This window comes from Hirundo rustica, chromosome 6 (assembly GCF_015227805.2).
Source record: "Hirundo rustica isolate bHirRus1 chromosome 6, bHirRus1.pri.v3, whole genome shotgun sequence".
Lineage (NCBI taxonomy): Eukaryota > Metazoa > Chordata > Aves > Passeriformes > Hirundinidae > Hirundo > Hirundo rustica.
Window position 1 is genome coordinate 14,302,464 of NC_053455.1, and position 60,948 is coordinate 14,363,411.

Below are 60,948 nucleotides of genomic sequence, written 5' to 3' on the forward strand. Positions count from 1 at the left end.
GATAAATATGATGCACTAATAGCTAAGGCTGTTACAACTCTCTTTGAAAGTAGTTGTTTCCTATCTGCTACTGGTATTACTGGTATACTGGTCCAGCATTTGGGCTGGACACATATATGGCTTTTTGTCAACGTGGAGTGCAAAGCAAAGGACTTTGACATGCAAATTTTAGACTTCTGTGAGAGCTGCTTGTACAGCGTGCAGCACTGAGGTCAACTCCAGGGTAGAACTAGCTGAGGCAATGATTCTCTGTCCTTTGGGATATACATTTAATCATCTGAATGGGAAAATGTCGCGAATAGACAGTAAATGATTGTAAAACTAAAAACTTAAAGCAAAGCTTTATTTATCACACTTCCTATAAAACTATTTCTGCTCCCCCAAATAGCACTTTGTGTGGCTCTGGTCTGTGTCAGTGTCACAGCTGCACTCAGCAGCACTATAAATCATACATTACACTTCAGATCTGGAAGTTCAGCAAAGTTCAAACAATTTTTAACTAAGAGATTTGCACCAGATTTGAGTTCATGAACTTTTGTCTGTTACTTACTCATTTCTTTCTTTGCAGGAAAATCTGATTAAGAACAGACTGTATTTTGCTTTCCTAGTGTCTTTGTGTTTGCTTGCCCTGCAGGCAGAAGTGTACTTTTATTTTGTGTGAAGTACACAAGCAGTGCCCATGTATATGTCCTATACATATTTGCTACCTTCCTTTGAAGAGTCACAGCTTTTGGTGGAAGGGATGAAGGCGCCTAACTGCAGCCCCCTTCATGTTTCCTGTAAGTTCAAAGCATTGCCTCAGTGTTGCTGTTTGCTGAGATGTTCTGCATCAACCTTATCTATCTCCCACCCTGACAAAATGAGAAATCCAGGGAAATGGTGCTCTCAACTTCAGCACCACTTTGCACCAAGCTAGGGGGTGCCCTGCCCAGGAGAGAAGAAAATAACTACAAAATACTGACAAGTCTCAGGATTTTTCCATTTCCAAGTGTTATCTTCTTCCTGCTCCCTTACCCAGTTTGTTTTACTGATCCATGCTCCCACACTTAAGGTTTCCATCCGAGCAGAATGCTTTTCCCCAGGGCAGTTGGAATGAAATAAAAATTTATTTGCAGCTTCATCTTGTTTCATTTCAGATATGGCTGATCATAAGTGCAGAATTGATATTCTGCAATTGAAACTTTCTAATTCCTCTGTCATGCTGCTGAAAACTGGAGATTGTTCTTGGTCAACTCCTGCACACATGACTTCTTCAAAACACTTTGATATCTCCCCATTCAAGCTGCTCTGTATCTGTGAGAAAGGGAGATGGAGTTGGTGGACCTCATAGGCACTGAGGATCAACCAGAGCAGAGGGTGCACACAGGAGCAGGAAAATGGTGTGCAGCTTCAAATCAAAAGTCAGTCTAGGCCTTTGTTCTGTCCACAGTACTGGCTGATGGTCTGAACTTACAGAATAAAATAAGAACAGTCAATGTGTGGAAAATTCTTCTGAACTTAAGCAGTTTTAGAATTTCTTAAACTGATCTATGTATCTCTATAACCTTACAAAATACCTCTAAATAAATCTGTCCCCATGAATGTATCTGCTATAGGCACTGGTGGAAAATAACTACACCCAAGTCACGTAAATATTTTTTTACTTCAATCTATTTCTAATAGTTTTGGGGTTGTTTTATCTTTTTATTTATAATTCCAGTAATCAATATTTAGCGCACACACTTAAACATTTTGCTAACTGTTTAATTGCCTTTGTGGAAAAATCTAAAAAATTCCGTCCAAACTTTATCCTTTATTACTTATTTTCACACAATATGGACATTTTGTGCTGAGCATTTTGACATTGAGAGGCATTTGCCTGGGCTGGAAAGCACCCTGCAATCATGGTTCTCAGGGTCTTAGTTTGAGATCCCTGCTCAGGTCACTTGTCCTGTACTACATTACGGTGCATTTTGGAAAGCAAAAGGCCATTTCTGCAGTGTGCATAGTCAGACTGGGAAGAAAGGCCTGTAACAGAGAAAGAGAACAGGAGGGATAAGAACCACAGCCCACACAGGGTTACTGAGGACATTCAGAGGGACAGAGCTTCAGGACAACTGTAATGGAAAGAACTTCTGAGTAATTAGAAGCCTCAAACATGTTTTAAATTATAAAAGGCTTATATGAAAGCGAGCAGCAAGCAAGAAGCTGCTAGAGGATTGTTTATCTAAATATCTGTGTTTAAATTTTCCATTTCAGATGAGAACAAGAAGCCATGTCTGTGTTTGTCTGTGTGATAGATATTTTGTGATAAATTCATGTTCTATATATTATATACTATTAACTGTATTACAAGCAGAGGGTTTCCACCAAGCTGTGGAAACTCTCCTGTTTGCCAAGCCTGATTTGCAATTGTAGAGACTCCAGACAATAGCAGGGCAAAGCCCAGATTAGCAACCAAAAAAATGGCCAAGCAGGAGATGTCCCATCCATCAAGGAAGAGCCACCTGCCTCCTCTGGTGATTAACACATGATATCAATCTAGAAGAGGAGGACTCAGAAATGTCGCCATCAGCATCCAAATACCGATTTCTCGGAACCTCATTCAGGAGTCCAGCTCTGCCGGAAGAAGCATTCAGGACCAAGCAGCCAGAGAATGAAAACACATGAATATGTACTTCAAATACGAACTAACAATAAAACTGCCTCAGGGGAGAAAAGCTGTATAAAACCTGACCACTAGATCTAGGCAATCGTGAACGGGGGAGAACTGGTTCATTAGTGACCGTCTCTACTTTCACCCAATTTCAATTACCTGGGATCGAAGCTGTCTCTTTTATTGTAGTTATTTCAGACTGTTATTATTTTTAATGGCAAAATAAAATTACTTTATATTAAATTGGCTACTGATTTATCCATAAAATCTGGATCCAAGGTGGTTTTTTGCTCCTCTGCTGTTTGCAGAAGAGTTACCACACAATTGGCTCTAAAGAAGGGACTTGTGATTATCATGGGTTGGCACAATTTTGTTTTCTGGATATGGAGCAATGTAAAATGTTTTTCCCTGCCCTGACCGTAGGGTGGGTTGGGGAGAGGACAGAGACCTATCAAAAAGCTCGCTGGGATATTGGCAGATAAGATGACCAATGAAAAGTGTCGATGTGACTTCGGAGGGGACATTTAAAACTAATTACTGTAGATCATCTCTCTCTCGCTTCAAGGATCTGCCATGAGGTAACATCGTGGTCGAGCCAGGCCCTGATGCCTCTCTGGGCAACCGGGCCAGGCCTGGCCGGGCTTCTGAGGGCTGCTGCCCGCACAGGGAGGGCCTGGGCCGGCTGAGCCCTTTCCCCTGCTTGCTGGCAGGGAAAGAAATTGGCTGCAGTTCGACAGTGCTGACCACGTGCTCAGACCGCGGCAGAAAGGGCCAAAACATGGCCCAGCTTAATCGCCGCTGGCAGCAGAGAAAGAAAGCCTGCAGCTCCATAACAACTCCGAGCTGAGCCACCCTGGATGAGACCGAGGGGTGGAAAAACGGGCATCTACCAGCTTCCTCCATCAGCACAGCTTTGCATTTTCTTCAGTTCCTGCAGCCTCGAGTGGCCTTTACAAGCCTGAACAGATTTAACCCTTTTCTAGCAACCTGGAACTTTTAAAGCACAATTCTTCCTTGAGAGAAAGAAGAAAGAAAACCAGAAAGTACATAGAAATAGACACTGAATGAAGTCAGTTAGGTTAGAAGTGAAAGAACTAATAATATTGGAATAATAGGATTGAAGAAGTGGACATTTTTAACCAGACTTTTCTAAGGTAAATTATGGAGAAATAAACAGTTCCTTGCAGCATCTTATTATTGTTGGGTAGAATGCTATTCTAATCAAAATTAAGGACTGATGTAATGGAGATTTATTTGGGAACTTTGAAACCCCCGCTCCTGGGTTAAAAGGAGGTCTCAGCCTTTGAGACAAAGATGATTTTAGACTAGAAGAAGTATTCGTAAATAGTACCCCAGATACACTGAGAAGCTCTGCTGATAGAACATCAGTCTGCGAAAACTCTGGGCGGAAGCAGATGTGTGACATTGAGAGCACTGGACTATTTTGTCTTGTGGCAAATGTCTTCATAAAAAGATCTTAGAAAGACTCTTCTCCTAAAGTAATGAGTGGTTATGTCTAAATAGTGGAACTGACTGAAAATCCTAAGTTGTGTCTTTCTATGTTGTTCAATAAGAGAGTTAATAGTTTGTAAGAGGAAAGAAGCGTGTTTTAAAGTATCATTCTGTTTTAGTTTGTTTTCTTTTTCTCAACTTTTTTTTTTCCTCTCATTCTTTTAATATATGTTAATGAAAACATATAATTTTTGTTCATTTTTAATCTTAAGCCTGCTTTGGTTTTTTTTTTTCCTAATCTCTCCCTCCCACAAAAAAAAACCAACCAACCAACCAAACAAACAAAAAAACCTAGAACCCCTACATTAATTGGTGTTTTTGCCTGGTTTTATTAAATTAAAACCATTACAATGATGAAGCCCCAAGCTGCTGACCCCAGAGCAGACTCCTAACTAGATCGTGTCCAAATGGGCAAAAAAATCACCATCTGAAGATTCTCCTTTTCCCTAAATTGCTATTGAAGCAAGACTGTAAAGCTGTGTAAGCAGAGATGACTCTGACACCAAACAGGGGGGTGTGCTCTCAATGGATGTTGATGGTCTGGTAGAGATCAGCCCAGAAAGGGGTGCAGTTTCCACCCCATCTCTTCCAGAAGCAATGTGACTTCCATCTGGTCCTCTCCTATGGACAGTGGGTGGGAAAGCATGTGATCCGTGCTCCACTGTGATCTTTCAGGTTTCTGTGGCAATAAAAATCAGATTTAATAAATGTTATGCTGCTATACTAGGTTGAGGGATAATATAGATTGTCTTGGGTTATGTAACTTTAAAATGTGTATTCTATTTCATCTGTTGAAAGCTGTTTTTTGGGAGAGGTCTTATTCTTCTCTTTTAACTCCAGGGGGGATGGGGGCGGATGCCTTCTGATAATGGCCCAGCCAATAAAACCAGGTGGAGCAGTGTTTCTTATCTCTTTCACCACCCCTCCATCCTCCAGGGGGACATCTTCTGAAAATGGGCCATTAGGGCCCACCAATGACATGACACATTCCATCATCCCATTGTGAGATGCTCCACACAGTAGGGGAGGAGCCAGCTGTTCCCTGCTAGATAAAAACTGGGACTGAAGGACACAAGGGGTCTGGTTTTTCCACTGGATTCCCGGAGGAAGACCAGACCCATCTTGTCACCACTGGACTTTCTACAGGACCATCTTTACTCCCCAGAACCACATCTGTCACTTCAGGAGGACTTATTTGGACTGCTTCCAACACCCTGACCAACAGGATGTCAAGTTGTATCCCTGACTGTCAGGGTTTTTCCAGGATTTTTGTTTACTTCCTTGCTTGTTTTCTTGTACTACTATATTTGTATTTTCCTTTTTTAATAATTCTAGTAAAGAACTGTTACTTCTATTCCCATATCTTTGCCTGAAAGCCTCTAATTGCAAAATTATAATAATTTGGAGGGAAGGGGGTTTACATTCTCAATTCCAAGGACTGCTCTAGCTTTCTTTGGCAGACAACTGTCTTTAAAAGACCAAGACACAGATAAATTCCCAAGGGGTATTTCTGGAATTATGTGGCTTGTGCCTGACATCATCCCTGCAATGTGCAGCACAGATGTGACTGGAGGGCCTGGATGTATCATGGCAACCTTTTAGAGAGACTGCTGGGATCAATTATTGCTTGTAATACTCTGTGACAGTCCTTTAGTATGCATAAACTGTGCTAGGATTAGTTTCTGACATATAAAAATACCCAGTAGTCTCACCATTCTCACTAAAACTGGACAAAGAACTCTGCCTAGGAATTTCTCCCAGGAAATTAGGAGAGTAACCAGCCCACTGTCCTGCCTCCTCTTGCTTAGAAAACTACATTTAATTTTTCACAGACTCTAGACAAGAAAAATTCTTCACAGGGCAGCTTCTCTATACAAGTAAGTGTGTGCCTCACAAAAACCACTCTCATGAGTGACAGGTTTTTAGCCCAATACAGTGGTTCATGTTCTGATTTCTGCTTCTGTTTACAAGTTCTAAATAAAACATGGAAGTATCACAATTTTTGTCTTTGCAGCAATTCCTAGCGCATGCATTTATATGTACACTGGTATTCATACAGGCTTCTTATTAGAAAAGGCTTTTGCATGCTTTTACCGAGTGCTCCAAGACAAGTGCCCAGATCCTTACAACTGCTTAGCTCACTGGATGCAAAGACCTTCCAAATATTTAGATGAAAATGCTTCTGTTGGATTGCTGAGAGCTTTGAGCACATGGTTGGAAATGCCCAGACATGATCCAAGCTCTCTTCAGTATTGTACATACTGTTAAATGCCATGGGTGCATCTTTCTGCTATATTGGCCTCACTGAATTAAGAGAGACAGAGTCCTGACTCTTGAGAGCCACTGCCATTTCCTACCTCTTTAGAAAGTACTGACAGTGCAGGTAACATTTTTTTTTAACCTCACTGAACTCAAGTAATGTGAATCACCACAACTCCCTGTTTCTGGGGGTTCATACTGGGATCAGTAAACAGGATAGTGTTTATTAATTACCCTGGAAAAGCAGCAGGGGAAGAAATCCAGATGGACTAGCCAGCCTTCACTACATCCAAGTGAGTATAAACAACATTCAGAGATGAGAGAGACAAATGCAATGCTGTTGTTTATGGGCAGATTAAACACATGGGATAAATTCCAACTACCGCTGAAAACACCCTTCAGGAAGGGTGTTTCATCACATGGTGAACAAGGGATGTACATTCGTGAGGAGGGTATGTGCTTCCTCTTGCCTTGCCCAGGACCTGAGGAGTCTTGAGGTGTTTATAGCAACTACAAAGAAGTGTACGGAACTTGTTTTCCCCAAAGTGGCTTGGGATTTAAATGAGTTCTAACATCTCACCAGCTCATATTTTGATGGATTATTTCATCAGCTCATATTTTTAAGTATTCTATATGTTCTTTATAACTAAATTGACCAGCTAAGTTTTTTTTTTGTTGTTGTTGTTTTTTTTTTTTTTTTTTATCATTATACAGTCCAGACCTCTCTGTGTTGCCAGGAAATAGGAGTACTTGGTTTAGTTGCAACTCACAGTGAGCAGAGGAAACAACTGACCACACCTCTGCTTTCCGCAAGATCTGGCATGGTGCCAGGGCTCTTCCTCTGGGGAAGGAGATTTTATAACAGGAGAAGGTTGTTTGTCACTCTTTCTGGCAGCATAGGGTTGTGACCTAAAGCAGGTGAGGAGATTTGTGTGAGTGTGACAGGGCAGACACAGGAGTGTGACCATCTGCCAGTGATAATATGCTGGAGCAGGTTGGACACAGAAGCCAAGCACCAGGGAGATGATGGCCTTCTCCTCACCCCCGCAGGGAGGTGAGGTGAAGGTCATCCTTTAGTGAAATAAAAGCACTGCAAACCCTAACTTCCTGTCCACAATATTTGAAGTAAGTGAATAGCACTGCAAGTGACATTCTTTTTCATAAATACATCCAAGTACAATTTCTAAAGGAAGAAGCAAGCAGCTGGTAATTTATTTTTCATTTTCACGATGTACTTACGTTGTTGAAGGTCAGTGGTGTCTGACACTTGAACAAAGCAGGCACAAATGTGTACTGTTGGTGACCACCCTCATGATGGTCACTGATTATTTTATCTCACACACCAGAAGTGCTGACCATCCCTTTTCTCAGCGTGGTCCAGTGCATCTGTTCCTGGTTGTGAGATATGGTGATGGCTGTGTGGCTGGGCAGTCCTGTCCCGCTTACCCCTCCACTGAGCTCCTGCTAGAGAAAACCTTTTGGACGATATGCAGTTGCAGTATCCAGTTCCTTTGCTTCTTCCATGTACGGGTTTAGCATGGAGGATAAGATCAGGTTATGTTGTGAGCTATTTAGTCTGCAAATTTTGTCCCCAGATGAAAGGTAGTACTTGGCTAACTGATACTCTGGCCAAATCTCTTCTTTTGACAAGCAATTTATCAAGGAGCTAAATAATTGTTCAACAAAGTTAAATAGCTTTTATTAGCATCAGAATTTGCATTGGTAACAATGAGGAAGCCTCAGTATGCACTAGAATTTTGTAACCAGATTTTTATCTCTGGGATCAGAGTTGTAGGGATCTGTATGTGTCTAAACTCTGTTCTTAAGAAAATATTTTCATCTCAACTTTCATAGGTGAACTTGTTTCTACATGGGAAGGCCTAGAAACTTCTCCAAAATATGTGGGGACCTAAGTAGTCTTTAGAGCAGTTCCATCTATGTAATTAGGAATACTCAAAATTCCTCAGGCTGAAGACTTTCCCAGAACAGTAATTTCATCCATGCCAACAAAATGTTCTCTTCATTTGGAGAGACCCTCATTCAACATGGTCAAAGTTTCACTGAATACGCATGGGGAGCTTAAACAGAGACATTCTGGGAAATTTGGTGACAAAACATATCACAGCCTTTTAACAAAATTATAGAATTCTTTAAAAATAAGCTTAAAAAAAGCATTTAAAATGGAAGTGACTGGTGTTCCCTGCTCTTTGATAGCTGTGAACTCTACCATCACCACAGAGTATTCTCTTGGAGCTATTCACTACATCACTATGCCAGCTTCGAAAAACTGTTTGCCAGCTTTCTTCATGTTTAAAAGGTGGTGAAAACCTTTAAATTTTCTTCTTCCCAGGCAGAGACATGGCTTGGGAAGCAATGTATAAACAGGAGGATCCAGTGTCTGTTTCAGATATGAGGAATAAACAGGACAGGCAGCAATGCCAAGGTGTCCCAGCACCCAGACTGTTGCCTCCCTAGCAGACCAAACTTCCTCTCAGTCTGCTTTCAGCACAGACTTAGAGAACAATTGTCATTATTGCGCCCTTCCCTCATATTGCTGCACTTTTAAATACTGCATTGCTATTGTATGATTCTCCAGTTTCCTCCATGCTATTGAATTCTATTTTCTCTTACAAAGTTGGGACAAGACTGAGTGTTTATTTTCAGAAATCCAGCCCTAGAGGAAACAATTCTGGTTTTCCTCTTTTTGGCCATCTGTCTTACTGATAATTTGTTATATTGCAGACAAAACTTATTTTTAGTTAATTCTGAGCTGCAGCATGTGGCTTTGTTGCCCAGCACTGTTTTGCCTGTTTCATGGTAATTTACCAAGATGTTTCCGCATCGTTGTGTTCCTTACAGTAAACATCTCTCTGAAGAAGCTTGTCTCCAGTTTCACTTCTGTTACACTTGAGAATAAGCAAAACATCTCCGATTTCTCACTGAGGGTGGGAACTGCAGACTTGCTGAATCTGAAATTATAATATTTTATGCCCAACACATTTAATCACAGAATCATAGAATTGTTTGGGTTTGAAAGGGACCTTGAAGAACATTTATTTCCAACCTTCCTGCTATGGGCACCTTCCACTAGATCACATTGCTCAAAGCTCCATCCAGCTTGGCCCTGAACTTCCAGAGACTTAGTATCCAAACTTTTTTGAGCAACCTGGGACAGTGCCTCACCATCCTCACAGGAAAGAATTTTTTCTTAATATCTAATCTAAATGAGCCATTACCTTTCACCCCCTATTTGTCCTTGTAAAATGCCCTTTTCCTGCTTTCATGTAGGTCCTTTTTTGGGGGTGGAAGGTGCTGTAAGATTTCTCTGGAGCCTTCTCCAGGCTGAACAGCCCCAACTCTCTCAATTTGTCTTCATAGGAGAGGTGATGGAAATTGAAAGAATGAAGATAAAAAAAACCCCAACAACCCTGAATCAATAAACAAAAGATCCCAAAGCATCTTATCTTCTTACTTTTTTCAAAATATTAGAATAGAGTCAGTTGGAAGGGACCTAAAACTTAAAGGTTTGTTGTGGATGCTGTAGATTTAAGGAAAAACAAATAAACAAAAAATCCCCAAATGCCTCAAAGTGGCTCTCAACATCTGCAATGATCACTATAAGATTTAAGATAAGGGCTCCCACTCATTAAGATTCTGAGATTTCCTGAATGGTGACTGCCAAACTGTAGAATGAAACCTCACAGATAGAAAGGGATCAAAAATAAAAGCAAGCATCATGTAAGAAAGTGACAAAAACATCCTCACAAACAGCACCCCTTACCACCACCCCCAAAGAACTCCAGAACAAAGCAAAACAAAACAAATGCAGTGGCAACATAGAAGACGCACTGCATATATTTTTAAAAGAAAATTTAAAAAGAAGAAAGTTTGATCAGAGAAACAGTGTCCACTAAGGTGCCCTTTCTTTTGATGTGAAACACCAGAAAGAGGAAATAGTTCATTGTTATTTCTTGCCCTAGTGAGACAGGATATCACTCATGGAAAAGTGGGAAAGCAGTGTCAAATAGTGGCGACAGGAAACATAACATCAGCAAATTTCTTTTAAGGCTCACTGATTTGGGGGTGGTATTTTTTTAATAATCTAGAATGACTGAAGGACAATAGACATCTATTTGTGAGCCAAGCAGGAGTTCTCATATCCTTATGCAGAGAATTTTCCTCTCATTACCTTCAGGGATGCAGGTTTCCATACCAAAGGAGGAAAAGTACTAGCAGGTTGTGAGTAACAGATTCACTCTTTTAATATATTGATTCAAAAGGGGAAAGCTGAATCAGTATTCTGCAAATAGAAACATTGACAGGTATCATGGCAAAGCAAAGAAGGAGAATTTTCAAATTCCCCTGGGTTTTGAGCTTGCTAAAGAATGATAACTTGGGAAATTTCTTTTCCTCTCAGTCATGCACTTAGAAATATTCTGTGTAGTTTGTGAAATAAAGGATCTGACTTTGAACTTGCTGTTAGTGGCCCTAATCAAGAAGGACCCTGCTGAAGCCAGCATTGCACTGGGTACAATAATTTGAAATGTGTGTAGAGAAGATGAGTAAGGTTTGCTGAAAATATTGCTCAATTTGCTCCAGTCAGTAAATTATGATGCTATTTTGAATAATGGAAACCAAATTCTCATGTCCTTGCTCTAAACGATTCTCAGCAAACCTAGGAAGCCACTGAAAATAACTTTTCTGTGCATCTAAACTTCACAAGAGAGGAAAGCTTCAAGGCCATGTTATGGACATTCAACAATATATCAGAGGAATCCTTAAAAGGATTCCAAAGCCAGAGGACACTTTGATTATTTTACTTGATCTTGTATATAAATAGACCACAAATTTCCAAACAGTGCACAATCTTTTCCGTAAGTGAGTGACATTTGTTGAGAAGGAATAGTTTTTCAAAGCAACACTTTGTTGAAAAATGAATCTAGGAAAAGAAATGCATTATATTTTTGTTTCAGTATCTATTTCAAGTTTGTGATTCATCTCTACATAACTAACATGACTGTATCCTATGTGACTTAGGATAAAGCAAGCATTAAGGGGGGTGGTGAGTGCCTTCTGTGAATTCCTCATGTAGTGGTGGACAGATGGGATATAAGTAATGTTCGTTTTAAAATGTATAAAGAAAAAAGGCTCATCAGTCACTGCAAGTGTGATGTGAAATAAGGATGAGTTCATGGTAGGTAATGTAGCATTCCAGGAGAGAGTTCTAATGCTGTTTCAAGGCTAAAATATTACATTACTCACAATTGGTTACAGATGCAAAAGAAGGGAAATACTTTGGTTATGATTATCTCAAAGCTACTGGTCTCTCAAACAAGATAGGAAAAATATCACTTTGTATTTAGATTGTGAAGGCTTAGACTGTTTTCATTAGGATTAATACTTCAGTCTCATGTCTCAGTTTTGCAGCTGTCCAGGGAAATCCATGTATTTTTCCAGGATCAAATCATCTTTGAAGAATGGAAGGCATCTGTAGTGTGTGCAGTAACAAAACTTTAAGAAGACAGGATAGAAAAAAGAAGGTAAGTAAATATCATTATAGAATAAAAAAAATTCTTATAAATTGTAATGTGTTGAGGTAATTTTGTAGGTCAAGGGAAAAAAGGAACATGCATAGCCTTGCATGTTTATGCAAAATTAAGCAACAGAGGCTTAGAGGCTGCTCTTTCTTGGAAGCAGATAAGGATTTTACCTCTGATTTCATAGCAAAGAAGAAAAACCGTTCATAACTTAAATCAGTGCCTCATAGCCAAGCTAACTTGTTTCTATGACTAAGGAACTGGTAATACAGACACTGCAAGGTTTACATGGAATGGCATTTTGCACATGGAAATCCAACAAGCAGAATAATTACTTCAGTTCTCATTAGAACAAGACTTTTTAAAGTTTCCTTTCAGAAATCTCCTTCAGTTTCTTTAAATTCCTTTTAGAGAAACCATGATGCCATCCCCTGACAGCCTCACAGATTGCACTAAGCCAATTAAATTAAACAAAACGTATAGAACAGACATTAAAATCTGTTACTGCAAAAACATATCATCTTGAATCTTCTTTTTAGAAAGGTTTCCACCCTGAATAGGTAACATAGTTATAAATAATATAGTTTACTGGAAAAAAACATATGGCTGAATATCGTAACAGCAAAAAAAAAAAAAAAAACCAAAAAAACCCCCAAACCAATTGTGAAGTTGTACTGATTTTTAATGAATTTCAAGTATAAATGTATCAATAGATAAGACTTAGGCTTCCAAGTGGCTTAAAAAGACTTCTATAATAAAGCTAGGCTTCTGAATGCTGTCATCAGTGTTTCCATCTTAAAAAATCACAACCAACTGACCAAAAAGAACCCTAAAGCTCCAAATTCCCCAAAACTTTCAAGTCTCTCCTGGAAGCTGTCTAACCTGGGAACCCTCCAAGCATCTGTGGGTTCTTAAAGTTTGCTTTGGGACACCACCCAAGGGAAAGCTCTTCTGATGATCCCAAGTGGGCAGCTTGTGTTCACGAACCACAGATTTCATCGGTGAGATTCAGTGCACCGCTAGAACTAATTAACTATGAAAGACTCAGATATTATATTCTCCCTCCCTCCTTCTCCCCCCACCCCCCCGGCAATGTCCAACATTCATTGGTCAGAGCACAGACCTGAAGGTGGAGGAGAAGAGCTCAGATTCTCCTTTTGCACATGGGGAGGCAAACTCATGCTTGAGGTCAAGGCTGCACCCACTGAGTTGTAGAACACTATTTGCCATACTCCCATTTTAGTGCTTGGGCCCTAAATAGAGATTAATTGGATAAGAGAGAAAATACAAGTGTTTTAGCAGTTAGGAAACTCAGCTGGGAGTAGACAAGTCTTAAACTATTTTTCCAATTGCTTATTTTAAGAGGGATAAGATAAAAAGCACCAATACGCAGTTTTGCAGACATAGTTTATTGATGCAGCCACTGTGATGATTTCAAATTTCCTAGAAATGCTGTGCAGATTTCCAGCTGACAACTAGACATCTGAAGTTATTTAAAGGTTTTCTTGTCTTCTCCTAGCCATTTTTTTTCCTATATTGATAAGTGGAATGGACACTAATTTTTAAATACCTTCCCTGAGGTGAAGTGAGGATTAAAATCAGAAGCAGACAGAGAAGGTGAGACTTATTTTGCATGAAAATATTATTGCCTTCAAATATCCCCAAGTGACTACACTTTTCAAGTTGGTCAGGAAAGGAGAAATCTCAAAATGACACTGCAGTAACCAGTAAGACCTGCTAAGGTATGTAAAACTCTTCAGCTGACTTGGCCTCAAGTTTCAAGACCTGCTTCAGAAATTAACATTTTCTATTTAACCTGAGCTGTTAATCACACAGGTCCTATCATCAGCTGAACCTTGGGATCTATGCTACCAAAACTTACAGCTGCAAAAACTTCAAAGGATACAAGTAATAATCAGTCAGTAGGCTGCATCACGTTTCACAGTGGAGACTTGAGATATCAATTCTGGCAGCATTTTAGTGAAATCTTAGCACTGATGTGAGACAAGTACATCAGGATAAACTAACATGGTTGTAGGTATGCTAAATAAAGTGGGAGAAATATGTGCAGTGACATGATACTTAACTGGTTATGAAAATACAATCTTATTTTACAATCTTTGTTGTTATGAAGAACTTGTACATTAAGTGGGAGATGCACGAGGAACAGGAAGTGAAATCCCTTGGAAAGTGAAGTCTGTTGATGGTGTCCAGAGGATAAGTCAAAGTCATGCCCAAGTCACTCTTGCCATTGAAGTGTCAGTCACAGATTGCTTCTGGACTTGTCAGAGTTGCCCTTCCAGCAGGCTACAAAAAGTACAATCTCTCCTTCAAGGGGACAGTCAGGATAATGCCTTCAGGCAAAATTTGCCTTTCTGTGCTCAGCAACCGTCTGGGGTTTTATAGTGGTTTTGTGTTTCGGTTTTACCCTGTATTTCTTTTGTTTTGCATTGTGTTTTGAGTTTGTTTGTTTGTTTCCTTATTAAATCTTGCTGTTGTGCTATTATTTTGTCTTTGGGATGTGCAAGGAATAGGCAATTGACACCTGCCGTGCAGGAAAAATATTCCTGATGTTTAGATTTTTAATTTCCAGTTGTGGAATGGCCCTGCATTCTAGTTCTGATTATCTGATGTGATAGCATTTTCCGTGGCTTGTATTATAGACTAGAGGAAATAGTCAAGTGGTTTGAGAGACATTATCCTCATTTCTATGCCAAATTTGCTCAGTTGTTTTTGTTTTCATGGGGTTTTTTGGTGCTGCTTTATTTTACTATAAAACATTGTTTCACCACTTGATTTAACAGATATTCTTTTCCCGTGGTCCTTTCCTGTTAAAATGGATGTGGTTACAATGGAAGTCTCTTGCCGCGCAAGTTTGAAGGAGGCGCTTCCTATTTCCCTGCAGTGAATCATAGAATTTATCTGAACAGGGAAGATGGAGTAACCTACAACCAACTTCCCGGGTCAGCTGTGTGAGGCTTCCCAGTGCCTGCCCCGGTGAGCCCTTGCACACCCCCAGGAGCTGGCACAGAGCTCTCATTCCCAGCCCCACGCTGCACACAAACCCACGGGAAGCACAGCAGTTCTTGTCAGAGCAGCCCTGCTGGGGTTTTTGTGAGCACTTGTGACAATTTCCTGTGCTGAGGAGATGATCAGTCAGGTTAGAAGCAGAACTTTTTAGATCCCTAAGTAATTTGTTCATGGTGCATCAGGTTTCTGAGATAGCTCTTCCCCACTTAGCAAGAATTAATGCACAGGAAGTACAGAAGCACTGAATGAAGCAGAGGACTATAAGGTATGGATGGTTCTCATCTAACTTAAATCAGCCTCACTGCAGAAAACTTTCTTAACTGGGCACTTGAACACACATTAAGACACATCCCATGAGCTGATTTTATTACAGAACAGATAACAGACTATATATATATAAATATAGCATAACTTGACACAGTATGCTGTTCACATACTGATAAATGTAATAGTTGCCTCAGTGGCAAGATTATATTGAAAATTTTAGCATGTGAACATCCAAAGCTGTTTGCAGTTATGTTGCCCTGTTGTATTGCACTAAAAATGCTCTGATTCTTGTCATATCAGAGGTCTCAGCATCTTATAGATAAAGTCAAAGCTAAACAAAACTATTATGTAATAAGAAAAAAATATTGTTAAGTTTTATGTTTGTTTATCTTGTTTTTTCACATCTAGAATGTATTTTTTCCCAAAATTGCTGAAGAACAGAAATTTTAGATTGTGATTGGAAGGTGGAAAAATCAAGGTTTCCTCTAGATTACCCTACAAACAGAAGCAAGGCAACTGGGACAACAACTTTAACAATTAAGTCCTATGTATCCTTGAACTACAAAAGAAACATGAAGGTAACGAAAATTTTTAGGAGGTCAGAGTTTGAGCTTGATTTTAGGAAAGTCCAGTCAAGATGTACTTCAAAAGATAGGACCTACCTGAAACAAAATCAAGTCAGTAAATATCAAGCAGAAATTATTAGGGAAAGCTGCTTGGAGGATAGAAATGCATTTGGCTAAGAGCAGCTCGTGTGGTCATAAAAATTACTTTAAAAAACACAGAAGCATGAGACTTTCAAAGGAATTAATGGGTGTTTAGATTTACCAGAAGGTGAAAGAAATAAGTACTTTGAAGTACTTTGTTTCCATCAGCTGTTATTACAGAGGACTTTGAGGTATATTTCCTAAAGTCTTTTTAAGTAATAAATATTGATAAAGATCAAGATGTTGGGTATTAGCTCAAGGTAAGAAATGAAAGAGTACAGAGATTATAAAAAAAAGAAATTAAAAACACCAGGTGCTTGGAAGAAGAGCTGAGCTGCTAAGAAAATAAAATTCTCTGTCTAAAATTGTGTGCTACACTGAAGGCCCTAGGGATCATAAATCACTTCACTTATCCTTTAAGGAGTCACTAAGGAAATTCAGAGAGCAGTAAACCTTTTTTCTGTACCCAATCAACATCTGTAGGCATAAAATCTTTCTAATTCAAAACAGAAGTGACAAAAAAAATCTTCATAAAAGGAGTGTCTTTCTTGCCTGTAATGGGCAAAGATTGTCTGAATATGTAAAGAAAATATGGGAGTTAGTTGATTTCGTGTACCAGGATGATAAGGTCTGTCTTTGCAAAATGAAATACAAATTTTGTGGGTGCTTTGCTTAGCTCATAATAACACCTTTGCAAACAAATAGCAAAAGGCAAGCTCCCATTTGAGTCCAGTGTTTCTGTTAAGACAGGAGGCAGTGAAATAGACAGCAGGTTTTATATGAAGAACTTCACCTACACCCATGTAAGATATGTGCCTGATGCTGTTAAAGCAGTGAGGTCATCTGGTCATTTTTGAATTAATTATTTTTATCCTAAAGAAAATTGTAAGGTAGCATCAGACACAGCAAAATATGTCAGTTGAAATGCTATAGTGGACAGGCTCTCATGGGCTAAAAGACTGATATTCCTTGTTAGTCTCACTACAGAGAAATTTACATTAGCAGACACCTTGTTTATGTTGATAATGCTGTACAAAAAACAGCGCTGACAATTTCAATTGGCTTTGTTAGTCTGAACACGCATAGCTGAATTTTTAAATGACTGTTGAACAGAGCATTCTCTTCCATTTCTAGAGTATACTCATCTCTTAATATTGTGCAGAATTTAGAAATGAACAGAAATGTGATCAATATAATTCCATAGTTGCAATGGAAAAGTGAATTACAATTAGATATTGCTGTAGTGTAGCAATTGCACTGCCTGACATTCTGACAGGTAAATTCTGGAATATGTAATGCTGCTAGATTAATAAAGACTGGGACTAAAACATGCCTTTTATTTTTATTTTTTAAATGCATATTTGTCAGATTTGCTATCAGGATTGGTTCATGCATCTTCATGATGTTCCAAGTTTGTTACATTCAAAGGTAAGTCAATTTTTTTATTTCAAATTGTGCTTTAAGAGGTCCCTTAGCATGTCCTTTTGTCACTCTTCCAGCAGATCTAAACTCAACTTGTCTCATTGAATCCCTTTAGGAGAATTGCAAGGAAAGGTCCATAATAATCTATATGCTGTAATGCATTAGCAAAGCTGAATGTTTTCCTTCCTTCCTATTGCCACTATCTGCCTTGGCGAAGCTTGCTGGACATCCTGCAGCGAGGTCTGATGCTCCCTTTAATTCCCCAGAAGCCTCTGGTCAGGATTTTGGGGTCACAGACACAAAGGCACCTGCACAGCTCTGAGTCAGGATGGCCAAGCTCCGCTGAGGAGAGAACAGGCAGAGAGCAGCAACACCAGGGCTCATGGTATGAGGGATTCTGAGCTAATGTTTGAAGAAAACAAGACTGTTTTTTGGGCTCCCAGATGTGTTGAGGCAATTCTTGGACTTTGAGAGCTGGTGAATGCATTTCTGTAGAAATAGCCACGGTGTTCTTTCCATGCCATATATTCAATAGAGATGGTTTCCCAAGGTTACCAGATCATGCAGATTTTTAAACTGCAAGAAATTACTAGTGTCAGAATGCTGCTGGAGGTAATAATTAAATAACTGCAATTCCAGACTTCTAACAACTCTCAAGTAAACTGAGAACAAATGAAAAATCACACACCAGTATCAATTTGAAGAACTTTATCCAAAACCACAATTTCCATATGATATTAACAAAACTTGTCATTTTCACCATAGTAAAGGAATGAACCAGTAGTAAGTACACACACAGTGAAAGCAGTCAATAACTGGAAAAGAACGTAACAGAAACTTAAAAGAATACATTTCTATTTGTTAAACTTGCTAATTACAGTAAACTTGGAGAAAGCAGAGGGCATTTTCAAAGTTATATCTTTACAGATAGAGCTCCACAATCCAAGAACAATGACTACAACAGTAAAGGTTTTTCTAGAAACCAACCCATGTATTACAAAAACCATACAGAGAATCCCTGCAAACCTGATAGTGTACAAAACAGGGTAGCAGAGAGAGAGCACAAGAGAATTAAATTGTCCAGGATTATTAGGAAAAGGTAACAGTGCATACTAAAGGGCTCCTGTAAAGCTGCCTTACATGAACTGAAGGATATAACTTCCACATGACTGTAACTTTGTGTGAAGCACAGACGCTTTCAGAAGTGTCACTATTGAAGTTTTTTTGGGGAAAAAAGCCCCAAATAATTAGGCAGTATTTGAGATAACGGAAAAACAAACTTAACAGGCTACCTCACAAAGCTAACTATCAGATTTATTTACATAAGCTTCACATTTCACTGAGACTTTGTACTCCACTCCTTCTAAACTTCCAAACTTCAGACCTGGAAGAGGACTTAGAGAAAGAACAAATATTTCTCAGGTTAGGTACTCATACTAAGAAAAAATAGTGCAACTCTTTGCTACATTATATAACCTTCCAGTACATCTATCAAAATATTCAGACTTGGTTTTATTACCTCCTCATTTAAAAAAATACAGCATTCTGCTTTCTTTCTTGCTTTTGATTAGGAAATTACAGACATCTTTACATTTAAAATAAAACCTCAGCAACCCACAGCTAGTCCTGCAAACTGTTGCAGTGATGCAGATATCAGAAGTATAGAAGAAGTGTTATTAATGCAGTTGACTCCAGGTGGAGGCAAAGGTCCCTCTGGATAGAGCAGCGTGCAGGCTCAGGAACTTCGATCATCCTTATGAAGGCAGCAACAGAGATGGGTTTTAGGTCTAGACTTGGAACAGTTCAATCTTATTTGTTCATTAGTGGGAGTGAACTCCTCAGGAAATGCGATATCACCATAATGGCTGCAGCTCAGGAAGCTTCCAGAACACAAGGCTCCTTCAGCTCTGGCAAAAGAATGCACTTTATTTTGGGTACAATGGGATTTTAAAATGCTCAGTCTGGCTACAGCAGCTTGATGTGCATCTGCGAACTGCAGGTGTGACTAGATTTGAAATGGCTGAGCACATTTTGGCTGCTTTTCTGTACCAAACAGGCTGCTCTTTAATGGCCCTGACCCCACAGTAATTCACAGTAAATCACAGGAACTTTTCTATTCTCCTTAGGGCCCACTCCTGCTGCCCCCACATAACCAACCCCAAGAGCATTACCACTGATTCTGATCTGCTAAAAAACAAAGGACTTCGGGTTGGGAAAAGCTCAGTAAATGCTGGCTGCAGAATAGTGCAGTGTACTTATGAAGTCTGAATTTTTGAAAGGTAACTTTGCATTGTATGGATACTGACATCATAGTTACCAAGCTTCATGGCCACATCCTGCTCTCCTGTTTAGGGGAAACACTTTGCGGTTTGCTAAGGCAGATAATGATTAAGATTTTCTCCCAAGAAGAGGCCTTATGTCACTGTTCTCTGCCCTCACTGTGGAATGTCCTTACTGATCACTCTTACTCTCAGAGGTGAGTCAAGGAGCCGGCTAAAAAGGAAATGAAGAACACTGCTGGCTTCCAAATGCTCACATGCTCTGATAGCAAGGAATGAAAAGAATACAGCAAAGGAAAGGTGAGAAATAAAATGAAGGCATAGAGACAATGTGATGTTGACAATGAGTTGAAAGAGATGGATGTGAGTTCATATTAGGGTAATATGGGGAAGAATGATAGAGCCTAAAGGACTGGGCAGTGACTTTGGAGACATTCTGTGATTCTCTTGCTTGTTTCTGTTCTCAGCATCTTTAAAGTCTGGATAATAGTAAGATCTACTTTGAGACCTACTGGCAAAAAAAAAATTAAGATTAAAATGAGACAATGCTACTGTACACATGATATTTGACTCATTAACATTCCATGCTTAAGAAATAAGGTGTTTTGTTGCTTTTGCATGAAAACTAAGCAGAGCTTTGGGAGGAAAATCTTATATGTATTCTACCAACACAGGAACCTTTTAGAGTATTTTCTACAACTGAAAATAGTAGCCTGGGAAAGAAAGAATGGGCAGCACAGTGCTCTCAAAAATTCCCAAAGAGAAGGAGACTTTCACACAAAAGGGTACTTGCCTTGCTACCAACAGCTCAAGTCTGCCTATGTCACTCAGGAAAAACTGCCTTCAGAGACATGTCCTTGATTGTGACATGTTTGTGTTATCAGAGTTTTCCAGTTCCTGGCTGCGTTGCTGAAATTTCCAAAGCAGCAAAAGTAGATCTGGCCATGTTGTTTCAATGTAAATGCTCTGGGACAGGCCAGAATGAGACAAATTTGTCATGCATTTTGTTCTGCAAAGGCAAATATTTCCCTGGAACTGCTCATGTTGTACACTTTTTTCCTTTGTGCCTGAAGGACCACAAATTAAAATGGTACATGGCCAGTACATAGAGCTCCCTACATGTCCAGAGAAGAGCATAGTGGTGACTTCATTTTCCCTGTTTTGAGCTGAAAAAACGAGATAAGAGGCAAAGATGGGTTGTATGAGGAAACGCAAAAAGTTAGCATCAGATTAAGGGCAGTAGGGGACTTTCAGGCTCAGGATGCCTTGATTGCTTTAGGATATTGCCAGACAAGGGGTAAAGGGCTAAATGCATGTTAAACCACCCCTGTTTTGACCTTATGGTGACTGAACAATGTACCACTAACAATATAGCCAACAGAATATTGATCTCTGGCTCTTCTCCTTTGAATGGAACAAATGTGCTTGTTTCCCTGAGGGTTACAGGCTGTGAGGTGAGGAGGGACGTGCTGTACCTGGTGGTTTAGCTCACACTCAGCTCTGGCTGTGTGTCCAGGAAGGCAGCAGGGCTCAGAGGGACACAGCAGCAGTTAATGAACCACTCAGCTCTGCCTGTCAGAACCCTCACGGCTGACATTATCACCAGGGACCTCACTGCCCTTCCTGCGCATTAACCACATGAAATCCAATTCTCAGAGCTCCAAATGTTCCAAAAGCACAGATGCAGTTTGATCTTGGATTCTGATCTTTAGTCTATTTATCTCAAATGGAGATCACCCTTAAAAAGAGCAATTTTCCAGATTCTGCTCTGTGATTAGCCACAGGTAACCCAGTCAAATTACTTTGGATAAATGGACAGTGCTACATGAAATTAATAAGTCTCAGCAGCCTGCAGAGAAATGTAAAGAGGTTATTAACAACTGGAATTGCTTGAGAATAGCAAAATGAAAGCTTTTAATAATAGACAAAATACATTAAAACCCATACACTAGAGGCTCCTGTTTTCATTTGGTCCTGTACACAAAGGTGCATTTTTTCTTTTATATTCAAATGGGTGTACAGGGTAAGACCGTAATGGCTGGATGCTTCTATTCACTCTTGATTTGGGGTCAGTTATTACAGTCTGCTCAGCAGCTGGGTGGGAAGCTGACTGCCCTCAAGTCCTATTGCAAGTGAGGATTTTGGAGCAGGGATCTCATTACTTCTGAGATGTCTATGACCTCATTTGCCCACTGAAAAGGCTAAATATATTATTTGTAGCAGATGAGTCTCTCTGCTACTATTGTTGCATCGGTTTCAAAACTGGGTTTTCAGTTTTGCAAATTTGTTGACACAGAAATACAGGGTGTTAATGCTGTGGGCAAGCACAGACTCCTACTTGCAGATAAAAATACAATAGGAATAGCTGTGTGGGTTTGCCCACTCAGCTCTCCTTTCTAATGTGCCATTGCACCCACCTGAATAACTATTCAGCCTTTAGTCTCTTTGATGTGGTGGTTGCACAGCTGCTGTGTTGAACTGCTGGCTGCTTTGAAGAAAAAAAAGAAAATCTTTAGAGGCAGCTTGATAATTTGGTATGTTGTCATAGATCCCTAGAGGCCATGGCTAAAAGAGAATCATTGGGGCACCCCAGTTTGTCTTCCTTGGCTCACTGATAATTTTGCAGGGCTTCTTGTGTTTGTACAACAAGGTTGCACAATAGAGCTGGAGGTAAAACACCTCACAAGGCAGGGCATATAGAAAGTGCTTTGCTTTGTCTACCACAGAATGAACTGCAGCCAGGATTTTCTAACTGCTCTCTCTGCTAGACATTTTTAATTGAAGCTGATCGAGTGGAATCCTTTTCTCAGGCTGATACACCAAGTGATCAGCAAAGCACAGAACCCTCCTCTTTTAAAGAAAGGCTTCAGAAAACAGCTCTGGGGAATGTGTTTAGGCTTCCTCATCACTCCTCAGTGAGTGACATCAATTATCCAGCTGCCTGGCTCCATGGAAAGGGAAAGCTACAGTGCTCCAAGTGAAGCTGTGTTGACAGTTCAAGAAGCAACATATTTCACAGGACCACGACCTGTGACACATCCACTCAGCAACTGCTCCATTCCCCTCTGCAGCTTCTTTGAACGTAATGGTGAATAAGCCATTTTTTTCCAATACTTTAATTTAAACCTCCCAGAAGAGAGAAGTGGTTGTAGTGAATAAAGCCAGAACACAACATCCAGAAATATAGTGTGCATATTATCACCATCAATGTAGACCAGAGCTTGAACCAGCTCTGGTCACTGCAGTTCAGGGATCTTCAATACACCTGAAAATATTCCACACAGACCCTCACATGCAATATCCTTGTACCTGCATCTTAAAACTAACTTCTTCTCCCGACATAAAAGCTGTACAGTTAGTGTGCAGCTTGACTACGAGGCAGGAAATGCCTGCACTTGCTGCTTGCACCCGGCTTGCCATGTCACCCTGTCAAACCAATTACTTCAATTAAAACTTTGTCTGGCCCTTCTTGACAACAAAGCCTCTAACAATGAAAATATGTATGATGATGATCTGGATGCAGGAGGTGGAACTCATTGTTTTCCATTGCTCCTGCTATTACTATCAGTTTCACATGAAAGTAGGGCATTTTCTTTGGGAAAAGCAACACAAAAGTGTCACTTGGTTTCATTAGCAGAATAGTGGTCCTTTACTGTTCCCACTCTAATGCTTTTCTTCATGCGTGAAGAGTTTAGTCCAGTGAGAGAGATGAAGAAATTGCTAATTGCACTAAGATTAATATTCTAGGAAATTTCAGCAAAGCACTCCACTGGCAAATTCATTAGACAGCAGAATAATCCCACTGGGCAAGTACCACCGTGTCAAACTGGTTATAGTCATGGTGGAAATTTTTGCTCTTTATGCAAAAATGCTTGCAGGATCTGGCCTAACTAGACAGCCTGCAGGAACAATGATGAAAAGTCCATGAGTAACTGATACAATTACAAAGGCAACAGAATATCAGAAAATGGTTGGGGACAGTACATTACATTAAGCAATATTTTCATGGATCCTACATGTTTACACACCAGACCTTGTCCCGTTCAATTCTTCATTGGAAACTTCTCTGCTGTTTTCCAACAGCTTCCTTTCTGCTCAGCAAGAATAAAGAGGGGTGCAAAAACAAACAAGGTACACCATTTATGTAGCTTCCCTGCCTTTCATTGTCCTGCGGCTATGAAGGAATTAATAGCTATTTTAGGAAATGATAATCATAATTTTTCTATCATTCTTAAGACTACAGTTATCTTATTGGTCAGAATTTGCTTTCCCTCTGATCTTCCAGAACTGGGCTTCTCAAACTTTTTCCCAGTAAAGGCCTTGTCTGTCCTCAACCATATTCACAAAATCCTGCCTCCAAATAGGGAAATAACAACACACACAGAAGCTCGTAATTGTTTTTCTCAGCCTCAAAAGAACCTAATTTCTTTTCTTCCCACTGCTAGCTCTGTTTGCATCTTTCCTAGCTTTAAAGGACAGTTCATAGAGAGGGAAAAAATATACACAGTGATTGCTGAGTAGTTATAAATACTGATTTGGGGCATGCTGCTTTAATTCAAGTAAATGTCCACCAGCCCTGCAGGAAAATGGGTTTAAAGAGAAAAGACAAAAATCCAAATCTCTCTATACATTCAGCAGCTCTTAGCCCAGCCTTAAGCTCAGTGGCAGGCAAGTGCCAAAAATAGTCTCTGTGCCTGCAGACAAGAGACAAGGCTTTCTGGAATCAGGGTAGTAGCTACATGAGACAGAAAACCTAGACAGTACATACAGACACAGAAGAAGAATTTGTCTGCTGCTCTCAAAGTGCATACATTTTATGTATTGTTGCTTAATTTTACAGGGATGAAGGATGATTTCCAACAGCGGTGATTTTTTCCCCCCCTTTCTCAAGATTTCACAGTCTCTCAGGCAAGGAAGGCTACAGCTTGTCTTGAAAAGATACAGCTCTTGAAAATGAACTGCCCATGGAAAAAATGCAGTAAAAATGTTGCCTCTCAGTGGAACAAATCCGAAGCATAATTACCTAAAGCCAGCTATAAAAAAATCACTTCCAAGACCCTCACCAGAACCCAAAGAATCTTTAATACTGAGATATAAACACTTGCCCATCTGACACTTATTACTTTTCTCGTGTTGTTTCTATCCCAGGACATACCTAACTCTTGAACTCACCCCCACATAGTCACAGAAGTGCCCAACCTTTGTTTTAGTTTTATCTTTCTCATAGACATATTCACTATTAATTAGGCTTCACAATTTTCCCATCATTATTTTAGTACATTAATACCTATGAAAGTACACAGCTGCTGTAAGAAATCTGGATTGCTGTCCAATGAGATGAAAAGTGTGGTATTAGGCTTTTGTTTCCTGGAAGCGATGCATATACAAACCACTGCAATCCAGTACCTCTAGACAGAAATGGGAACTTGTGCTGCTACTCTATCATTTTCTCCTCTGAAATTCGGAGGCTGTGCAGAGCAGCAATAGCTGTGCCTCCTCCCAAACAGCAGGCAGGTTCAGCATCACTTTATTGATTACCAGCTCCAGCTACTGATGCTGGAAGGCAGGTAATAGACAGCCTGCATCTGCCTGTCATGGCTGTGAGACTCATGATTTTGTAGCCCAGGAGTCTACAGCCATGCTGAAGACACACACATGATAAACCTGGACTTCATCAGAACCGAGCCAATGCCAACCACTTGGTCCATCTAGGAAATTAAGACTTCCAGAAAACATGACCTGGAACAATTCCATATAACATTATTCTACAGTAAAAAATGCACCAAAAAAACCCATCAAAAACAACTGCAGAAGAGCTGCTAGAAAAATCTACAGTAGAAAATAAGCACTTTCTATATAAATATCTCTCTGTATTTACTATAGCCAAGTTGATCTCTCTTTTATTACACTTCTATACAAAACTGGTGTTGGCTCTGTTCTCAAATAAAGCTCTCACCTCCACACAATTTGCATCCAAACTTTCTGCCATCAAGACTTAAGATGATTAACTTGCATTTCATTTCCATGACTGTGGCAGCACTTAATCAACAGTCTCTACTTATATGTATTTATATAGATATACATGTATATATACACACATACATACATACATACATACATACATACATACACATGACAAATACTGTTGAAGATTTCCTTTCTTCCAGTGTTTGTAGTGACAGTCATCCTAGAAGGTGAAGGCATACACCACGCCCACAACCACAATATTTCCAATCGTTGCTATTATTGCAATCCATAACAATATGGCATCATTTGAAGAACGGGATGTCTCTTCTGGTGGATTCTGCATGGAAGAAGCTGCATGGACGTTGGCTGATGAGTTAAACAGGGAATACTCTGTACTAAAGTCCTCGTTGGGTGAGTCCATAAAGGCTCCTCCCATAACAGGAAGCTGTGAAGAAAAACATGGCAAAATCAGTCTGAAAGCTAATATCTGCTTTTGCATTGTCTCAAAGTCATTACTGAAGACTAACCACTAACTAACTTGCAAAATTACTGAGATTTCATCTACGTGGTGCTAACCTGTCAGGAATACCACAGACTATACTATTTCTCCCATTTCTGTTGGAATCAATATTATTGAAGGAAACCTATACGTAATACACACAATATACAGAAAGTCAGCCTAAGTAATCATATCCATTTAGAAAAGATACATATACACAAAGCACTCACATACCAGAATATGAGCTGATAGCAACAGGATTGTTTTGTGACTACCAGCAAAGGTATTGTGTCACTGCAAGACACTGCACAAGCATAGTGAGGATCTGATGCAGAGAATTTGTTCTCCTCTTATGTATCACTCAGAAGCGAACTCTAGGTTTATGTAGAGAACATGTAAAAAGTTCTTACTGTAGAAGAGGTGGAGTGTATTCAGTGCACTAACTTCACCTGCAAAACACACCACTGAAGCAACCTGGGATTTATAAATCGATACAACAGAAAACTTCAAGTTGGATTTTGAAAGGCTCCATCGCAATGCAGTAAATGGCAGATTTCTTAAAGTTTTCCCACACCAGACTTCTCCTATTGGGAAAGACAAAGTTTCTTTGTTGCTTCTAGTGGATTTCTCAGCAGTACCAGAAAATGTTCTGGGTAAGGTAACCGTTACTCGATGCACGATGCAAAAGATAAAGGAAGAAGAAGCTGTTTAACCTTGTCATTTTACATGTTACAATTGTTTCCCAACTTCAACTTCCTTCTAGATCACAACACATATTCTTCAGGGTTCAATAACTATTTTACCTCTACATAGTGGTTTAAAATTACATCCTTCAGCACATGAATGGATTCCTCATTCAGGCAAGAGAGGGATACCTACTGCAGTACAAAGACCATTTACTACTAAAAAAGGTTCACACAGAAGCTTTTGCTTCCATCCTTGTCCCTTGGATGTTTGGGAATGCAGAGCTGTAAGAGCCTCCCCTGACTCACTGAGTGCGGGCTCCTAGTCTCATTTAAGTATAGTAACATTGTTTCAAAAAAGCTGCAGAACATCTACTTCCCATAATCTATAAATGCTCGGGACACATGTTTCTGAAAATCTGGTAAAAAACACGAGTAGTGTGGGTATGGTAATGCCCCAAGTCTCCCCAATACTCTGTAACCAAATTCCGTGAGGACTGTAGTGGGTAGGTAGACCAAACTCATGGATTTATTGGATTTAAAAAAAACAAAAAACAACAAACTAAACAAACAAACAAACAAACAAACCAACAAAAAAACCAAACAACAAAAAACCCAGAGTCATATGTCCAAATCTCTCTGCCAAATTTCCATCATGGCATTGATGATTGGTTTGATCTTGAGCAATGAGTAAAACCTAGACATCAGTGCGCCCTATCTACACCCGCCTTTCAGATCTGGTAGGAGTCCAGGGCTTCAGGGAAAGCTGAAAAAAGTCTGGGAATATTGTCCTTAAGAAACACCCTGACTGCAACACCAGCGAACCTTTCCTTCCTCGCAGTGGTTTTCACACTGCTGCTGTCATCCTCCAACCTTTACACACAATCTCCTCTTTTACACCCTACTAGTAAGTACCTTTGAGGTTATGGTATTATTTTTCACCTTTCTCAGTAGGGCCCTCTTCCACTCCAACACTACTGCCAAAGTCACCACGGCCTATGAATAAGAGAGGAACAAGCCTTGCCTTCGTTCAGCCATATCACAGAAGGCTGCTATACCTTCAGCTTAAACTGCCCTGTCAAATACCCACCGGGCTGAAAAACCATCTCTTTCAGCACCCTGTCCTTCATCTCCTGCAGCACATTTTGATTCTCTCAGTAACCTCTCCCTTTGGAACCAAACGACACCCATTCTGGCTGTTTTGTGCTATGGATATGGAGGCTGCTGAAATGGGCAGCATGTGAGGGTAAACCATCTCTCCTCTCGACACTGGCTGTAATCTATACACTACACCAAAGACTTGGAGAAGTCTGAGAATGAAGTAATTTCTTTTGCTTGCCTTACATAACATTTTACAGAGATATAAAAGACAGGCTCTTTTTCAAAGCTGACTGCTGAACAAATTTCATCTGTACTAGAAAATATCATGTCACATTCAAAATTAAACAGAGAATGATGAAAGACCACAGTGGATATGTCATGCTACCTAATCCACATTAAATGAAATTATCTTTGATATCAAATATGATTAGACAAAAGCAGTTTACAAGAAACCAAGCAGGAAATTGCAAAAGTAAAGTTTGATATGTTCTCCCTGCATCAAAGATTTTTGCTGGCAGTTTCAATACAGTGTGGTTTAAAAGAGAGTAAAACCTTCCATTTCAAAAGCCCAGCTTGATGCTTTGAATTCCAATTCCACTGGCCTTTTTTTATGGCTTGGGATTGATAAAGAAAGCATTTCTCAGTTTAATCAAAATTTCTTTTTATGTAGAGATTACCATAAAAGGCAGTTCTGACTTCAAACAGAAGTATATTTATGCAGCGATGATGCCATGCAACAGCTACAGAGACTCTAATTAAAGATCTCTGCAGAAAATGACAGGACTACATTTACCATACCAGCAGCAAAATGCTCAACCAAAGGTGCTTGCCTCCTTAGCAAATAATTTTCAGGCTATCAGCATTTAGGATAGTCAATTCTGCAAAATCTTTCAACTGAACAATCATCCCAAGTATCGAGGTACACACACATGTGTATGGGCCCAATACAGTGGGAAGTCATAAGCAGTGTTCTGGTAATTGATACCTCAGTTTTGGGCCACACATTCTGTGCTCTCAGATTATTTGAAAGGACAAGCTTCCACCCTGTTAGTTCCCCTGGTGCTGTCACAAAGGCAGGGAGCATCCATGTAGCAGCACAGCTACATAGCACACTGTAAATGATGTCAAATCTGAATCTCCTTGTACTGTCTAAGGCTCAAACAAGCTGTCTGCACCATCTGAGGGGAGCACATGGTAAAACAGCTCATCTGAATCTCTGAAAGGCTTGAGGTGACCTGGTGTAAAGCACTGACATTCAGCACCTGGCACAGGCTCTTTCTGTAAGACTGACTTCCAGTTTTTCTGTTTGTAGGTCAGTAGCACTTCACTACAGATCTGGAAATAAACCTTCCTGTCAATTTCCCATTTGCAAAAAATCATCTCTTGCTGAATGCGCATTCCCCCTTCCCACTGCTACAGCAGCCTCACATGAGAGCACGAGGAACAGCCATATGGTGTCCAACAGAAAGTCCATCTCCCTTGTGTGTCAGCTCCAACAGTGGCCATAAATAGATGCTTAGGAGAGTAACAGCACAACAGGAGAAACACATCTGATACTACCCCTTAAGAACTCACTGTCTCTGACTGTTTTTAGCTTAAGAACTTCATAAGCCAGACACTATTGCTATGGATTTAATAACTTGCAAAGAATTTTGCTATGATGAACTTGTCCAGACTCAATCTGAGCTCATCTGAAGCTGAGCATCCTTCTCAATCTGGCCTCTTGGTGCCACGTAACAGTCAGGGTTGTCCAGCAATTAGAGTCATGTAAATCATCCTTGGGAGATACGCGGGAGAGAGGGATGATTAGTATCAATGGCAATCTATCTTTTTTGATAGATTAAATTCAGTGAAATGAATCTCAACTTCAGTCTTGATGTCTTCATTCTCCCATAGGTACAGTAGTCTCTTCAGTCTTATTTGAGATTTTACATTAAAGGCTGTGAGACCTCCAGGCCTGACACTAATGGGAGTTGTGAATTAACAGTAGGCTAAGGACAGAAACCTGCAATGCTCTCTCTGACTGCTCTATTTTTCTGCCTGTGCCTCTACAAAGCAAATATATGCCAATTCACGTAATCCAAAACCGTCATCCATGTCACTGCCATTACAGTGGCCTGCAGTCTGTTTTAGCCTCAGAGGGTAATATTTATAGTTCAGGCAAGGCTGCCACCCTCCCCAAGCACACTGGATGAGGAGGCCAGGGCAAAGGGTTAACTGGGAAACATGACAGCAAGGGACATGACAGGAGCAGATGGTGAGGGGTAATGCTGGAGCACACTGTTTGGAAATGAAACTCCTTTCCTAGTGACTGTGTCGACATTGTTAAGTAGCACTAATAGTACATCGCTTGCTAAATGGCTTCTGGGACTGGCAAAGAAAGAATTGAAATCATTAAATAGCAACAGGCAGAAAACCAAACAGCAAAATGTCAAATGGCAATGAGAACACCCACTGTGCTGAATACCTCCCACTGGCATGCTTTGGGGTCATGAGGAGAGCAGGCTCTTGAGCAGTTCTGTGATACACTTTCAAGTTAGCAGAAAAATTTTACAACCAAAGTGATTCACAGGAATGAAAAACAGCATGTCAGGTACCAGTCACTGATACTATAAGTATGACAGCATTCTTAAGCAGCACCATATAAAATCCCTCCCTTAGCAGTAACATTGCTCCATTCCTTTGAGAATCAGGTGTCTGACATTTTTTCATAGTTAGCTTTTTTCATAGAGAATTGTAACTCTTGGCTGTTGCTACCTTGTTGGGTAACCCAGGTTTGGCACAGATATTTGAAATCATAGCTGAATCTTCGAGTGAGAAACTAAGAAACTTCAGCAGCAGCTTTAGCAGTTCTGCTGTATCTTTGTCCTGGTCTCACCAAGCATCACTCTAGGAATGGGATGCTAAGAGGGGAAATGTCAGCACAGCTCAGGTGCTGTTCTGTAAAATCCATGTTGCTACTTCAGAATATCTAATTTTCCAATATTTCTTTTTTTTCTTAAATTTTAGATATCATATTTTTACAGGAGGACATGATTTGAATACAGAAAGTGAAATTATTATTTCCTTCTGCCCAGGTAGCATGTGATCACTGCAGTGTCTATTTGCATCTGAAAACATTCCACCTGCAGTCATAAATTAATCTAACACAGTTGCCAAAGGCCGTAGCAATATATGGGTTCAAAAATTAATCATAACGACATCTTAATTCTTAAGCTCTTTTTAAATACATGTTTTTTACTAAAGAAGTACCCCACCTGACCAGTACTCTCCCCACAGTATTCTCTTGTGTCTCACAAAAAGATCCATATATATATTTTCCTTATCTAAAACATACACCATAAATGAAGATTCTTATTGGCCATTATTGATTTGCAGGTAATGTCTGGAGAACCAAGTTATTCCATTCACTGTTTGCCAGAATATCACCCTATTTCTTACAATGCAAACTGGGTGCACAGTGACAATCAGAACTTGTTCTCTGTTCACTATAAGTGGATTAGTTTGAATGCATTAAAGCCACACACAAAATTAACCACCACCTAAGGCAATCCTCTTTAATTTAATTAAATACATCTAACTCTGAAGAGGAAGATTCGTGAAAATGTTTTATGCAGTTAGCTTCAAATTCTCATTTTAATTGATTCAGATTCCTGATTCACCCTGAAATCACAGTCTTAGGTTGACAAGCTTAGAAAAAGCAGCTGCTTACTTTCAAAATATAGTTGTCAAAATGATCACCCTACCAGTGGCAATGGAAAATTTTCACTCCAACGTGGAGGCATCAGGATTTCACTGGCTATCTTAATTTCCATTTTTCCAATCCCTGCTTTTCCTCCAATCCATTATATTCCTAGGACCTGTGCATTACTTGCTCCACTGCTTTCTGATCCATGCTAGGCTAGACACAATGTCTTTGTCCTTTTAGATGATAGCACTATTCAAAGTTGTTCCATATCAGCAGTATCTCAGATGCTAGAGGTCTGAACCTTGCTGTTGAACCACGCACCCTAAGAGCTGCCTTGATCAACAGATGTCTAGATATTTAGGAAGGAACAACCCAAAATGTTCCAAAATTCTACAGCAGATACTTCAACTCTGAGTTTGCTCTTGGCTGTAGAAACTGGTTTCCCTTAACTAAGGTATTCCCACAAGGAACTGAGCTCAGCTAGATCAGCTGGCCCTAAGCTACTGCTTTTATGAGCACAGGTCCTGTGCAGGCTGGAGCACCTCTCTGCGGAAAGTTCCCCTGCTGAATAAGACACAAAAAGCAGTGTAGATAACTGGCATGAAGATAATTTCATTCTCATACTCAACTGGCATGAAATTTTCAGTCTCATATTTCTGCACAGGTAGCATCCAAGATACCCTAATGATGAACATGCTGTGATTCCACTCTTGCAATTTACATCTGCCTAGGAGACTGTTGAAATAGTTTGTTTTTCTTTTTTTTTTTTTTTTTTATTTCAAAGAACCCTACTGCTTTTAAACTATTAGTCTCGACCACCAACTGTTGGATTTCATCTTCCAAGTGCATAAGAGTAAGAACAAACAAAAGCCTTTCTAATAAAAGAGCTGATAGTACCTGGCAAGTCTCAGAAGGATACAGAGAAGTTTCTCATTCCACTCCAGTCCCAAAAATTCCTCCTCTCTTTCCAGCCAATGCCAGCAATGACGCATCAAGGAAAAGAGCAAGTTTTGTCAGCATTGAACAGAAATTCAAATTTCTGTGAAGAAGCCACAGCTCTAAGTCACACATAATTTATATAGTGAATCTGCATACCTTAAATTGGAGGGAATGGTGAATATAACAAGAGCATGCAGGGCAGTCAAGCAGACTGTGCTCTAAACTACCTGAATATCTGTGGAACAACTACTAAAGCACTAGCTGACCTTCTACATCTAATCCAAATGATATTAACATCCTACTGTCCTACAACATTGTGGACACCACAGTGGGGGAGAAGATGTCTGGCCCCCATGTACAGTTACAACTTCCATGCTTCCAGGAGAACATGAACATAAGAGAAAAATATAAACAGAGGGACCCAGACAGGCAAGCATTTATCAAAATGGAAAATCTCAGTGCAAGGCCATAAAACTACAATCAATGTTATAATCAGTAAGAGCTATTAAAATCTGTTTACAATTTCCCAAAATGGAAAAACAGAGGGCACTTCACACTATCTGTAGTCATACTGGGAAACTCAGGGAGAACAGGAATTCCTTTAGAGATAAGAGCAATCTGCAGAGCTGGAACAGTTTAATAGAGAACGTGATTCTGGAAGAGCTTCAAACAAGCCTCTGAGTTTAAACTCTTTCCTGATACGTGAAAAGAAAGAGGTACTGATTATCCCACTTACTGCTTCCAAAATCCTTGGCATTGGAGACTTCAAAGCCAAACTACTGGATTTAACTGGACTTGTCTCCTGTTTTGATCCAGGCTAGCAATTTCTTTCTAGTGTCAAGTTCCAAGTTCCAAAAAACCATCCTGAATTAAGCAAGCAAGCAAGCAAAAGACCAAAAAATAATCTTGGGGGTAAAAAGGAACAGTACCTTGGCATAATGCTTTGATGTCCCAAGGGACAGTTTTCTCTAAGGACAGAAGGCTGTATCATTGTCAGGAAGCAAGCACATGGGTGCACAGTAACAGTGACAGTTTCAGTTCTTATGCAGGGAGTAAGTGGCTTTCCATGTGCCAGAGGGTAAAGAGGAAAGTAAGAGTAACACAAGCTAATTGTAATGGCACTTCGTATCTGCTGAGGAAAAGGCACTCCTGTTAAGCGGAAAGCCAAAGAGCAGAATTCAAGAACAAATATATTGGAAAATAATTGAACAAATCCTAATCCCATTTCTCAGAGTGAAAAAGGGCTGCTCAGATCCCTCCTCCACTGTAATCTTTGCAGCTCTGTTCATCATCAGCCATTCACAACAAGGAAAACAATGACACAATTTCAAAAGTAGAACTATTCAAGATGAAAAATTATTTAAATCATTGGACTTCAAGCATGGGCAAAAGTAACAATTTTGTAAATTGCTGCATCCTTCAATATTTCATAATCAGGATGCTTTTCACAAACACTAAAATAATTTTAAGGGCCAGGTGTTAGGAGCTGGAACTAGGAGGATGCAACATTTTGGATGAAATCTTATTCCTCTAGAGGAAAAAATAACTGCACAGAAATTCCTCTATGTTGCATATGCTGACCACTGCTCAAACCAAAACACAGGAGCAATAAAAAAAAAACCTTGCATGTTCCTCCTTGCTACACAGCCCATGAAAAATTAATTGGCTGAGATTTAACTTAGCTAACAGGCTTAGCTTCTATTTCATCAGAGAAATTACTTACTATTCCATGCAGACTCAAAAGCTTTCAAACCTTCCAAACTATAAATCTCATGTATCTTATGTTACACAGTGATGGCTATACTGCAAAGACAAGTTTGGATACATCTATCTACTGAGAGAAGTAATTACTACCAATGCAGCCATGTTGTACCTAATAATGTGATAGAAATGCCTCATTTTCAGCACCTTTGAGATAGCCACCTTGAACCTATCTTCAAATATGGTAAGAGTTAGGTCACTGTAATAATGGAAACACACTGGGAAGAATATTATTCTATTATGACTTCCAGAGATTAATTTCCTCATGGAAAATACCTGCAGGCATCCAATAAAAAGCCCCAGAATGGAAATTAAAACAATTTAATAGATTCAACTTGTTACATAAAGATTCTTCTCATTGAGCTTCTATATTCTATCAGAATCTCTGAAAAAACAGCAGAGAGAGAAAACTGGTAATGATGTGTGCAATGTTATTTTGGCTATGCGGCATTTTTATCCAACATTTTTTCTTTTTTTCATATTTTTTTCTTCCCCTTTCATTCTCATGTTGCATTACATCTCCACAAATAAAAGAGTGGGGAGGGCTGAGGTATGCTGAGAGGTATATCTCTTATGCCTTACCTAAGGCTATTTTTGTAAACATTTTTGCTTGTGTATTTGGCATCTAGTTCAAGGCACAAAACAAGACTGAGAGGCAACAAAAACAAGGTATTCCAGTTATGATGGACAAAAAATGGAGAAAAGTCTGACACAATGCTAGTCCTCTACATGTCGGGAGATGTTAAGGGTAGCAGCCAGCATAAAGATCAAGCAAAATAGAGAGCTGCTTCCAGGAAGAAAGGAGGACTGCTAAATGTCCTTACTGCATACAGTTCATTTGTTGGAATACCAACACGTGTCAGGCTGGCACCCATCGTGATCCCATCAGGCATATCAGCCTCAACATATGGCTTGAACAACCTACAGACAACACATTCCTTTCAACTAATTCTGCAAGTAGCAGTTTATAACTAAAGAGGCACAGTTTGCTCAACAATTAATCCTATTCCCTTGCATTTTTGTCTTATGTGTGAACTAATCACACATTACAAACGAGAATAAAAATTGGAAGGTGAAATAATGTTGATGACTTCCTAATTTCTAGTATTTGAAGAGTAGTATTCACTGGGCTTAAAAAAAGTTCCATCCAACATTAACTATTTGTTGAATATCATGAAGAAATAAAAGCTCAATCACATGTCAGTCTTGAGTGCTTAAGAACTCAGTGCCACCAAGCAAGAATTTCAACCATCTTCTACGATTTACTGTTCCCACAGCAGAGTTTGAGGAAGAGAAGTAGCATGTTTCTCTTCCCTTTTGGTGCAAGGTCAGCAGGCATGAAATGAACAGAATCCACAATGGCTTAAAATAAGCCTGGCTACTTTGCTTTGAAGCAAAAGAGAAGCATCCATACGGGACATTTCACTGTCTCTTTGGGCGGAGCAGAAACCTTCATCAAAGTGTGAGAACAGCCAGCATCAGAGCCAAATATTCCATATGTTCTCACCAACCCAGATACTCACAATCCAAGTTTTGCTCATGTACTAGGACCATCAAGGGATGATTAAGTGTGGCTGAACTAGACAGCAGCTGATGACAGCTTTATCACACCAAACAAACACAGAACAGCCAAGCCATCTGTGTTTGTGTGCCTATGTTTAAGATTGCTCAAACAGCTCAGAGCACATTACAGAAAAATATAATAAATTATGCATTGATTAGATAACCCTGTCTATATTTGTACAGGCAAAATAACACTCCTTAGTGCCTGACATATATAGGACGAGTACAAATCCACATTTAATTTATTATACTTCTATTTGTAATTCAATACTTATGCTTTGAACACTTGGGGCTGCTCAGGATAATTAAAGCCATAGATATGTAACAGCTTTCCTTGGGAAGTTATGTTTTCCTACCCAAAAGTGATTCCTGTAAAAGCTGGTTCAGTTATTCTTGTGTTATGGGAGGCTGAGCAGGGAACAAAGAAAATAAAGCCAAAATGTACTGTATTTGCATTTTCCCCTTATTTCACTCAATGGAATATGAATTATGGAATCACTGCTGGCCTGAAGAACTGGAACAGTTGAGAGATAAGTGATTTGGTATTCTCCCATGCCTGATGGAAGATCAAGTTCACACTCCCCTGGCATCTTATGATCTCAGGATGTTTGGAGAAAGGTTTTGAAAGTACATAAACAGGAGAGAAATGTTATTGTCCCTGAACTTGACAGTTATTCCTGAGTATGCTGCAGTTTAGGTACTGAAGAAATCCCCCCACCACAAAACTGCACCAGTTGAAAATCTTTCAGGTGAAAGGTGTTGAAAGGTAATCAGAGAATGGGCTGGCTCCAAGGTCAGGCGGGCCTCCTCCACAGGCTGAGAGCTAGAGTAAATGCACAGACTCCTCTGCAAGCTGAAGTTCAGAACCATCTTCAGATGGTCACAGCAGCAAAACAACAAAACAGCTACAGGATACCTTGGTGCTTTAAGAGACAGGTTCACTCTGAAGCAAGACACGTACACCCACATAACTTTAGACATTTATACATGAAATTTTGTCACGGTATCTTGCACCTACAGATACAATTTTAAAATAACCCATCTGGCCAAAAGCAGTCTAAGATTAATTATCAGCTACCAGAAGACAAAAAGTAAGGTGAAGTATCAAGTAAGTGAACGACACCAAAATCCAAAACCCTTGGGTTTTTAAGCCCTTAGTACAAGACCTACAAAAACAGGTGGGGAAAAAGGAAAATAAAAAGAAAAAAAGAAAAAAAAAGGAAAACCACTCTCAGCCCCAGGAGATGTGCACATGCTCATGCATGGCAGGGCAGTTCCCAACCCTTGGCTGGGTTCTTCAGTCCAAGCTTATGTATTCAGATAATGAACTCCCTCATCTAGATTATAACACTCTTGCCGGTGCTAAGGTTTTATTTATGATCCCTCTGAACACAGCTTAAATAAAATATCACCACCTCATTTTATCAAGGCAACAATGAGTACCATAAAAAGATTAAATGATGGAGGAGACAAAAACTGGAGCATTCACATAGATGCTCACCAAGGAGCCACTGGCTCTGAGACAGGTGCAGCTCAGTTAACAACAGTTTGATATCCCTGCACCATTCAGTGCAGCCTTAGAACCTAATGCAGCACCTCATATGGGAGATTTTTTAAAGAAAAGGCAAAGAAGATTTCATAGCCCTATAAAATTCTGAAGGTTTTTTTATCCTGGGGAGAAAGAGGGCTCTCCCTCACCCAGTGGCCTGACAGGTACCCACCTGCCACAGAGGGACCTTCCCCAGCCCCAGCAAATCTTCTGAATTGCAGCTCAAGACTTCTTGAAGTTGAGGATCACTCATCAAAAATCCAGCACAGAAATATTAAAAAGCAGCATGGGAGTCATTCGGTAAAAGAGTGCAAGTATGTAGTATTTGCAAAAATGCAAGCATTCCTCTCATCTTTAATTGTTTCTATTTTGAAATGCTGGATTGAAGATCTTCATTTTAAAAATACCTCCAAGAGACTTGTGCATCCCACACCACCATTCTATGTCTTGCATGAATAAATCCATAACACGAGGCACTGAGAGCTCAGGAAGAATATTCACAAAGAATTATTGCAATGGATGCCATAAGAAACAATTAAAGCCATCAGCAAAAAAAGCCCACAAAGAGGGCTTAATTTTACCTGGTTTGCCCCCTCTTTAAAAATATTCTCAAACTCACCATCCAGTCAAGAGGTAAATTTAGGGATTTAAATTGGACAGGAAGAGATCCCTTGAGAAAACAGCTATTGCTCTCCGTTGGCAATCTGTGGGAAGGTAAGTATCTAATCTTAAGGCAGTGCACACAGTGCTTATTTGAAAATCTGTACAAAACCTCAAAAATTTATCTCATTAGGTGCTGGAATAGTAACTTATTCCCTACTCCTATTTAAGGGTATTTCTTTACTTAATTTCTACTCATTTAAAGTTTCCGAGTTGCAGTAAAATTGAAATGTGCACCTAAAATTAACTACACAGACCCACTTTAAATGTAACTAAATCAATATACTACTAGTAAAAGGAATAGCAGAGAAAAATGAAAAGATTTTTCAAAAGTAATTATAATTTCTTTAAAGCAGTTCTGCATTTTGGAAGTGCCCTGCAAGTCGTGAGTGTAATATGAATAATTGTACTTGGAAATCATAGTCAGAGGGATAAAGGCAAAGGAAAGACACATCAGGTAACACGGGGGTGACCATAATAAACAGATGACCACGTTCACTCAAGATAAAATGAAATCAAGTTAGAAAGTTCCAAACATTTGAAAAAACCCGAAGTTTTCTATGTATTAGTTGGTAGAGCTGAACTGAAGACAAGTTTTTACAGAGTTCTTCCAAGACCTGAGTAAGATCTTTGCACCACATATGCTGCTTTGAGTGTTCTCTTCCTAGCACAATTCAATACAGGATCAATTGTCCCTTGAAAATAAACTGGAAACCACGCTGAGACATTTCCTGGCTAGGAAGACTAAATCATTGATCCCTGCATTACATCCTACCAAATACCACTTACCAAATTAAGACATTATATATTTATTGTGAAGTGTACAGAATTCATTACAGAATAAAAGCACATTTATTCTGTCCTGTTGCTCAAAGAGCATCACAGAAATAACACTGATAAAATGCAATACATCATTGCAAGATGTCCAGGTTCAGAGAAACCTGAAACCAGAAAACATTCCCTTTGGAAAAAAACTTGAACATATTCAAGAAGGTAGAGTTTCATTGTCCTGAAGTGAATCTTTGAACAAACTTCTTGATCCAGCCTGTAATACAAAACACACTTATATGGAACACACATACAATGACAAAATGCAGCAAGTCAAACCCCTCAGAAGGACCTTAAGAAATGTTCTTGTGATCCCTAAGAAGGACTGGGTCCCAGTAAATAAAGAGCAAATGCAACATGGTTAAACTTTAATTACATTTGGCTCCCTCAAAACAGATGCTCACAGACAGATTTCTGTTTCACCCACTAATGACTGTCATACACAATCATGTCACTGATTTCAGAGGGCTGCAGGGTTTGCACGCTTGCAGGCAAAACGAACAACACACAGCTAAAGAATATTCACGAACTCCAACACCCTGCTTCATCCAACAGGGATATTCAGACACTGTGACCGAGGTAAGAGAACCAGACTTTCTGGTTTCCACGCTGTTTCAGGAAGAGAAACAATCATCAGACTGCTGGTGCCTGTAACAACCTCTGCTTGTAAGAGCAGTGGCCCTCCTGACTGTGCCTGGGAAGCCACTGTGTGCTCCTCCTGTTCACCCTCTGGTCTGGGTTCCTGGATCATCACACACTGATCAAAGGATAACATGGCAGGGATATAAAAAGACAAACACAGGCAGGCAGGGGGTCAGAAGGAAGACGTGCATCACAAATACGTGCAGGGGAAGGCAAGCTGTTAGGAAGTCATATATGCCTTGGGTATTTCACATTATCCCAGAGTAAACCCCCTCCCAAGAAATCTGGTTTTCAGATATGATCCCCATAAGATTTAGAGTGGACCTCGGTCAACTTCAACTTTCTGTTGCAAGATCTACAAAGAATGTGATGGGAAATGGAAGTACTCATTCCGAGTTTGAGTCTGTGCCTTTCAAGCTTGGGTCTTCCCAGCTTGGATGAGAACACATCAAAGTGGAGTTTGGGTGTGGAGCTTGAGTCTGGTGCTATGCAGCACTCCTGTCATGAACCTCATTTCATTAATTTTTTTTTAAAATCAGCTTGGTTTCCTTGCAGCTTAAATAGAGAAGTAAGAGGAAACAGAAGCAAACACTTCTGTCCCAGTCCTTTGGTTCCGGGGGTGGACAGAGCCTTAGTGTGACCGCACCAATTCCTACATACACATAAGGGTCGCCACTGATTTTAAACATGCTCTTCAAACAGCAGGTAGAGATCAGATCCCACCTGTGTATCCCAGCTCTGCTCAGCAGCACTTTCCCCCCCACAAGGCATTAAATTACTCCAGCACTGAGATAACAAAACCAGTGCCACCATCTCCAAGGTGAGAACAGAGCCTGGATTTTGCAGAAGAGTAAGCTTCCATCTCTCACCTTCCATCATAACTCATTTCCTTCTGTAATCCTGTTGTGCAGGCACCATCTGTTTCCCCAAAGGAAAGGTGCGTGCTCTTTAAGGAATGTAGCAAAACTGAGGTTTTGAGAACACCATAAGTACTACTTATCTGTATATACTCCCTGTAAATCTCACCAATACTCATCCTTTCTATTTCAAGCTTCTTGCAGTTGTACCATAAGAAAAGAAAAAAAGAAGGAACATTAACAATTCATCCAATTAATGATGATCTGATGGAGAAAAAGAAGAAATAAAATTTCTAGAAAGCATTAGAGTGTACAACTCATTACTGAGGAAATATCATTGGGTCACTCTGGCCTTTAGGATAAACCATTACCTTTCAATGAAAAGTATAGCTAGCTGATATTGTGCCAAGAAAACCCTTATCTATTATTTGGAACCAAGCCCTGGCTGCCAATTGACTGTGGCCTATGAAGGCTCCAAACAAGATGGGCTTTGAGCCAGAATCTGTTCACATGCAGAGAGACATCAGCAAAACCAGCCAGTCAGGATTTGTGTCACAACAAGATCTGTGTTAAAAATCTGATTATTTGCACAATGAAGGAGGAAGACAAAGGAAAAGTGGAACTAATTTTCTTTATGGACTTTAATCTTCCCCTTTAATTCATATTTAAAGTTCCTTCTTGCCTTATCCTGTCTGTTTTTATTGTAAGCTCTTTGGGGCTTTTTGCACATTTTCAGGGTCCACCACAAGAACCAGCTAAAGAGTCTTTAAAACATTACCAGGGTTCATCTCACTTCCAGTTCCAAAACCGCCTTAATCCTTAATGGACTGGTGATATTCTGATGTTAATTTTAAATCATTTTCATCTACAGCTTGTTTCACTAATCCTAATGAACCAATGGCTCCAGAACACTGAACAAACTCAAAACAAAGGCAAGCTGTTCTCCTGCTGGAAGAATGGAAGAAAAGCCAAAGGCTGATTCTGAGCACTTTTCACCAAGAGGCTAAAATAACAGGAGTATGCTCATTCTTCTTTACAGAAAACACAATGGCCTTGGTCAAAGGCTGCTTGGCATTCTGGGGCTGAAAAGTGCACAGCTGACCCCTGCTGATCTCTAGTTACGACAGCAGAAAAGCAAGAAAATGCAGCATTGGCATCTGCCAACCATACTTGGGCATCCACAGACAGAAGATGAACCTATATGAGTTGACAGCCTTAAAATATTTATCTGATCCATATTATTTTCATCTTAGGCTGGCAGTGTAGATGATGACATGTTTCTTTCCTTTGCAGAAAGGCAGACGAGATATTTTGCACATGAAAAGTTTGACATTAGCAGAGTGAATTATATGGATACTGATGTACTCTGATTTCTCAAAAGGTTACTGTGATCTTTTGTTGATTAAGAGACATGTTGTCACTAAGATAAATGCTTCAGTTGCTATTAACAACATCTCCCAGTGAAACATCAAACATTTTTACACAAAGTGCTGGATAACATAAGGAAAGGTTACTTCTCATGTCAAAGAAGGAAGCCTGTGACCTTAATCATAGTAGAAATGTAAATGCTTAATTTAAGCGACACTGATGCACAATTCTTCACCTCTCAGAAAATCAAGCATTAAAAGCCACATGTAAGAAACATTTTTTCCAGGTGATAACCTTTACATCTGCTGGCCATCTTGTTCTTTCAACTGAAAAAGATATGAAGGGAAAGAAGCTAGCAGGGAGACTAAATGTAATTTTAATAAAAAATTAACCGCTGTTTTATATCATTATTTCAGATGATTATGATATCATGACACAAAATTATGAAGGGCAGATTCATGATGAATCTGCCTCTTTTTCCCATAAAGATACTGAAAGTGAAAAGAAATTAATCTGAACCAGACTACTGCTAACTGGACCCAAACCACTCCAAGCATATTTGACACAAACACAGAGGTGCTGACTTCAGTTGCAGGTGATAGCCCCCTCTTCCTAGACATCCTCATTCACACATGGGATTTTCTACCCTCTCCAAAGACATGGAGTCAATGATGAATGAAATTCTCATCTTCAGGACTCTTGCATTTGTTGAGAAGACACAAGACAACCTCATCTTTCACACAGTCAACTACAAACTCCTACTGGGTAACTTGAACTTGTTGCTCAAAGGACTTGGTTAAAAAGATGGAGTGAGGGGGTGCAGAAAAGCTACAACCAATCATTTGATCATGGAAGGCATGGAAAGGGGAAAATATATTTTTAGTCCACCTTGACATATATATATAAAGACATAATTTTGGTGACAGGATGAAAAACCTAAACAAAGATTAACCTGAAATGCCCTATGCAAATGGAGTTCTTGTAATGCAGTAATGCGTGAAAAACAGATCTGAACACATGCTTTGGAAATCCAGATCCGAAAGCAGGCACATGTGTGATGGCACAAGGCTGTTTTTATCTCAATTACTAAAAATGCTGCACTGAGGGAAGAGGAGGGCCATGCTGGCAGACAGCTGCAAACAGATGTGACCAAGCTGCCCTTGCCCACTCACGGGTGACCTGGATGCTCAGGAGGACTGCTCGACCAGTGAATGAAGAAGCATGGGAACTCAGACTGCTTCAGTGAATGGGAATTTGCACAAATAAGGATATCCACAAAGCAATGATTCCTTTCTGTCAGCTTCACTGCATTGCTGCTGAGGTGAGAGCATTAAAACTGAAGGGCTAACAGGATTTACCACCACTCTAAGCAGCTTCCAGAGTTTTTCTCTAGTTATCTCCGCTATTTAAACTAATTAATCTCCATTTTTTTATTGATTTTCATTTTAATTGATTGTTCTTTTATTTGTTTGGCTTAACCCCTGATATGGAAGACATTTAAGAAAGCTGGCCAAGATGAGATATACGCAGGCTACTGTTAGGTTCCTCTGTAACCCAGTTCATTGCTTAGAAGAAAAGGGTGCTGCTACCTGGAATACAGTAGCTGGATGATAAATAGTTTATAATCCAGCCAGTGACTATGGAGCATTTCTTGGGAGGATCTCTGTCAGGCTGACAGCTTCAGATGTATATGGATTCGTGTATGGGAATATAATTATGCTTGTTTTCTCCACAAATGTGGAGAAAAAGACAAAAATCCTTCAAAATGGTGTTTAGTGAGGTGAATATTCAAATACCTGTCTTAATTTTTTTTACTTTATCTAGGTATTAACAAATATAGTTAAATATAAGGATCCCATAAGACCTGTGAAAATAAAGAAAAAGATCTTGATCAAAATCTAAGAATAAAGGAATGGGAGCAGGGCAAAGATGGCAATGAGACAGAAGTCCATCGGGAATGCTACACACATTGGCAGTCCAGCCATGGCCCTGTATTGTAGCAACTTTAAAAAAAGGCAGTTTTCAGCAGGTTTTGTGGAAAAAAATAAAACAGCTTTGCTGTATGTGTGAAACTAAATGCAAGGTTGAGGACATATATGGGAAAAGGCAGCTCTGAAATATAAAAAGTGAAATGGACGGGATCATGGCAGCTGGAATTAGATGAGATTTGGAAGGGAAATACAGAAGGATGGATGAGATGGATGACACAAGTGTTTATTTATGATATAAATGCTCCTCATTTGAGACAGATGAAGAAAAAGCCAGACATGAATTAACAAAACAATTGCTTGTTTCTTCTGGTTAACAATTTCAAATTTCCAAATCTTCATAGCACTTCCAGTTTGCTCTGCATTCAGCGAAATGCAGAGTGCACATCACTCGCTTGTTATTTCCTCAGCTTATATTTTTCTTTCCACAGGTCTGTGCAAAGCTAATTTGCCTTTTACTTATGGATTCTGAGCAGTTTGTGGGCACTGCACTCACTCTGTCTGCTGTGCTGCAGAAGCAGCTATCGCCAAAACACCCCTGACACTGCCTTCAAGACATATTAGCAAGCAGATTGACAACTGCTTGTGACTCCAGTGTGGGGTTTTTTTCAGTTCTACTCTATGTGTCCCACATGTGACAATTTTAACACAACGTTTTCAGCGCTGTTTTCTCTGGATCATATCTATATCATGCAGGCAAAGCCTGCATTTATTCCTACCGATAATTTACGGCTGCTCTCAGCATCAAGCGCTCAATCACAGAGGCATGGATCTGAGAGCAAATGTCTCAGCAACCCCCCTTCTCCTGGATTCCCCTTCTGCTCTTCAGTTAAAGGCAATTCTGCGCCGGCAGACAGGGGCATTCATGCTGGTGGGCAGTGGCAGATGGGCAGCAGAAGAGCAGTGCCACCCCCCACACACTCCTGCTTCCCCACGCACTCCTCGGAACGCGGGGACCACCGCTCTGCCCAAGGCTCAGGATCAGGGGGCCGCCTGCTCCTGCACACTGGTGACATGGCCAGGGCTCACCCTGTCCTTATGTGGCAATAAGGCCAGGCGGCATCCTGCCGCTGTGGGGCTTTCCTGGGCAGGGAGGAGGGTGTGGGCTGGCTCCCTCTGGTCAGCATCAGGTTTACGTGACGTGAATGCACACATGCCTTCACTGCTGCTTTGCTTCCTGCTTTTTAACAGCAGTTGTCCCTATCAACCTGTCTCTTTGAGAAGGTGTCAAATTTTTTAAAAAAATTGATTTGGAGGCTATCTAGTGGCTTCTGTGAAATAGATTAAAAAGAAAAAAAATCCAGTTCTGGGTTTTGCTGATGGTTCCCACAACATAAATCCAGTGCATGGTTTGGGCAGCACAGCCCACAGTTATTTTTGACCTACAAAAATAAATGTAGCCCAGACTGTATATGAAATAAATACTCCTTTAAGAAAAAGAGTATCCCATTTGAAAGATGACTGGGAATTGTGCTGCTTGAAGCACTGATTACAATAATTCCAGGGATCACAAAAGCAAGTCTACTTTATGATTAACTAGAAAAACAGAAGGAAAAAAAAAAAAAAAAAAAAAAAAAAGTGGGGAAAAAAAAAAAAAAAAAAAAAAAAAAAAAAAAAAAAAAAAAAAAAAGGCCAAATATGCAGACTGCTGTGCTTTGGAAGCTGCAATCAAGTGCCTCCAGGGAAACACAGAGCTTTCCTAATGATGAAACAGAGAGATTGACACCAGGAGGTACCACATCCAGGTATGAGATCCAACATTGAAAATAAGTTACTGAATGAATAAATAAACAGACCCTTAGTGGTTCTCAGAGATAAGAACCCAAATTATTTGGTTCTAGCTGATGAGGCAGGCATGAAAGGAATAGTACCATCACACAGAACCATGGCAAAGGAGGGTCAAATGGCAGCAGAGATACTCAAACTCTGCCACGTGTTGCCGTGACTCAGGAAGCAGGTGCAAGGCTGCAGCAGCCCGTTAAAGCAAAGGTGGCAGCGACAGAGAGATGAAGCCTCCCAAAAAGAAGGGTAAAATGTTACATGACAGCTCTGAAGTCACATCCTTGAAAGCACCATCCACCTTGAGCTTTTAAGTACACACAGCCACACTGTTTCCCACACACTTCAAAAGCAGATGGATAGGTAAGTCTCAGTTAGGAATACTGACAGCAGGCCAGCCTGATTACAAAGGCCCTCTGTAGCTGCCACTGTGCTGGAGTGTCCCTCCAAGCGACAGCTGCTAAGGGACAGTTGCCAATGATCAGACCATGTCACCAATCTGGTGCACGCAAGGGATAATGGCTCTCAACTCCGAGCCAAACATACAGATCCTGCCATGAGATGCTTTTTCTGTGTGGTCCCCTCCACAGCTTTGAGGAGGAGAAAGGCAGAGACAAAAGGAAAAACAGACCATGACATCCATGTCCCTAAGTGCTGTATCCTCATGAGATGTTATGGACTCGCCCGCCTTCTGTTTATCTGGGATTGGCCCTCCTCAGCCCCCAAAACAGATCACAGGTTTTAATCCTATCAGCTTTCTTGACTTACACTTTTTTTTTACACATCTATTGTCTGCCACGGTTTGACTTTAATAAAGATTTACTGACTAAATACAACAGGTTTCATGCTCACATTTCTGGGGATGCAGTGATGGAAAATATGAGCTTCTGCATTTGTTTCTTGGCTGTCCAAGATAATCTATTCTATTTTCAATTTCTTTTCCCCTCCACATTTTCAAACAAAATAGAAAGCAATCTCTAGGTGTTACTTCTTTAAATATTTGCTCAACTATGAATTTACTTGGCTTTTCTTACAGTAAATATCACTTGCTTACATGTGAGAATTACTCATCACTGCTGAGCAGGTAAAAAAATCAGGGAATAAAATGGCAGCAGTGGACAGGAATCAGCATGTTCCTGCATTTGGTGAGCCACATCCCTTCTTGGTACAACTTCACTCAGAAGAGAAATGTGTGTTTTTACCAGGTAAGTATGTGGCCTCGACCTTAACTATTCTATTAAGTTAATAGAAACAGAGTGAAATTCTCAGGTCAAGCAGTAGGTTGCAAGCCACACAGAAAGTGCTGACAGAGCTGTTTTACCTGTGCCTCAATATTTTTCAAGTGACTGATTTTAAAGATAAATTGCTAACAATGCAACTGCAGGAATATCATGTTTGTTTATTTTCACATCAGTGACTGGGAAGCTGTAAATAGGTGTGACAGCTGCTGCATCCCCTCTGTTGTCACCACTCTGCTGCTCCTGTGAGACAGGCAGTGAACAGGATGACTACTGGGACTGACAGGAGCATAGTATGATCCTGAGGCAAGGAGTTGTACATGAGCTCTATTACTCCAAAATGGATGTCAGAGTTTCTGTCAAAATCAGCACGCAGAAAGATGCTGCTTATTTTTGGGGAAGAGCACACCCTGTTCTGTTTGTTGGCCAAGCTTTAACAAAATGGTCCAGAGTCTGAAAGTCCCAGATTTCCAAACTTCTGTAAGATCACCTGCCAGATTAATTTTGAAGGAAACGACACCATAGTTTAAAAAAACCAAACAAAAAACCAAAACAACACAACATAAAAGCCAGAGCTTGATAGTCATGAATCCAGTCCCAAAAGACAGAGCTATAAGCTTCAAGCTATAACTTCATTAATGTCTGGAAGACCTTGAGGGATGCTCTGTGGATTACCTGCTGGGCTACCTGACTGCATATGTGGAGTAAGAAGGATTTGCTGCTTTGCCTCTGAAATCAATGGCCAGTTTAAGCTTCCACACTAAAGCGTGCCAGACTGGGAATAAGTGCTCACTAAAATCCTTATCTCCTCTGTGGCCTCCTGGGACAGTCTGGCCTTCCCCTCTGTATCCTTTAATTTCAGGTGAAACTTTACACTCTTCATGAAAAGTTCTGAGGTTTATGAGAATGAAAATCACATTAGAGGTTGAACTCAGTAAGTTGTAGGTCACTGCTGGATGCAGCAGTTGGACAACAACCCTGAAATACAAAAACGAGCAACAAACACAGCTGTATTGGTTGTCTCTGGTTGCCACTCTTGCCCATGCTGGCCCAGCCTACGGTCCCTCAGCTCCCTGGTCATGCCAGGGTCCTGCAGGACAAAGGAGAGGCACCACAGATCATCAGAGTGTTGGGGTGCAAGGTCCCAGTCATGTCTCACACAAATTTACATATTCCTGATGGCTGCTTATATTGTAGTGTCCCTGAGATCTCTAGAGTAAGTATGGAGATGCACCACCCATACCCTAAATTTTACATATTTCTGTAAAAAAAGGTATCATGGATGTGGTGGAGTCCAGTTGAATTACCATCATAACTTATGGGCAATACAAGGTATTGACTTTCTTTTTTTTTAATCATTAAAAAAATCCAACACTAAGAAATTATTTAATCTGTTTTAATCTGTATTAATGAATTTATATCCTTGATTAAGCAAGGCTAAACTTAGAGTGTAAAACTATGTGATTAGTTTTCTAACAGCAAAGATCAGGTGGCAAAACAAGACCAGCTGTCATTACAAAAGAGACTCTCCTATTTATTGTTCTCTAGAACTAAGTTTTAAGATTTTTAATAACAGTTGCCTTTGCCATTTCCAAAGCAAACAGTTACAGAAACAATGAGCGGGCTCCTGGGAGCTGGCCAGCATTCTCTACACCAACTCAAATCAGACCATGTTGTGTCCTCAAGGCAGACGGCAGGGTTTGGCCAAACCTACCTTTGCTTCCTCTTCCCATTTCCCTTCACTTGTCAGCATGACCCATGGCATATGCTGGCACCTGAAGGCTTTAAGACACAGCAAAGGATTGTTATCATGGCAGCCCAGACTGCAGCTTACATCAGCACACTGTCTTCTGTCTTCTCCATGCCCTCCCTTCTGCCAGATGTACTGTGCAGACCAGAGATCAGGAGACAAATGTTTTAGAGGCAGAAATGTTTATTTAGTCATACAAATACCCATCTCTAAAGCACTGTTCAGGGTATTATGTACACTAAAGTGATAAGCAAGATATGTACCATGAAAACCACCCATGCTGAAAACTACAGCTGGCTGGGTAAAGAAGGTTACCTGTGGAAGTATAAAGGACAGTTGTAAGTGAAGTCAGGAGGTGCATGTCTCTTCTCACACTTGATCAGATTACAGGAGAAATGAGTTGCAAAACTACCTTGGAGAACAAGGGAGAGAGCAAGCACAATTCAATTTCTTCTGCTTCTGTTTCATGTCCTTGAGAAATGCCAGAGAACGCACCAGGAGAATACAACATCTGCCACCCTGACCACGAATTTCACCGCCTTGCTCATCTGCACAGTTTCACCTCATGCTCAATCAGACGGCTCAGAGACCAACACAGAATGAACCATTTCACAACCTGAATCCTATCACAGAATAACCATTTGGCATGCCTTTGTGTTAATAACCACATATTTAATGAAGGTTGCATCTAGGTCTACGAGGGGAAAGATATCATAGCACAGTCAGAGAGTAGAGTGCAAATGAATTTTCAATATCTTTCTCACAAGTGACTGCTGGGCTCAGCATCTAGAGGAGAATTCAAAACTTTTCAGATTGAGGTTGCAAGCTACTCTGCTCTAGCTGAAGAACACCAAAATATAAAACAGAGCAAAGGAGGTGACATTTCTATTCCTGAGATTTAGATTCTACATCAAGCACCACTGAACTTTTCCTGCAGCACAGTAAAGACATACTAACAGGCTTCTGTCTTTAGTAAGTCAACTGGGAAAGTTTCTGCTGTGTTGCTTACAGTTTCAGTGATTGCAGCATTTTAGTTTGCTGCTCTGATGCATTTGCATCTCTTGTTCCCAAACAGGGGAATTTTTTACTCTTTCACCTCCATTTTCCAGAACTAAACTCAAATTTCTGTAGGACTTGGACTGGACCTTGTACAACTATAGAATCTGAAATAATTTATAGGAGGCAAGGATGGAGGATATGAGAGATGAAGAAAGAATATACCCAAAGAGGAGAGCACACCTGAATTGGAAGGAAAACATTTTTCATAGGTATACAAGGGAAAAGTTGTGAGGAAATTCCTGAGAAAGATCCATAAAAACTTACGTGGTGCATCAAGGAGAAAAAGGTAGAAAAACAAAAGGAGTAACCCAACATATTTCAAGTGGAGCTCACTTTTAAAGAAGAGCTATTATAATACCTCAAAATGCTTTGGCACTTATTGCAGATTATCAAGGCATTTAATTATATACTTCATTTAAGCAGAAGGGAACTTCAGAGAATTACATAGTTTAAGCATGCACTTAATTAGGGTCTAGATATTTAAAGGCAATCAGCTGCTCCAAGTCCTTGAGTTCTGCTGACAGCTCAGAAGTCCTTTACAACTTTAAATTTTAATATTTTTGTTTCTGCATCAGTCCTATTGTTACTTTTTCTCTCTTAACGTACACCTCAAAACCTCTACACATCAGTCAAACAGACACAGCTGTCTTTTTCCCTTCCATGCAGCAGCTCCGGTACTGGTCTCTTTTATCAGTCACTGAACCCAGCACACCATCCCACATTTTGTAAATGCTCTTCTAGCTGTTTTGGCAGGAAAAAAAAAAAAAAAACCCACAGTGGAAGTTTGATTTTGTTTTAGTTATATAGGCTCATTCCTAGGGTGTTTCCCCCTCTTGTAACGTTTGAAAGGCTTACAAACAAAATTACAACAAACAGAACCAGCTGAGGTTAACAGCTTGTAATATTATTACTTTTTAAAACATTTCCACACTAGGGAAAATCACTTTGCAAAACAAAAGGAAATGACCCCGTATCCAGCAGCCTGCTTCACAGAGGTGCTGAGCTTTTCCGAAGTAACCCTAACAGTAATGTTTTCTAATTAGCTGATGCTCTGGCAGCCACCAGGAGCGTGGAATTCAGCTAAGACTAAAGACTCAGTGTAAGAGTAGGCGTCATTTCAAAAGGCTGGTGCTGTGAGACAGACTGAGAGGGCCCTGTGTGGGTGTGTGAGCCAGCGGGGCAAGGCGCAGGCAGCGAGCACCGCTCCCAGCACCAGTTCTGGCTGCCGTGCACTCGTGCTCCTACTCACAGGGAGAGATTTCCACCCTGTACTGCCTCTGCTCCCTGTAATCCTGCCGGCACTGCAAAGCACACAGGCAGTAAGTGCTCAGCGCTCCTGGCCTTTGTGTCACAGCTGGCCATGTTTTCTGCTCATATTCAGCGCCCAGCGTAAGGACAGGCATTCCTCACTGCAGCACCAGGGCGGACAGGACTGCACGCCCTGACCACGCAGCACCTTCAGAAAAGATGTCAAAGAGTTCACACTCTTAATTCTGGCCCTTTTTTGTTCCAAAGTGCTCATAACTTGCATATGAAATGTCAGGATACACTTTGCCAATGGCTTCCGTTCCACGGAACTGGAACAATCCTGACACGTTCACCAGCACAAGAAGTAGATCAAGCCACACAACTATCATCAGTTTACAACCAATTTTCAGGATCTTCCTTTCATACTTCAGCATGTATCTGCTGGGAAAAAAAGTGTTTATAACAATCATAAAGAGCCATCAGTTTTCCAAAAGACACCATTAAAAAACATCATCCCTGTGAGCAAAGGAAGGGGTTAACAGCAATTCTGTAGAGGATACTATACTCATCAAACCAAGAGGTCCGGTGAAACATCAGAGGAAACAACAGACCTCACTAGCTCGAGTAGAAAATGCAATTCACGAATGAAAAAGCTCTCAAAGAAAAGAAAGTCCAGCAGAGAGACATAGCAAACTAACAGAGCTGGTCACTGCTGAATTTACCTGGGTTTCTGCTCTAATTTTCTGCTTTCCACATCACTGTGCTCCATTTGAACTGTCTAATCTTTGATCAATGATTTAATTCAATGGTGTACGGTCACAAAAGGATCACACTGCCTTACTTAATCCTATACAACCCTTTGAATAATTTGGAGTTTTTTGCTTTTGTCTGTTATGGGAATGAGGTTAGGAAGATGGTGAAACTAGCTTCCTAATGGCCAGCGTCCATTCCATTTTCAACAAAACTTAAATCAGGATCTCAACCCCTCTGTTTGCAGCTCATCAATTAATTGAGAAATTCATCCTAAATTAGCCAAAACCAAGCCACCACCACCACCCCAATCTATAACCAGCTAAGATCTTCCAGCCTATGGATTCTGAGGTCCCAACTGCACTATTCAGCTGCCACCCAAAGATTCCATTCTCATTGAGTCTGCCAAGAGAATTATTGCTCAGTGTAGGACAGGGTTGGGCTCTTACTGTTCAAGAAAAATAGGCACCTCAACAGGCAAGATATATTTGGCATGAATATAGTGCTGCTTCAGTCTTCATTCCTCTTACATGCCATCAGTAGCTATTCTCTGTGTACAACAGGACCCCAGCTACTGCTGCAACCAATTGTGTTGTGAAATGCTTTGTCTGTAAAACATATGAATGTCTATTTGCTATTTTGTTGCAAACCCGCTTTCCACACTCAACAAAGAAGGAAATCTGCTCTGTTTGTGAAGTTTTTAGCACATAACTGCTGAAAATCATGTAAATTATTTCAAAAAATATTAAATGTGCCGCAGAGTTAAATCTCACAGTTAATGGGCACGTGAAACACAAGTGAATTATTTCCAGTTTCTTCTAACCCTTGCTGTGCAAAGGTGCACAAACACATGTGCCACATGAGCTGCATCCTACTTCCCCTTCCCCACCATCCACCTCCTACCACATCCTCCTCTTCCAACATTTAAGAGCTCCTATGAGAAATTCATCATGCTATTAATTGATGAAAGCACAGTCACTCCAAAACACTTAGTCTCAAGCTTCCCTGAATTAATAATATGACCAAGAGTAGGGTTCCTCTCGCTCTCCTAGGATATTTTTGTATGAATTGCAAAGCATTCTCTCTCCATCTGTGCCAGGCTTTAAAATACCTCATTTTAAGCAAGGGGACAGTCCTGCTGATGTTACTGGAACAATATACACATGTTCCAAGTGCAGTAAATGTTTAAGTGTTTTGCTGGATTGGAATCACTGCTTTTAACATCTTTTGACAGCAATTATAAGCACAATCCTGGAACAACAGCCTCCTTCAAAGTGCAGTATCAACACTTTATAAAAACAGTATGCCCAAATCTCTAATGAATTTTCAAAAGCTTTGCTGGAACAGAAATTTCAGCTATACGAGACTTGGAAATGTAGTCTGCAGTGCTACTGCAGTGATAAGAAAAGTGAAGGGATTCCTCTTGTTCCCCACACGAATAAATATCGAATGCAATTGTGCCAAGTAGCCAGCAGAAAGAAAATGCTTCTCACTTCAGCTGTTGCCAATATCCTGGATGGGGGCACTGATTTCTGCCCACAAAACAGGATTTCAGCAATGTCTGGGTTATACAGCTGATCCCTTTGGCTGTGCTATACCACAACAAGACATCAGGACTTAAGACTGAACCAAAGCATCTGAGAACTCCTTAGTTAAACTCATATCTGCTCTTCCAGCTTCCTGATGCCTTGATTCTTTCTATTACAAGTCAAGACATTCTGGAGAAATCAAAGAATGCCAGAGAAAATGACTTTAACCTTTGGAAGAAAGTGGAGTTGAAAGAGTAATGGTTAGTGCCCTATTATGCAGATAAGTGAGCACTGAACTGGTTATATAAAAGAATGACTACAAGCTCCTAGCTAACATTATTAATGTTTAATGCTATAGATCAAAGAGGGGCAGCTTATCATCAGGGCAGCTTTTGACAGAGTTGTTCATGCATCTTCTAATTCCAGCTTTCCATTGGTTTTGAAAAGAGCTTTTCCCACTTTTTAAGGAAAACAAAAAAACAAAAAACCAACAGCCCTAAGCATACACCAGTAATAGCAAAGCTTCCAAATGGCCATCATTTAATACTGTCAATGACAGACTCCCCCAAGTGCAAGCATGTCTGAAAGGTCTGTCTTTCTCTGGAGCTTTCTCGGTGGCAAATGTATGGACAAAAAGACATATGCAGCTCATGTTGAGCAAGCAGCCTGCATTCTGTTTTGAGCTGGTGGGAATAACCTACTCAAACCACAAATCTAAACTCTCTTTTTTAATACCTTCAGATTACCTAGCTGTAAGAAAGAGCACACAGCTAATAAAGGCTTTGAATCCCTCTTGGCCCCTGAGATGGAGAATAGATAAAGAAAGAGTGGGAAAACAAATGCAGAATTATCCTGCATCCTGGTTCCTCTATGCTGATACAGCAGAGTACAGCAGATCCTAATTGTGCATCCTCTAACATCCAGAAATCTGATTAGAAAGGAATTAAAGGATACTGGACCTTATGCATTCTGGCGTTTCTGGAAATGCAGGAGCTCTGTTCGGTAGCTGAGTGTCCAAGAACGCCAAGCACAGCCTTTGTGCACACACCAGCTTTGCAGCATGCACATGGGCTGCCCATGTCAGCTGGAAAATGTGAGTATAAAGCTGGTGAAGAGTCTGGAGCACAAGTCTGATAAGGATTGGCTGAGGGAGCTGAGAGATGTTTAACCTGGAGAAAAAAGAGGCTCAGGGGGACCTCACTGGTCTCTACATCCACCTGGAAGAAGGTTACAGCCAGGTAGAGGTTGGTCCCCTCTCCCAAGCAACAAGTGACAGGGAGAATTTGAAACAGCCTCAGATTGGGCCAGAGGAGGTTTAGACTGGATATTAGGAAACATTTCTTCATGCATAGTGTTGCCAAGCATTGGAACAGGCTACCCAGGGAATGGCTGAGTCACCACCCCTGGAGGTAGTTAAGAAGTGTGTAGATGTGGCAGTTAAGGACATGGTTCAGTGGTGGACTTGGCAGCGCTACATTAATCTCTGAACTAGATCTTAAAAGTGTTTTCCAACCTCTAAGTGACATAATGACCATGATGTCATCATTCCATAAGTCAAAAATGAAAGGATATTTTAAATCAAAGTTTGCAGAATCTGCTACTGTAGTATTTTCTGATAAATAACTTGCATGACATCACTGACCCTAAGTGAACTCAGTTCATCCTGTGTATTCCAGGGCTTTTCAGAAGTTACATAGCTCTTAATAATGTATGTTTCATATGGAAGCATGGGTTGTTATTCTGACATGGTGATAGGGAACTCTATGGTTTCTCCAAGATGCACCAAGGACCACCTCCCTGTTTTGGGGAAGGTGACCTGAATTACTGCCAATGCAATGAATGGCTTCAAGCGACTTGAATGATCACTGACCAGACCTGAAATCCTAGAAGAGCAATAGAGAACACAAAAGCAATGAAATAATCTTTATTTTATAATGGTTTTGCTTTCTGTACCAAACTTGTTCATTTGTTTCTCTATCTCCTGATGTATGGCATCACTTTTCATATTTAAAACAAATCCCCATCACTCCACTGAAATGAAAGATTATAAAAATACAACTTTTCATCATTAAACTGTACACGAAGAATTCAACTTCTTGTACTTCAAATCCTCAGAAACTGTTTACAAAGAGGTTTTGAACATGAAGAATCATCAACTATATGACTTAGTCAAAAAAAAAATCCACAGAAACAGCCATATTCCCAAGGCTCTTGCTACCTTTTCCCTGTTCTAAATGTAAAAGAAGAAAAGACCATTTATCTGACAATTAAAATTTTATTTTTACTGTAGGGAGACATAGCCGACCATGAAAACACTGCTAATTAGGGAAATCCAGTCCTCATTTTCAATATGAAACAGAAAATACAGGAAACACTTCCAGAAAATTAAATTGCAAACATAAATCTTGAAAAATGTATCAGTAACATTATGACTGCAGCTGCTGCCCAGTTCATATCAATTTGGATCATATACTGAAGACCATGACATCATTTTTCATTCTCTGTCTTCCCATTTTTTTCCCCACTAAAAGCTTCTATATTTTTTTCTGGTTAAAGACATGTTTCAACCCTGTTCCCATTAATATTTTTTCATCAGCTGGCTGCTAAATCAATACTAACTTTAGTCTGCCAGAAGGAGGGAGGGGGGCAGCTCAGTCCTGGGTGTGTGACAGCAACCCCCTAACCCCTGATAAAAGCATCGAGTGCTCTCAGCCTGGATGCAGCACTCAGCACCTCCCAAAACCAGGCTTTTATACTGGAAGCAAAAGTCTCTACCTATGAGAAGTGGCTATTTCTGAGGTTACCTAGACTACCAGAGCACTCTGAAATCATTGAATAACACATAGAAATGAGCCAGTCATACAGCTTAGCAGTGGCTGAACATCTTTGGAACAGCATCTTGAGATGTACAGCACCACCTTAATTAAAATATAGATTTAAAATGGAAACCAAATAACTATCTGCTAATAGGCTTTGACTAGGTGTGAGTCCTGCTCATTAGCACAACAGACCTTAAACCAAATCAAATTAGAGCACAAGCAGAACAGAGGACACCCAAGCCTGCTCAATAAACTACTGATTGGACATGAACATACTGATACAAAAAGGCTTATTTTAACAACAGATTTAATAGTTCCCATCAAAAGCTGTTCTTCACGGCATAGCTAATGAATACAATACAGTTGAAGTGCTCAGGTGGTTGCTCAAGCTGCACTCAGGTGGAGGCCAGATTTTAACTGTTCATTACACACTGTAGAATCACTGAGGCTGCAAGTGGCAACCAAACTTACACACATTCTGCTTCTGTGTTTACATCAGAGGGGCTCAAACATACAGGTCATTTATGCTGTCTCACAAGACATCTAGAAAAGCCAACTTGGGTCCACAATGAGCAGTGCAAAGGCGTGATAACACACCAAAGCAACTTACAGGAACATAAATAGCCTACAGTATCCTGTAAAAATAAATTAACGTGAGAGATAACTGTTACTTGTATGCCATTAAGCATCTCAGTTTAGGTGTTACCTATTCTACAAAATATTAATGTGTCTTGTATTCATCAAGTAAAATGTAATACCCACTGCAGGTGGATGATAATGAGAGTGATAGCAGAGTATCTTTAAAAGTGACTATGAGCACAAAGCACAAGTCATTAATTCTCTTGCGTTCTCACTCATTTGTTATTAAAGATAGCTCACTGGACCACACCGCCAAAGATGCTACAGAAATGATTCAAACAAAAAAGACAAAAAGATATAGCAGTGAAAAGTAAGCTGAAGAAAAGCAATACCTAAATTAAAGGACTAACACTGGGGGTTAAATGCCAACATAGTGACAGGAATGGAAAGGGCTGACAGTTCAGAAAGGTACAAGAGACCTGTGACAGGGACGAACAGAGTGTGCAGCCTCTGCTGTACACAGTGACCCTAAGAAATTGATTAATTTCCTTCAGTAGAAAAGGAGCCCAGGAAATCCTCTCCTACAGTTTCTCGAAGGTTAATTACACAAATACCCCCTGGAGGAATTCCCCACATGCCCTGTGCTGTGCAGACCCAATGAGCCCTGTGCCCCACTGGGAGAGACCGGACAGCCCTGACTGCTTCCTGCCTTCCTCACCACCCAAACGGCTTTGTGGCACACAGCTCCAAGGTATTCCATCCTTTCTTCCTGAGGTCTATCGCCTCACCTTCACCTCACCCTGAAACAAAAACTATCAATTCTCTCTTCTTGTGACAGAGGAAGGCAACGAATTAACCCCAAAGGATTGAGGAGAAAAGCACATTTCACTGTAAACTGTTGCATTAATAACCTTAGTAAGTGTAAGACACTTGCACGGGGAACTGCTCTGAGAGAAGCAAAGGAACAGTGCTTTGTGACTCTTCCAACACACAAAATTAGTGTAGAAGTTATGTGGAATATGGGACAGCAAGAAAGAGAATGGGCAGCATAGTCCTGGCTTTGGCACTCTCCACTGTGATTATGGGTAAAACCTGCTGCTGTGCTGCACCTCTGCTTCTGTGATATGGGGGCATTCCACTTCAGCTCCATGCCTAGGGAACAAAAGATGGACACAAGGAGCTCACTGATTGTGCTGAGAAGGACCATAGGGAAATGATCTGACTACTGCAAAATTTCTTTTGAATACTCCCGTTACCAGGAAGAGCTCGTATCAATAGAAAGTATGCCTTCCCCCCCATTGTGGTCTTCCTTAAAATAATAATAATAAAAACCCCTTAGAAATACTGCTTCCCTCAGAAAGGCAGAGCCTGATACCCCCTCAGATTTCCTCAATGGACTTCAGGAGGAGAACAAGACAAAACAGCCATTGCATTAATGAAACAGAACAGCACAAGGATTAGATTTGGCTTCCAACAAAGTCAGCACTCAGGCAGCAACAGTGCAGAAAGGCTTTCCTGACCACTACTCCACCTCTAGATGGTGGGTGATATTTTTTGGCAAAATCACAAACTTGGATCCAAATTATTCTTGAAAAAGCCAATTCCACTTAGGTACCCACATGAATAGAATAATATATCCGGGAAAAGGTAGTGGATGGTGAGTGTGGATTTTTCTCAAGCACAGCACTATCTGCCAGTTAAAAACCGAATTCACCTGGATTCACCATGATGATTTCTGGCTTAGGGTGGCTTATAGCCAGTACTTCTCAGCATATTAAGCATGAGTACATTGAACACCGATACCCACAATCACGCCTCGAGCTGGAATCCAGAACTAAGCTGCAATTTAAAAAATTTATTCACACGAACAGAGGGGTACTTCTATTCACGCCAAGCTAGATTCTGTATGCGTAGACAACTTAGAAAAAAACAAGACCGCAGATGCACATACAATCGCAGCACGGAAGGGAGGAAAAGAACCGAAAAATCGCATCTCCGATTTTCATTTACAGCTGGTCTCGGAGGATGGAGAGATGCTGCCACGCCTCACCAAGCTGGCGGCCGCTGGCAGCGCCCCGGAGGCAGGCCGGGGAGCGCCGCCGGGCGCTAACAGGTGCTGCGCCCCGAGCTGCGCCGCCAACTTCTCCTCAGCAGCACTACCAGCTCCAGCCGCCTCATTTTTTTCCCTTTCTTTCCTCGTCCTCGCACCTTTCCCAAGGCGCGGGGCCGTTCAGGTTTATCCCCGCGCCGACGCAACTTTGGAGCAGAGAGGACCCGAGCGGAAAGTAGAGGAGGGGATGCGCCCCGCCGCCCCCGCCCCGGGCTCCCGGTCCCGACCCGTCCCGTCCCGTCCCGTGCCACCGTCGCGCACCACCTGCGCGGCCATGAAGGAGAGGTCCATGGTGCTGCCGCTGGAGCTGCTGGCGGAGCTGGCGGAGGTGCTGAGGCTGCCGCTGCCGCTGCTGCTGCTGCCGGGGGCGGGCGGGGCGCGGGGGCGCGGCGCGGGCACCGCCTCCCCCAGCAGCGGCGGGCGCGGCCGCGGCAGCGGAGCCGACACCGGTACCAGTTCCAGCTCCGGCGGCTCCCGGCACGGCCCGGCGCGGCCCGGCGCGGCTGGCGGGCGGCTTCGGCAGGGGGCGGGGGCGGCGGCAACCCGGCCCCCGAGCTGGGCAGGGCTCGGCCCGCCCCCGCGGCCGCGGGAGGCCGGGGCGGCTCCGCTCCGCCCGCCCGGCGGCACCTGTGGGGCGGCCCCGGCCCGGCCCCTCCGCTCCTCCCGGCCGGCAGCGCCCGCGGCGGCCGCAGCGGCGCGGGATCCCCGCGGCGGGGCCGGCACGGAGCCCCTCGGTCCCCGGCGGCTGTTTGCCTACGCGGAACCGCTCCGCCGCCGCGCTCGACACCCCGCGGGCAGCGGCCAGCCTGGGGCGCGGGCACGGCGGGGAGCCGGGGCGGCGGCACCGCGGAACCGCCCCAGGCTGGGTCCCGCCGGGCGGAGGCGATGCCGGCCGAGTGCCGGGGAGCGGAGGGGTGGGTGATTAATGCAGCCGCGGGCAGGTGCGGCTCTGCTCGGCTCTGGCGGCGTGGGCAGGTCCTCTGCGGCACTCGCGCCTCGGGAGATGAACTCCTGGCGGCCACACTAGATTTCCTGCCCCGTTTGCTAATCCCTCAGCCTGGTTTTAAAATACTCGGGTCCCTCTCTCACCACGGCTGAAAAGAACTCCCGATGGCTGAATCACACGTTTTCATGGATGAGCTGTTGGAACTTTATTTTCAGCTTGTCTCTTCGTTCTTCCCAGAATTTGCTGTACAACAATAAAAAATAAACGTGTTTTGTCCCTTTTCTTATGCTCTTCCCTGTTCCTCACAGACACTGTTAACACTTTCAGCAGGAAAATTTCAGTGTATTCATTCACCGGTTGGTTCTGAAAAACCTTTGACACCAACACAAAAAAAGGAGGATAACAAAAATGTACCTCCTAATGCATTGAAAGCTTTTTTTTCTCTGTGTGTGTGTGTGTGTGGGGGGGGGGTGTTTACCCTTTTGACATGTGCATGTTAGTTTCATCTCCTGAGCTGAGTCTTTGACCATGTTTTTACTACTTCAGCATATTGCTGGGGTCTGAACCAGGGCTGATGAGAATACAAGTGTATGCCACTATCAGAAGTACGTGAAAAATCAGCTTTGCACTGGGATTTTAAAGTCTGCAGGAAAAAACAGATCAAGTTTCATCATGTGTGCAATGAGCTCCATGCTATTTTGCCTACTGTTGCACTGCTGCAGCAGGAGGTGATCGAAAGGAAATCAGCTGTTTTAAATCAGTCCTTTGCTTCAGTGACTGTTAATGTGTCTGCCAAAAATGCTTTTATGTCAAAGAGGCCTATTAAGTAAACAAGTAAAACCCCAAAGAGACAATGTAATTTTAAGATTTTTTAATTCAGTTGTGTAAATAATGGAATTGTCTCTTTGTAGAGTCTCTCCAAAGTTTTGAAAGGACATTGATGTGTGTGTCAGAGCCATAAATTAACTTCAAAACAGTGTTAATCCTTTGTCATCCAGATAAATTTGAAATGTGCTGGGTAAACATCTCTTCATAGCAAATGTGGCCTGGTCAGTCACTGCATCTGCAGCAAGAGAAAATAACAAAGTAGTTCATGAGAATAAAAAACAGTTAAAGTTTCAAAACCACAGTGACTTCTGCACTCTTTTAGTTCTATAAAGCATGAGAATTGTAGAATAACAGAGCTGGAAAGAAACTCAGGAAATTATCTAGTCCATGCATCTGCTTGAAACACAACCAGTGACCCTCCAAACAGGTTGTTTCTTTTTTTAAACCATCTCTTCTTTAAAGTGTCTCATGAGGAATGTTCCATTCCCTACCATGCAGCACATAAGTTTATTCCACTAGCCATTCTCTAAGGCTGTGTCAAACTTTGGAACAACAACTTGCCTTCTGAGAAC

At 41.0% G+C, this 60,948-nt stretch overlaps 1 protein-coding gene across 2 annotated transcripts; it reads right to left on the reverse strand.

Moving 5' to 3' along the window:
• Window positions 1-18,063: 18,063 nt before the first annotated feature.
• Window positions 18,064-58,963, reverse strand: C6H14orf132 (chromosome 6 C14orf132 homolog). 2 transcript variants are annotated; one of them, XM_040068452.2, is made up of 2 exons: window positions 58,867-58,963; window positions 18,064-26,060 (listed from the first exon to the last, which is right to left on the reverse strand). In XM_040068452.2, the coding sequence occupies exons 1-2, from the start codon at window positions 58,891-58,893 to the stop codon at window positions 25,836-25,838; spliced, it is 252 nt and encodes an 83-aa protein (XP_039924386.1). In that variant the 5' UTR covers window positions 58,894-58,963; the 3' UTR covers window positions 18,064-25,835. The 2 variants fall into 2 exon arrangements, with proteins under 2 accessions (XP_039924386.1, XP_039924384.1); XM_040068450.2 differs by having other exon boundaries at window positions 58,864-58,925.
• Between the last annotated feature and the right edge of the window lie 1,985 nt (window positions 58,964-60,948).

Bases quoted from the DNA above. Each gene is read 5' to 3' on its own strand.
- C6H14orf132 (XM_040068450.2), bottom strand. From the start codon at position 58,893: ATGGACCTCTCCTTCATGGCCGCGCAGGTG. The intron at 26,061-58,863 runs GTGCGCGACGGT...TTTTCTTCACAG, and splicing joins CCTTCATGGCCGCGCAGGTG to CTTCCTGTTATGGGAGGAGC.